The sequence below is a fragment of the Anoplophora glabripennis genome, unplaced genomic scaffold (genome assembly GCF_000390285.2).
Source record: "Anoplophora glabripennis isolate ALB-LARVAE unplaced genomic scaffold, Agla_2.0 scaffold126, whole genome shotgun sequence".
NCBI lineage: Eukaryota > Metazoa > Arthropoda > Insecta > Coleoptera > Cerambycidae > Anoplophora > Anoplophora glabripennis.
The window spans coordinates 1,054,076-1,123,525 of NW_019416477.1; the positions used below are offsets into that span (position 1 = coordinate 1,054,076).

Genomic DNA, 69,450 nt, shown 5'->3' on the forward strand with positions numbered 1-69,450 from the left:
ACTCAAAAATAATAGTCGAGGAGTTGAAGATAGTGTAAGGGAAATAATGTCTAAAATAAATGCTACAGATGATTTAATTCTACAATTAGAAGTTGTATATAATGACTTAAAAAATATTACCAATTTTATGGAATTTAAACAACTTGAAAATCGTGTTCGACGACAAATGGAAAATTCGCCTAAAACCAACGAACTATTTTTTAAAGCTATAGATCATGTTCGAGAACTGGAAAAAAAGATCAATTCTTACCAAAGGTAACAAATAAAATTGAAACAGCACAACTTTAACACAGTACCATATTAAATTTCTTACTTACTACTTACAAGTGATGATTTATTTCTAGTAATATATGTGATGTTTTTAAATTTGTAATACGCTTTCCAGTTTGTTCAATTTCACTAAAGACGAATGGAAAAAAATTAATGCTAGTGGATCATACGAAACACTACTACATGGAATAGAAGAGGCAAAAAGAGATATTGAATTATCCAGGAAATTATTAGAAGACGCTACCAAACTCATATATCCTGCAAACTCAGAAAATGTACTAGACAAAGCAAACTTAGCACTGACATACTCAGAGAAAATAAAACAGAGAATTAATAATCTAAAAAACATTTCAAAGAGTAAGGCCAAAACTGATTTTTCTGTTGCTTTACAAAGTAATTTGATATGTATTTTAGATCTCACAGAGGTAAAAAACAAGTTAGATAAATTTAAATACAGCATACTTAGTAGTGGTAAAGCCAACAATGACTTGAACCAAATATTGCACAAAATGGAAACAGATATAACATCCCAGGCAGATGTAGTTTCTAAATTAGAAGATGCCATAAAGAACAGCAAAGTTATTTCCGAAGATATGGAGCAAATTCGTAAAAAAGTTCAAGATATACTTACTGCAAGTCAAGATAGCTTTTTCAATAAATACAATATGTATCTAAACCTAATTTCTAAAGAAGGTTAGTATTAAATTATAAATTTCAAAACATTTAACATCACATATCACAGATTATTTCTAAAAATATATTTTTTCTAGAGATTGACAAGTTGAAAGCAAAATTAAATAACACCAGAGAACATCTTAAGAATCTCAACATAAGTTCCACATATTTTGACACTATCAAAAAATTCAATACAGAAAATAAAAACAGAAATATACAAGCCATTCAAGCCAGGATTGAAGAGTTAACTAATAAAATTAATTACGCCAAACAAGCAGCTGATATAGTAAATATTCAGTTATTAAGTTTAAAGGCACATAGAATTTACATATTAATGTTTTTAGATAAGTGTAGCAATGAATATATCAAATTGTCATATGTCCTATCAATTACCTCAAATGGAAGTGTTTAAAAGTTTATCCATCACATTTAAGTGCAAAACATGTCAAATATTTAAGTTAGCAAATGCTGATGGAGAGTTCAATTTAACAGTTGAAAATAACAACATTATACTTAAATTTAACGACAAAAATATAGTGATCTCCAGTACCGAAAAAGACAAGGAAAAAACTGTTAACATTGAAAAGTGAGTTGAAGTCGATAACTGTACCAACATAATTCTGATATGAATTTTTAGATTAGGTTCATTAATCAAAATGCAAGTAGACACTATAGAAAAAACTGAGCTTACTGATTCTCCGTACTACATTATACATCCTTATGACCAAATTGAAATTGGTAGTACAAATAACAAAATTAACGGCAAATCGTATGTGTACAATGTTATACTAAACCAAAAAAAGTTTGGTTTATGGAAATTTTCTCAAACAGAAGGAAATTGTACAGGTGAAACTAGGTAAATTATTTAATACATGATTAGTATGTGATTTTGATTATATCTTCCATATTACTTTTTGTTAGGGATGAAACTGAAAAGCAACCAGATAACGTTAATACATTCTTTAATGGAAAAGGATACGTTACATATGGAAAAAATAGTAACTTAAATCCCACGAAACTTACTTTAGGGTTTGATTTCAGCACATTTGATGAAAACAGTTTGATTTATTTGGCTGCATTTGATGAAACCACTACAATATCTAAAGGGGTGAATATTTGTCCATATATAGGGTAGCCACTTATTTCTATCCCCTTACTTGGATAACTTTTTCTTTTTAGAAATTTTATAGAATTGGTTGAAATAGTAGAGTTGTGCATAATTTATACCTCTACAAATGTAAACAATTATACCTCTACTCTTTTTTTATTGCCTATAAAATGGTAAAACAAACAATTTTTTAAATACATTTGAAAAATAAAACAACAGTAAAAAAACTGATTATAGCCACTGAGGTATAGTCTTTCTGAAGTCAGTTTCAACATGTAAAAAAAACGCCTGGCAATAAAATTTAATGAGTTTCATAGGCGTCCCAAAAAAAGATTTCTGATAAAGGTAAAAAATTATAATAATTTGTATATAATGTGTAGGAAATTTATATTATATGTTCATTTGGTCAGCAACATATTTTAATTATTTATGTCCTCAAACAATTTTATTTTATTGATGGTAAATTTTGTTTTAAAAGGTCTCCAAAGTGCCATGTTGTAATAATATTAGTAAACAAAATATCCCTCTTATTTCTCCCTATAGCAATTGTAATATGAATGATTAATAGAAGGTGCCTATAATAAATTAAAATTACCTGAATCACACCAAATTCCGCATTGCTGCACTGCACTGCTGGGCAATTTGTCGACTACTTGTCAATAGCTGAGATTTATTGTCCAGTAGCCCAATGCAACTGTATTTGTTTTTCATTTGCAAACGCTCGCATTCTTCAACTGGGCATATACCATATCCACATTTAGATCGACCAGACCTGTATATGGGTATGGCTAAATAAATATGGGAACAAGTTTATCAAATATTTCAATGCCGAGTTGCTGCGTCAGCAACTAAACCTGGTACATACTGTCATCCTCTTGCTTCATCAATTGATATCGGAAAGACTATAACTAGCATAATAGTTTCTTGTTTTTACAATATATGATTTTTATTTTTTTAAATTGAAAATTTTTGTTTCTTGCCACCACAGCATAAGTAGAAACACTTAGTTGAGTCATCATATACTAATTCATAGTACCCAGGATATCCCTAGTCAGTTGCGTTACCCTGTTGCAGTGAGTTTGCATATGTACAACATGATTGTTGGCAAATTGCCTTAATTGTTTATATCATTATACTACTATTATTTTGAAATTATCACAAATGTCAAATTTGTTAAAGTGTATTTTTATATTTACATATTGTTTTTAAATCTATAAGTAATTACTTTCTATGGACTGGGATTTAAATGTACATTTTAATGTTTTATAATAGTGAATAAAAATATTTACGTTTCTTATAAACAGAATTAGATAAATACTCTTTAAATTTGGATGATTCCTGTAAAAATATTGAGATTTACTACCTGAGATTTGTGTTTCCATAAAGCAACAGTGAAGTCCGTCATAGTAATTAACAATTACTAAATATTTCATTGAAATTTTGCTGATTCAACAGACTAGTAAACAAAGCCAACGTGATCTAGCTGATTATGATTGAGTCGATAATAAACAAAAAAAAGCACAAAATTATGTGCAACTTTGCTATACCATATCTCTAAAAATATAAATGATACTCTTAGGAGATAGAAAATAGCTACCCAGTATATATAAATACAAAACCGTAATACCTACTTTTCCACAAAAAAAGTAATGCAATTAGCATCTATGTTGTTTTAATTAACAAATACTATTTTCTTAATTTTTAAGGATAACTGTGCATACATAATATTATATTTGAAGAACGGCTATTTAAATCTTATTGTAAAACATTCTAATGGTTTAAGCAGCACTTTAGCTTCGGACAATAAATCTAATAATGGCAGAAAGCATCATGTTGACATCAATATGGAATATGACAAATCTGGAGTTCAATACTACATCCTTCTAACGAAAAATGAAACCCTTGAAAACATAAAAGATACCACGAATGCCCTTAATAAAAAATATGTGTTCAAAATAAAACAGGCCTCTCATTATCTCGGTGGTACTCCCCCAGTTTACAATAAAACATGCCTACCCATTAATACAACTTCTTTCTTGGGTTTCTTAAAGGTGACTACACCACTAACGAATGAAATATTGTCATATGGAACGATAAAAACAAATAAACAGGTAAATAATAGGACTAAATAATTAATATTTTCCCAAAAAGTTGTTTAAAAAGAAGCATTGCGACTTAATAGGGGATTCCCACATCTGTATAATATATTGATATAACCTTAGGTTCTTGAATTTTACCAAGTTCAAGTAAATAAAAATGGATATATGAAAGTCAAATTAATGGAAGAACAAGTTCAAAATATCAGTTTCATTTTACAACCCACTTCTGCAAATGGTATAATTATGAACCTTGCACATTATAACATCTCTTTGGATAACTACAGACTAAAGATTGTCGGAATGGAAAATGACCACAACATAAGTTTAGATGCAAATGAATACAACACTGTGAACATATCGTACAAAGAAGGAATTTTAGTAGTGAACAGTAATGAAAAAGTTATCCAGGTCCCAACTGAAGTAAATATTGTAGATCTTATTATTACACTAGGTGATAAATATAAAGGATTCAGTGGTGGACTAAGCAACATTTTGATAAATAACAAGTGGGTATCCCAAAATAATTTTTTTAAACGATTTCAGTTATTTTACATATTTTTTCTAGAGAATTATTATTTACTCCAAATGGTGTAGTTGAATTTTCTAATGTAGAAATTGGTAGAGAACTGCCATCAATCAAGGTCAGGAGTACTAAAAAAGCCGTGAAGAGTCTCTCTACATATTTTACGAACACGATGCTAAATACTGAAAGCTGTGCCAGGTCATCAAATTATGAAACTATTTCTGAAGCAATTAAATTAGGTGATACATCAAATAGTTACACTTATATAAAATCAAATTTCTGGAAAACCGATTATTCAGTCAGTTTTCAGTTTAGGACTTATTACCCGCATGGGTTACTATTTATATCTATTGTAAGTAAAATTTTCGTATTTTATTGCCACATTAAATTAAAGTAACATCTTACAGGGTAATCAAAAGCAACAGCATTATAACCTACTGAAATTGACAGACGGAGAGCTCAGCTTGAATATTAAAGGGAAAATAAATAAATCTCCAGTTATTTTGAATGGCAAATTGAATAATGGGCAATGGCATAGTGTTGAGCTGTCCAAGAAGAAACGAAAATTAGCAATAGCTGTAAATGGACAGCAGAAAAAAATTGTTAAAATTCCGAAAACCGCAGTCAGAAATGAAATATATATAGGAGGTGTTCCCTCGAATTCTGATTATTTACAGGTAACTGGACTGGTAAGACAAAATCAGAATAGATTAACCTGCATATAAAGGAATCCTATTTTTAGGGGGAACTTGATCCATTTAAAGGGTGCTTAAGGTCTTTAATTATTAATAATGAACATCAATTCGTTAAAACTAAAGATGTACAACACAGCAATACTGGTCAGTGTTTCTCCAACGTCGAAGAGGGAGCATACTTTAGTGGTAGCAGCTTTGCAATATTCAGTAAGTGAAAACTTGCTTTTACATAAAAATTATATAAATTCAATTTGTCTTATTTACAGAAGAAAATTTAAAAATAAACAAAATTGTGGAACTATTTTTTGAGTTTAAAACCACAGAACAAAATGGAATATTTTTAAGTGTATCTAACTTCGGAAATGGCCCCGGTCTTTCAGTGGAGTTACAAAATGGTGCGGTTGTTATGACAGTTGATATGGGAAATGGAGTTATATCACATGCCAAAAATAATCTATTTTCCAAATTTGCATTGTGCAACAACATGTGGCACAATGTAACAGCGATGTATTCAAGCTCCGAATTAACAGTTTTTGTTGACGGTATTAGACAAACGTGGGCACAATCAATCACAAATTCTTTACTGGATGAAATTAGCGCACCTATATATATTGGAGGATTTCCAGGTAAGATAAAATATTAGACGCAACATAAAATAACCGTAACATGGTTGAATTTCAGGAGACGCACCAGCAGAAACTCGCAAATCGAGAAGGAATTTTAACGGATGCTTACGAAGACTAAAAATCGAAAATACGTTAATTGACTGGTCCAACATGAGAGAACTATATAAGGTTTCATTAAATTCATGTCCAACTTAAAAATAACTGCCATTGTCCTTCGACAAATACAAAATAAACCAAAACCTGAAAAAATCTAGTGACAGCTTAAGTATTATACCATAATGTATTATAAAGTCACTGCCAACAAATTGTAAATACATAATGTAGATATTTATTCAATTTTGTATTTAAAAATGCCATATATTAGATCTAAGAGAAATGTAATATTTGTATATATGATTTTTATTGTGTGTGATACAACAAAATACAAACTTTATCAAATAAGGAAACAGCCAGAATGTATATAATAGTTAATCGTTATAAAAAATTCTTCTAAAGTAAAAATAAAGTACTAAAATCAGAGATGTATTTGTATCAGTAAATGAATGACTTAATTAATTGTAGTAGCTATATATTATATTGTGGGGTCAATAACACAGTTTTTATAACGAAAGTTCTTCAAATCTGCAGCTATTGCACTCCAGGGAATATTCTCTTGCTTTGATGATAAAGTCCAAAATAATTTTTATACAATGTGATGGATTAGGACAATAAAAATGAAGAAATAAACCTTGAAAGCACGTGTAATAATTAATTTTGAAATTTATGTGGGAATAGCAACAATACCCAATTTTAAATATGTGAACTGGTTGAGATTTTGCTATTACTAGTAATTTAAAAGACCCGACTTATTTTCACAAACTGTTATTAACCGGCCTCTAGCAGTCAAAGGCATCATCACAAACTTAAAATAACAGTACTTACCTACATGTTAGGCATTTAGACGAGCATAAATTTGTAAGAATAATTTAATTTTGACCAAATCGCCATATCTGTCATTTTACATTTAACAATTTTTGGAACCCTCTAAAATGATACACCCATGGAAACGCATCCGCCGCATGCCTTACCAATCACATAGTTTGAAAAAATTGATAATTTTGTCACTTCAAATTGAAACACTTCGTAAATGTTGAATAATTTACCTGTAAACCTGTTACTCTCTTAATTCTTCTCTGTAGATTGGACATCTTAGTACACTTTTGATTCAATTAGAGTGATATGAGACATCGCCTATTACAAATCTGGTTTCATCAGAATGCAAAATTCGCGATATTGGTCTGCGAAAAAACCTGAGTGGGTAACTAATAATAAAAAGCAGCATTCTCAAAAAATGTATGTACTGTGTGGAATACTTAATGAAAAAATAATTGATTCCTTCTTTAAAGTCAACTTCTTTCTAAATGTTTTAAATAGTCACTGCAAATGTAGTAGGCAATCTTCCTACTGAAGAAATATTCAAACCACATATTCAGTTAGTGTATGTTTCATTCATAATACTACCATTCTGAATAAACAGGTAAATGAAAATTTTTCACACCGTTGGATCAAATGAAACATTCCCCTAACTCAATGGCCAACGAGGACACCAGATCTCACTCCCTTAGACTTTCTTCTGTGGGGAACACTTGAATCAAGCGTACAAAATATGTCCAACCAATAAAGAGGAACTAAGAAGAATAACAAAGGCTTACAGATAAATTACTCCTCAACACTCTTAAGTATTGCGAGACACATTCGAAAATGGTGGCTTAATAGAAATGTCAAAAATTTAAAATTATGACTAAATTTTTGTGTGTTATGTTACTGTTCGTATATATTTTTTTTTTCATAATTATAACTACTGCGTCCATTTAAATTAAATATTAAAGAACGCATTATCGAACATTTTATTTGTTCATTTAATTTGTTTATAATTCCATAGGCTACTTACCCTGTTTAGGCAAAACGAACATGATAAAAACCTTTTATATTAATTTTATAAAAGCAATGAATACTTTTTCTGGAAATTTGGTTCAAATCATAATGTGACGGTGAAAAATCCCGTGGTTTTGTCAGATTTGAAATAAGAAAAATTAACCAATTTCTATCAAATTAGAAAATAAAAGAAAGTAGGCTTAGATAACTGAAAGTGAAATCAAATATAAGTAATGTGGCATAACAGTTTTTTAACTCTATTTTCCAAAAAAAAAAAAACTCAGTTCGGTCTATTAATAAGTTTTTTATGAATGGCTCACACTGTATGAGAAACTGAGAACAGAAATCAATCAAATCAAAATAAAATGCAAAGGAACTGTTAATGAGTTACCAAAAGTACAACAAAAACTTCCAAAAAATATAATCAGTAGGTATCACGTTGTCATGAAACTTGTAAATAAATAATGTGCTGCAATTAAGTAATTTTTATGCAAAAAATTAAATTGCTATTACTATAGAACCAAAGAATATATTTTCCGCTTTCTACTATTATTATCTATAACTTACCGCTGAAACTTACATCAAAGATAATTTTTCTCAAGAATCTCTTCTATAGCTTTATGTAATTCTTCCTCACAGATAATGTTTCAGTTCACTCCAAACAATGACTACACAATTAACTGTCCATTTTTCACCAAATATTGTTTCTAAACTTTTAAATTTCACAACTAATTCACAGATAAAGCCATCTACCAACTAGTACACAATTTTAAACTAATTTGAGGTTATATTTCAGTAGCAACTGTTTTACCAGTTACAAAAGCTTCTGAGAATAACACAGGGATAATTGAACATTGATTTTTGAAAGGTGTCTGTGGATTTTAGGATTTAGGTGTGATTAGGTTACTCACAGGGTAGAAAATAAATATCATAGTTACTCTAAAAATTTTTTTCGTAATTTTTAACAACCTCGATGCCTGTTTGGTGTAAAAAACTCGATTAAAAAGAATTTAAGATATATAAAATACAATTTAAAGTACAACTTTGGACAAGGGCAACTAAACATAAGTTTTTTACCTTAGTTTATTCCAAAAACTTATCTATGCTAAATGTGAGAGATCGTCCACTGACGGGGGTTGCATGTGTTGCTGTTGCTGCTGCTGCTGCTGCTGTTGTTGAATGGTAAAGTTTGGCTTAGAAATCAGCATGGCAGGGGGTTGACTGCTTGGACTCATCAAACCCGAACTTTGCGATGAAAAATTTGTTTGCGACATCGGGTTCGACACGACAACTAATTTCTGCTGAGCCGCTAACTTTTGCTGTGTCTGACTGGTAGTGTTTGAGACCAATTTAACAACTGTATTTTGTTGCGTGGAAGTGTTTGATTGATTCTGATGTGAAGTGCCGATTGGCGTTTGAGGGCGTTGAGTTACGAAAACAAACTTCTGATTACTCTGTTGCGTTGGTACTCTAGTAGGGGGGTTCATCACTATAGTCCTGCCTGTATTTGAATTCTAGACAAAACAATAATAATAATAAACACAGTGTAGCCTCTTAAGAACCACGACACCCCCTTAAAATATTTTTAGTATTCAGAAATCGAATACAATTTTTTATATATACAGGATATCCCAGAAAAGAAACAAGGCATTAAAATAGAATTTTCAGTAGAGGTTTTAAGGCTTTCACGACTCATGCTGACATTTAAAGTAAGATGGTTTTTTGAATTATGCCCTGGCCTATGTACCTAGTCGCTGCCACTTACAAACTTACATTCTACTTCCATAACCTTATATAAGAATTTTTTAACTGTCCTTGTTCTCGGGCAAAGCTCTATGGGTGCAGATCCGCAATCAGAACACCCTGCCCTGAAGGTCAATTCGGTTCTTATTGTTCCTTCTAAGATCACCGCCAATTACAGAATTACATTCCTCTTCCACATTTAGGAATGTTTGACCTGCCCTTCTTGTTCTCAGTCTAGTGGGAATGGACCCGCTGTCAAACCCCTAGGTTCACCCTGATGTTCATTTCGGTTCTTATTGTTGGGTGTAAAGCCGCTACGGATGAAACCACACCTCAGACAATGATGGACCTCTGAGACATTCCGCAGTGGCCTCTATAGCTGGTCGTATCCCATAATTTGGAATGTTGGAACATAAGGGAAGACCCCTAGTTATTCTAATAGTGAGTGCCCCCCCCCCCCCAGAATTTAGTACGAAAACAACAGCACGTTAAATATTTCTAACTAAGACTATGAAAGTGCAATGTAAGTCTGTAACTGACGGCGAAGCAGGTACATAGGCCATGGCATAACAACCCAAGAAATCATCATACTTTAGAATCTTCAGTATCATTTTTTTATACAGTAGAACCTCGATAATCCAACCCCTACGGGACAGGGAATATGATCGGAACCCAAATATGTACCGCAGCTATCAACAGTCAATAGCTTACTGGTCAATCATGTCAGTATCTGACTCTAGCGGCGGCCTGTGTAGGTAAAGTAGATAAACAAACACTGATAAATGGGATGGTCGGATTAAGTAAGGAGTCGCACCATCCGAGGTCGGATTAGCAAAGTTCTACTGTAATAACTTCGATAATTTTCTAAATATTAACTACAAATATGACATGGTTGTAGTTATTCCATTGTAATTGTTACAAATTTTTGAAAATGTATGTAATTCGAAAAACAAATGAAAACCGTTGAGGATGAATAAGATGTCATGGCAACCCCGTTTTTCATGTTTTTTTTTTTTTTTTTTTTGAAGAAAAACGAATTTGAAAATTATATTTTAAGGCAATTATAATTATTTTTTAATATAGATAAGTTTGTCTAAAACATCTTACTCTGATTCCAGGAGTATTTGATTATAAGATTTTCCTTCTTTTCTGGAACACTACAGTTGTCGAACGAACTACGATGATTTTTTTATCGATTTTTTTATAAAAAATCTAAATGCATAGTTTTAATCAATATTACTGTTACTATTTATAGGTCTGTGAGACTTTTGAAATACTCAAGGACAAAAAATTTGCCAACTATTGTCTACTTGTAAGCTATTTGCACAATTTTCGACATAAGCTTGCTAACTTATAAAAAATTGATGGAAATTGTGAAATCGGGGTTTTAAGTTTATCCAGTCAGATTGTTTATAAAAAAAATACCTAATCAAGTTTCTCAAAAACTGCTTCGAAATAAAAATTTCAACAGGCCATGGCCATTTTTACCAATAATTGGACCATCATATTTAATTCAATGAGTACATCACGAAGTTTACTTACTATACAATAAAAAAAATTAATTCCACTTTGTGCCATAAAAATATTCTAGAAGGGTGTCTTATTGAACAACATTATTTACCTTATCCTATAAACAGGGCGATCGAAAATTATGAGTAAAAAATTAAGAAATGATCCATTCATAAAAATAGTGGTACTAGTTATTAAAATGAAAGAAAGGAACACAATAGCAGTGTTCCTTTTAAAATATATTTTTTTATCTATATTTTATAACTTTTATATACACATGATTTTTTTTCAAATGTGGCACTTATTATTAGTAACAAACTGCACGTCGAAAAAAGATATATCAAAATTCTAAAACCCTATGGCTGAAAGGTGAAAATTAATTAAAAAATCTCTGAGAAAAACACAATTTAATGTGTTGGTGAAATCCTTATAAAAACTTAAAATTCTTTTATTTTCCATACAAAAACGTAAGGTTTGTATACAGTGCATCCCAGAAATAACAAAAAATTCATATTTTATTTTGTGATGCATTTTCACAAAAACACTAAAACATGTCAATTAGTAAATAGGAATTGTCGTTTTGTCACGTTGCTTAAACTTTTTTTGTGCTATGTTTCATAAATCTATGACGTCATCGACATTTTTTTTAAATAGGACTATCTAATTTTTTAAACATAAATGAATAGCCCTTTTGAAGAGCAATGCGTCGATATAGGGTTTGGCCTACTTTACTTTGACAGGTGCGAAAAAAGCCAATGACTGGAATGGATATAGTTTAAAATAACAACAAAAGTAGGTATCACAAACAGATGTGAGAACAGTGCCACAGCAAAAAATGGGAATTTGTAGATGTTTTGTGTTTTGGTTGATTGTAGGTACATGTTTTTATGTATTGATATGTTGGCATTTTCAATGATAAGACAGTGTGTGGAGTTTCAGTGGTAGCTAACATAACATTTTGCCTTCTATCATTTTCCGTCACTGTTGTTGGCCTTCCAGATATAGACAAGATCTCTAACATGTCCAGCGTCTTCAAATTTGCGTACTAATCTGCATACTGTAAGAAGAGGTATTGGTTGTTTTGGATACTTGGCATTGAATAATTAAAATACTTCTTCATAACTATGGATTAGGGTTTCTGATTTCTCGGCCTATTTTTTTTCTCGGGTCTCGAGAATTCTCGACTAGGAATTCCCGGGAATTCTCGAATTCTCGAGAAATTTCTAAAACTTAAAAAAGTCATAATTTTGGTATTGCAATGCGAAATATAAACATGCTATTGTACTTAACAATCATCATTAACATTTATTATTTATTCAGTATTTTTATTAATTACGTATGTTTCTACTTCTACTAACAAAACTAAATTAAACTTTGAGTTTCTTCTTAAAAACCTTTAACTTGTTTTTTTATTAACACTTTCAATATATTTATGTTTATTTCAACGTTTTTGAATCGTAGTTTTCTTCCAATAATATGTATTAATAATCATTAATCATGCAGTCTTTTAATTAAATAAATAGTAAATAAGAAATTTAACCGAAGAAATCTTAAAAAAAAACAAGCTTTAATTTAAAGATACAGAAGCATTCTTCCTATTAATTTATCACTTCAACATTAGGTATCTGCTTATAATAAAATTTCTACACAGACTTATAACTAGGTACAGGGTGATTCACTATATTTTGACCCCCCTTTAACTTTTTTGTTTTAAGAGTTATAAAAAAATGTGAAATACAAAAGTTGCACGATTTTTTATGAAATTTTCGAATATGATAGTAGAAAAACAAATGAAGTTCAAACAAAATGGCCGCGGATGTTAACTTTGTTAATTTAAATGGAACACCCTGTATATTTTTACACATTTGGATAGAACGTTCCCTGTCGAGCACAGTCATATATGGTTTGTTGGGTCCATCTCTAACAATAAGCGAGATAATATTAAAAAACGAAAAGAACGTTTTTTATTAAGAAAATAAAATATTTTGTAATTGTTGGACGTTTTTCGGGCATTTCTGCCTTTTTTCCAATTACGTAAGGATTTAGATTTATTTGCAATATATTTTGACATATCGAACATTGATATAGTCCAAAATGGGTATAAGTATTTTAACTAAATCGCACTAATTAGTCCGTGAGGGGCTTATTTACTCATGGACAATGTTATATGGTAGGCCGTGACAGTGACAGGTAATATTATGACAACATTGTTATTGTTTGACAGTTTGTATTATTATTTATTTAAAATGGGTTACACAGAAGTAGAAAATTTAAATATTATAGGAATTAAGATAGAGTAGTTAAGATATTCTCCATAGTTTATTTTAATTCCTAATAATATTTCAATTTTCTACTTCTGTGTAACCCATTTTAATTAAATACTAATACAAACTGTCAAACAATAACAATGTTATCATGACATTACTACCTGTCACTGTCACGACCTACCATATATAAGATTGTCCATGAGTAATTGGCCTCACACGGTCTAATTAGTGAGATTTACTTAAAATACCTATACGCATTTTGGACTATATCAATGTCCGATATGTCAAAATATATTACAACTAAATCTAAATCCTTACGTAATTGGAAAAAAGGCAGAAATGCCTGAAAGAGGTCTAACAATTATAAGATGTCTTATTTTCTTAATAAAAAAACATCATTTCGTTTTTTAATATTATCTCGCCTATTATTAGAGATGGACCCAACAAACCCTATATGACTATGATCGACAAGGAACGTTCTATCCAAATATGTAAAAATATACAAGGTGTTCGATTTAAATTAACAAAGTTAACATCCGCGGCCATTTTGTTTGAACTTCATTTGTTTTTCTACTATCATTTTCGAAAACTTCATAAAAAATCGTGCAACTTTTGTATTTCACATTTTTTTATAACCCTTAAAACAAAAAAGTTAAAGGGGGGATCAAAATATAGTGAATCACCCTGTACATTAAAAAAAAGAATCATCAAAGTAAACTAAAGCCTTAAAAACTTAAAATAAATAAATCATGAGCTGGTAGAGAAACCACTTTAACCGCTCAGTTATTTGTCGAGAAACGAATTGAATGCATGAACGAAACGAACTCCAGTCAAGAACTTGACGCGTGTGATTTTTAAATTTCTCGATTTCTCGACACTTTTTTCTCGTCTCGAGTAACGCCAGATTTCCCGGGAATTCTCGCTTCGAGAAGTCTCGACCAGAAACCCTACTATGGATCCTATCTCCATATCCAAACATAATTAGGATATCAATTCTAACCTACCCAATCTACATAAAAACATGTATCTACAACCAACCAAAACACAAAAAACATCTATAAATTCCCATTTCTTTGCTGTGGCACTGTTCTCGCATCGGTGTGTGATACCTACTTTGGTTGTTATTTTAAACCATATCCATTCCAATCGTTGGCTTTTTTTTCGAATAATGAAACATTAAATAATAATCCTTAAAACGGACATATACTGTATTAATACACTCAGTACTTAATTTTTAAATACGAAAATGATGTTGAATATACTTATTATAAATGAACAAACCTGTTGAATTATCCCTGTTGGAGTTGTAACTGTTCTTGTAATCGAGGAACTGCTGGTGATAGGACTACTGCTTATATTTGTCGGTACTGTAGTTACAGGGTTTGGCTGAGTTCGTGCTTTAACCACGGCATTGTATAACGCTACACCCAAATAGCCATACTCTTGTTTATACTCTTCGATGTTGTCAGGCGGATCTCGAATACTTTTCAATACAGGAGCCAAAACCTTTATCAGTAACTGCTTTATATGGCCCGAAGCAGTTTTATCGACATTTGAAATAAGGGTGCCTTCTAGGTGAGTTTCTATTCGAGCACCTATAAAATTGAAGTCAATGAAAAAATTTAAGATTCTCGTGACATTTTTTTATTTTGGGCATACCATTTTTTCATGCTCTGAAAAGTTACATTTTATTTTATAGGCATTAATCGAACAATCCAAATGCAGAGAAAATATTTGAAGGCTATCGTAGCAGTCAAAGTAAGCATAATTCTGTTATGGTTTGTTATAAATCCGTCGGTAAAAACAATCAATTTGCTAAAATTTTACAAAATTTTGTATTGAAGAACTTATTTTGTAAATTTTAACGGTTATTGGATATTTTATACTGTCAAAAAATGTATTTAAATGGTAACTAGCCTTACCAATTTTGGAAAAAAATGTCACGGTTTATTACACACAGCCTTCATAATGATTACACACAGCGTTCATGATGCCACGTCAATCAAGCAACAGTGCAATTATGCAGTATATTCACATTATATCCACTTAAAACAAATATTATTCAGTGTTAGTTTGTAATATAAAAGATTAATACACAAAAAGCGTTTTCTTGCAGACTTTCTACCGGTTCAGAAAAACGTTACTTTCTAGACTACACAAATAACTATTCCCTTCAATAAAAGTGTCTTACCAATAAGTTTTATTTTCGGTAAAATAAATATTCGTACAACGTCTGCGCCCAATTCAGATAGGCCTTGGAGTGCACCGTATAGAGAGGAGAGTGGAACTTTCTCTCCCTGTTGCAAAGCATTACAGAACATTCTTGTCACTCTGGTCTGAATGTTGTTCGTACTGGTGTTGAAATTTTTACATATTTGCGCCATTAACCTGGAAGCAAAGTCTCTCAGAGCCCAGTGGTTGTCCTGATCTGGTCTATTACAGAACTGCTTCGATACTATGCATGTTGTCACTGAAGGTATTAATTCATGCAACTAAAAAGATATAGACAGCTACAAAACCGTATCAATGGGCCTAATATATCCATATTTACATTCTACATATACAGCAGATGATCCATTATTTCTGAGTAACCTGAGAATGTTAAGTGATAATCGACCTCCATGTATTTATTTAATCTTCCAGATTTTTGTGACAACAGGAATTTCCTTCTTTTTCGCAAGATTACATGTTGAGAATTTTGAATTTGCACCAAAATTTATATGCATGTGCTATTGTGACTTTAATATTTTTTAATATTGCTTCTACAAATATTAAAAAATAGAGCATTAAGGAAGATTTTTGAGAATATTTAGAATTTTCACAAAAAAATTTGAGAAAAATAAGAACTTTCAATTAATATAATAAACATATTACACGTTTCTTAATTTTAAAATCATTACATCAGTAAAACATAATTCGCTGAGTCCTTGTAGTTTATGGTCATTTGTTCTCGTGTATTTTCATTTGTGCTCAAAGGAAAGATTCAAAAATAAATTCTCAAGCAGTTTACAGCACTCAGTATATTAACTGATGACCAGTCTGACACTCGAAGATAATTTATTTAAAAAATATCGCTAAAATTTTGTTAATACTTCACTTTTACATTACTTAAATGGTATTAAGCTAGTTCTAATTAATTCTAAAAATCTTACAATTCTCATCAAACGAAATTATTTATAGTTTGTCACAAAACAGTGTATTAATCTTTGAAGTCTAGTATTACGCTTGAAATTAAGATTCCAGTATTGATAGTACATATGTATTTTTGATGAAATTTATGTAAATCTTATGTAAAATTAGATGGTGCTGAAATAAAATTCATTTTATTCCATTTGGAAAGGGTGAGGGTTGTAGGTAATTTCCATTGTAACTTGTTTATTTGAAATTTTTCACAATGCTGCACGTAAATTAAAAAATTTGTACAATCTTAAATTGCAAAGATACTCTTGTACCAAATCAAAAGACAATCATTTTTGAGTCATTTACACAGCAGCAAAATGATACAACTAATACCAGAATTAATGTGACAAAATACAATATTTCAATTAACAAATGAATGTTGTATGGATAATTTCGGTTTCATTAATCATCATTTCTAGTGTTTGTTAGTTTACCTACACGAGCCACTGCTAATGTCAGGTTTTGACGTGATTGATCAATAGGCAGTTGAACGTAGAGTTTTGTTACACTGTAAAAATCATGTTTCCTTATCCTGGAAACTTTTTTCCATCACACTCATAAGACATGGTGAAAAATGTTTATCGAGATGCACAAGATAAATTGTTCTGGTAGAACAAGAGATTTGGGATGGCAAATTTTAGGGGTGGGGGTAAACTGAAGAAGGGGATAAATAGTACAAAGAATGATTCAGTTATAATGTCATTAATTTTAACCGTGTACTTGGAAGACCTAATAAAGACAGAAAATCGAAAAAAAAAATTCTCAACCTTTAAAAAATTACAAGCAAATTACCCCTTAATTCCCGTTAATTCGGCGCTCCACTTCATAATAGGGAACAACTGATTTCCTAGTCATCGTCTCTTCCAGTTTCGCAATTGCTTTCAAAATCAAAGTGCAACAGTTCTCAAGTTTATTAAGATTTTATGGACGAATGTAAGTGTTTTTTAGCCGTATTTGTCATTTTAAATAAGTAGGTACCATACAACTGGGAAAAGTAATAAATCACACAATAAGGTATACATACTACAAACTGAATAATTACTGAACATATGTAATCCTAAAAACTCATATTCAATTATAAAACAGTGAAAACATTAAGAATATTAAATTTAGGTTAGTGACCGAACAGTACGGTAGGTCAAGATTCACTCTCGATGTAGGTCAGTGGTCAGCAGAGGTCCGAAAAGGGGTCTAAATGATTTTAAAATATTTTTTTCAGGGTCAATATGCATTTTAAAATTTTTTTAATCGCGTATTTGTATTCTACTCATTTATCCATATCTTCCCTTAAAATGAATGACATTACGATTGAATCACCCTGTATATTTACACTTTTTCGTTTGAAACCATACTATTTTTTCATTTTTATTTTCCACATCTTTATTAAAAATACAAATCAAACCGAGAAAACATAAATGTGATTGATATCTCTTTTTTATTACAGAATATACCAGAATCTTTTTAAAATTTTTAGAAATGGTTTAAAATTTTATTCTTTTTCACTCTCATTCCTGTGGTGCATCACCCAAATCTCTTGTACAACTATAAAAGAATTCATTTTTCAGATATTATCGGTAGGGTGCTGGAAACGAAAAATTTTCCTTTTCCCAATAAGGGACCGCTTTTTTTTTCGAATATGTTCATATGTCTAAAATCGCAGCGAGTCAAATTTTATACCTCGAAAGAGGTCTTTTTGGCAAAATGGTGATAATCTGTTATGAAAATCGTGATTATTGATATGAAAAACCCCTATAAACAATAAAAATCGAATTTTTAAAATTTTCGATATTGCCCATACTGTGCTGGGCCGACCTGGCTCCTTGTGGATCCAGCAGATAACTCGGAAAGTCCACCGGACATGTTGACTATTTATACAGGGTGTTTCAGAAAACATGGACCAATGCCCGGGGGCAGATTCCTAACCTAAAAACAAGATTATTTTTTCATATCAACATGGGTCCGATTTCGCTGTTTCTTAGCTACAGGGTATCAAGGTTTTAAAATAAAATATGTTCTTTCCAAAAATCTAGATTTCCACTCGAGGGAATTGAATGAAATTCTATTTACAACGGAATACACATTCCTAAGTATTATTATATTTAACATGAATTGCAGGACCAGACTTAGTGGTAAGCCCTTGGATTTAATCAAAGAAAAAATTGTTCTACGTTGAGATATCTAATTTATAATTACATGGGATAATTTCTAGCTCAATTTTGACCAAAAATTGACTCATACTATTTTTTCGTTTTCCCTCGAATTTTCAATATTTTAAATGTAGTATTAAAATAAACAATTATTTATTACATAATATAATATTTTACAGGAAATGTTGAGAGTGTCCACCTTCAGCTCGAATGCAACCCCAAACTTTTTTTATGGTTTTTCTAACTCGTCGAAATATTCCTATGTTTCGGCGAATTAAAGCGAATGCGTCTGATATACGCTCACCTTGAAGTGACAGTAGTTTTATAAACAAGCTCTTTCACATGACACGCAATTGGACCACATCTCCAATCCAGCAGTTTCCAAAATTTTCATTGCTTGCCAGTAAGTCCAGTCCTGTAATTCATGTTCAACATAAAAATACCTAGGAATTTGTATTCGGTTGTAAATTGTTAATTGTCCAAATTTCATTTAATTCCCTCAAGTGGAAAACTAGATTTTTGTTTTTAGGTTAGGAATTTGCCCCAAGCCCATGTTTCCTGAAACACCCTGTATACATAAATCATACCTCTAAAAAATATCGAATTTCAAGGGGAAAATGGCAGCCCACAAAAGCACAAAAGTTTAAAATTACTAATTTACACAGTCACGAGATTAAAATAATCTTAATTTACATTTAATAAAATTCACAGTATACTCAAACTTTTTAAGTAGTATTAACCACAATTACCTACTGAACTGATAGATTAAGAAAATAAATGCACCGAATATACTATTAAAAATGCATTACTTTAGTTTTACTTAAACACAGCAAATATAAAAATTTATGAATAGAATTTTTTATTTTGAAAAATTACAAAGTTAATGAATTTTAAACAAGAAAAATGAAAGAGGTAGCTTATATTTTAATTGTTTTAAATAGTGTCCCAAAATTAGACTGCAATATTGTACTGGCAAATTTAACAACTAAAAAAGAGTGATAAAGTTTATATGAACAAACGCAGGTAGAATGGCTTCTAAATGGGCTATAGTCCTTTAAAGGTAGCCCCTAAAATTAGTTTTAATCCAGATATCTCCAAAACTGTTCAGATAATATTATATAATCTTATAAATAAGATTTGACAGTGAGCTGATATATTGTGAATCTAACAATAGTTTATAAATTCTTGTTAGAGATGTCCTAGACTAAAAAGACTGTAATAATACTGTAATAAAAGACTGTATTATCAAAACTTTTTAACATGCAAACCTTCCAAGAGGAATAATTAGATTTTGGACAATTTAAAACAAAAGGAGAGATTCTTGTTCGACTACAAAAACTGGAAGATGAAGTAAATGCTCCGAGTTCCATTATCACTGATGGAGAAATGTAGAGCATTAAAATAAATGAAGATCCAATAAAGCAGATAAGAACACAAATTTTTATTTGAAAAACTCTAATTTTCTAATAGTCTGTAGGTGTATCCAAGGCAATGGTGTTATAATATTTAATTAAAAATTTGAAAAGCATAAACTTTTTTTAAAAGCAATGATACAAAATAATCTGCGGAATGTGCCTTACATTTGTAGCAACATTAATGAGAGCTTAAACTTTTCACAAATCACATTATTTTTGCAAAATACCTTCTACATACTTACATATTTTTCCAAATACAAAGATTGATTGTCAAGTAGAGCTTTTACCATGCGCATGAGATAAATTAAAATGGCCAAGTTATTTTGCACTACATTTACTCTAACCCCTTCGATTATAAATGTACACATTCTAGGAAGCATTTCGTGAAGTCCCGGATCAGAAGAGAGACTTTGTAGAGCTTCCTAAAAACATTTTTGTATAGTTGCAATAAGTTTAAAGTAAATTTTTTAATCATATATTTCGAAAAGTATTAAGTTATATGTGTTCTATCTATCATATACCACTTACTGCTCTCCTAGCTTCATCAGATCCAACGCAGGCCTCGGTTATTTCTTTATAATATAATTGTTGTTCCACAGATAACTCATGTGTGGCTAACTGTTTAATTTGAACAGTTTCCACATTCCTTAGCTTTTGTTTTCCAGTTGTGGGTTTACCAGCAGTTTCCTTTGCTGGTTTTTTATTAACAGGATCAACAGATTCCAACTAGAAATTAAAAGAAATCTATGTATTGAAATTAGTTAATAAAAGAATTATATTTGTACCTACCTTTTGTGTAGTTTTTGAAACTGGTGGTGGATTTTCTGGGATGGTTGGTTGAACCCCATCTATAAACAACCAATGAGATCGTAGTGTGCACTCTAAAGGTGCTTTGGGGGTCAAGTTTTGTAGTAGATCATTTAAATCCACTTCTTTTTCCTCGATGAAATGTAATTCTCGACCACCTCCAGTAGCAAAACGAAAAGGAAGTGGCTCTGCTGATTGAAAACCATATTGTGGCTATAAATAAGGAAGACATAGTATTTAAACAACACAGAAACACAGTATGAATGAACAGTTACCTCAATATTCTTAACTTTTAACGCCGCATCTATATCACTTTGTAATAATTTGGTTCGTTTCGCATGGTTCATAAATTTTGCTGCATCTTGAATAATATGTTTTACTCGGAATGAAATATCTTCTGCTAATTCTTTTGCAGCATCGTCTGCTAAATTTGCTATGCCAATACTCTCAGCAATTACTTTCATAGATTCTATTGAAAAATTTGTGCCATACAAATCATTTTCAGTTATTCTGGACATTTTACTATTAATTATTAATTAAACATATTCCATATTATTCATTATACCTGTGCAAGTTTAATATTATATTTTGTAAACATCCCACCAGCTACCAACATGAACATTTTCCGTGAACATCGAACAAACTTCAACAGAAATGCCGTGTTCTTTTAAGGTTTATTAGTTTATTAGAAAAACATTAGCATCAGTTCCGTGTCAGTTTAGTATCAGTGTCAGGATCAGAGACAATAGATAACTAGTCAGGATCCATATGCATGCATGATTGCGTGGTCACGTCACGGATATCCGTATCCGTTATCCCCACTTCCCAAGATCTTCCCACTTCCCACTTCGAGCATATACTATACTACTAGAGACTGGAGGTAGCATGCCATTATTGCCCTTGCGAAAAGTGTAGCTGAGTGTGCAAGAGAGACAGAGAGTATCTCAGTATTTGTTGTCTCACTCTAGCACGCACGCGATTATGAATGCTAGAGTGCGTGCTAGAGTGAGGTAGCAGGTACTAAGATACTGTCTGTCTCTCGCACGTTTAGCCACACTTTTCGCAATCGCATGCTTCCTCCAGTAATATATGCTGACATTTGGAATTTTATCCATCCCTTCGAGTATATACTACTGGAGATAGCATGCTATTATTGCCATTGCGAAAAGTGTGGCTGAGTGTGCGAGAGGCGAGAGAGACAGACAGTATCTAAGTACATGCTGTCTCACTCTAGCACGCACGCAAATATGAATACTAGTGCGTGCTAAAGTGAGACAGCATGTACTGAAATACTGTCTGTCCTGCCCAATAATCCCAATCAGCTGATTGGGCTGACCCAAGGATTTTATACATTTGTATAAAATCCTTGGGGCTGACCCACAATTGTCCGCTGCACGACTTTGACTGTTGCTGAACGCAGCCATTTGCACTCCTTTGACCAATACTTGCGCGCGATCTTTGAATGGCAAATTTCTATCCAACGCTCCGAAATGAATGGAAACCTTCATTAAATGAACGATTTTAGATGTTTGTTTATCATTATCTTATTTGTCGTCTATAAATGTTTCATTACTTTCGTTTTTGATTATACTTTAAAAATTCACTTTTCAGATTGTAATTTTTCATAATTTTCATATAAATGTAACTTCTTCATCTTACTGTTTCGTCGTATTTATTGGATTCTATTGTCAGTTTATGTAAAAGTTTAGACATATATAGACATAGTTATACAGGCGAATTAAAAATAGATAAATGTGGTACCTACATTTTAAAAAAATGTTCCCAGCATATCTGAAATGTAAAATAAATTTATTTGAATTCTAATTTCAGATAACATAAAAATCATCTCTATATCCTATATCCAATATTCCATACACAAAACATATCCCATACGTCTAGGGTCTAGACTTCAAGTAATGCTGGAAAATTTTGTCGATACTATCAATATAAAAAGTAAAAATTCTTTGCTAAAAATTTACGGTAGATGCATGCTTTTTCAAAATATTTTGAATCTAAATCCCAAATAGGTAAGGTACCTAGGTAGGTACTTAATAATAAGGTTAAATTGTGCTACCTATATCAACAAAATTCATTCGACTATATAAAAATATTTTAATTGCAAAATTGTCAACATAAAAAATAATTTTATTTTTATTTTATATAGCATAATGATAATGATATATCGACTTTTATATTTAAAAATGCCACAAAAATAATTGTTAAATTGTATATCATTATTTTAACCATTATCAAATATTTGTAGTTGTAGACTAGTGCGTTTACATTTTATTGATTTATTAACTTTGGACATTAGAGCAACGATTAGTTTTATATTTTATGATCAATAAATATTTTTCTGAGAACAGGCCCGTACTCACTAACAGATATTCATTTTTTTAAATATCAACTTAAAATTTACCAAGTGATAGATGCCTATATGCTTCAATAAGACATTGAACAATTTTCTTATTCCGGCTAATATACATTTATGTTAGGAAAGTAGAAATGAATAGATTAGGTACTTATTGTATTTTATTTTTACATAACACTTATATAACTACAGCAGTAGTTTAAATAGGATAATAACCTTTAAAAAGTAAGTATAAAATAAATATATGTACTTTTATAATTGAATGTTGCAACATTACTATATATAGTACATATCAGTGTTTATTTTTGACTCCCTTAGAACTTGTGCAAAAAGTAGCCTAGAGTGATGTCATCATTTTTTATATTTTAGTAATATGATTGTACGAAACAGAATTTATATTATAAATTAGTGTAGTAATATGAATTCCATTCTATGAAAAAAAAATATGTAAAAAAATTCAATTATCAACTTGAGGCAGATCTGGTTTAAAATGAAAAAAAGTATAGATATCTTATCAACAGTGAAATTAATGCAAGTATTTATTTAACTGAGATTCAATCAATAAATTATGTTGGTTGTACAGTTATGTAGAGAACAATCAGTGAACTGGCTTAATTATAGTTTACAGAAAATGTATACTGAGTTTATGGCAGTCTAGGTGAATTATATTATATCATATACCTATATTGAGAAATTGAATTTAGCTTGTGTAGTATATTTTATTAATATATCAAATGACGAAATGTATTTATATTCCTAAACTGAGAAACCATAAAAAGAAATAAACTTTAATTTCATAATTTTTACGATCATATCTATTAAAAATAAAGCTAAAAAATCTCTCAATATATTTCATGAATAATATTACAATAGGGATTTACGAAAATTAACTCCTAGTCATCTAAACATATCACTATATATCTCTAACACCATACCATAAGAGTAATAAGGAGAGTGATAATAATCTAAGCACACAGTGTTTTTAGTGTATTTTCGTAAATTTCTATTAACAAAATGTGAGCTTTATATGTCACATTTATTAATATTACGCAATCTTTTTATCAATAGTGAAACAATGAGATACTTAATTGCAATTTTTGTTTCTTTTTAGTACCGGTTTTTTTTAGTATAATATATATTATAAACATTTAGGTTTCAAGGATTATGATAATCCAAATTGATACTGGTATTTCGTACACAATTGTAATTAATTGTAGATTGTCAGTCTTATTGGTGGTTTATTGGGAAATTTGTGTTTATAATGACAGTAAAATTCTGTTTTCTTATAGTTACATAATTTTCAAACTTAAATTTTGAAAAAATTATAAATTTTTTCATTACATATAAATATTATCAGTTAAAATTAACCTTTAAAAAACACATACAAATGTTTGAAACGCTTATAGCAGCAATTAGTTCTGTCAACTAAAGTCCTCATTATATAAATATGTATTTACAGGAATCGTACTTCTGAAAAAAAGATTCTCGATGAAATTATTTTGAAAATGTGAACTCCAAGTTATAAAATAAGAATCATTTTCCTTGTGCACATAAAAAGTGTAATCTGTTTAACAAAAATTGTTCTATTTAAACTAATACATTGATTAGAATAAACAAATTATATTCCATATAACACTATTATGTAATGTAATCTAACATATTGTCTTTGGCTGAATGTTTTAAAAGCTAATAAAATTTTAATTTTAAGAATTTTATCGAATATCAAGACATTACAATGTTGCATTCGGTTAAATAATCTAATCTTAAAATGCCTTAATTTGCTTCACACTGTTTACTTTAATGTTGTATTTATAAAGCAGGATTTTAATTATTTTGAAATTTGAGGCTGCTAATTTTAGTACAAATATAGTATTGTTATTAAAATTAGTTAAAATATGTTACTACTAGTCAGACGATATTTAAGAATAAATAATTAGGTACATAAAAAAGTGAAAAATTATAATTTTGTAATTTATGAATGCCTTTTCTATACCAACTTTAAGTATGGATATATGGTATCTGGAAGCAAATACACTGGTTTAGATCAAATTATCTTTGTACAATTTTGTTTCTTAAAATAGTAGTCGGCCTTCAGAACAATATATACTTCATTTTTAAAGATAATTTGTCACTTTTAAAGATATTACAATAAAACGTGTTATGGGGAGGGGAGATTTGTATATCCGAATATGAATATTTTTTCTTTAAAACTTAAAGGTTGTTGAAACATCTTATACAGTTCATCATTTTTTGCCCTATTTTTTAAGAGGTACACTCATTGAATGTCACAAAGATGCACCGTTACAGAAACAAATGGATTTAAATTTTTTACAGTAGTCATTAAAAGGACAATCATATTTAGAGACATTCTAGTCTAATTAAACTGCACTTGTTAAAATCTCAACTAAATTCAATATTTTTTATAATTTAAACCAACTTATCACCAGAATATCGTTAACATTGTTTAAGTAACTACATAAATACATACAATTTAGATTATATTAGAATACTCCCAAATACTTGGCTATCTGTAGCCGTTGTAAAAAATTGAAATAAATTTTTCTCGGAAGTGCTGTATTTTAACGATAACAAATACAAGGGCAAATATACATTTTTTTTAAGTAAATAAAGTGACTTCATAAAAAATATGCATATCAAAATCTATAGCAATAAAAAATATGACACACTTTACGGTGTTCTTAGTAACCTCCAAGTAAAAAATGTGTTCGTATTCATATTCAACTACTCCACAAAACAGTTCTATATCAAATTTCATTGGTTGATAATTGTCAATCAATTATTGGTTGAAGGCTGATAACTTTTTAAAGAAGCAAAATTGTTCGTAACTGTTAGTAATAAATCGGTTTATTTTCACCCATAATAGCTTCCCTGCTTGAAGTATGGGCCACGAGACAACCTGTATAATTCTTGTACAGAAAAAAATTTATTATTGGAAGTACTGAATGAATATCCAGGAATGATTTCCTCATTTGTTTGTTGACTTGTTTGTACTCAAAAAGTAATGAAGATAAACACATTTTGAGCTCATCTTGTAAACAAAGGTATTGACTTGGAAATAGTTACAATTGAGCATTTTAACATGCTATGTGTGTCAAGGCGTTTTACGATAACAATCGTTCTTTCATAACAGTTCAGTGCCTATACAATGCACATTCATGACATTAATAAGCATTTTTAGTCAGATTAGTTAGATTTTGAATCACAAGGCACCGCCATTACAACAAAAAATCTACAGGTGGACACAAGATTACAAGAGCTCCTGAAAACATCGAGCGTCTTCGGTGAATTCATTTGTTCCCAAAATTCTTGTAGTCCTACCTGTAGGTTTTTCATTGTGACTGTGGTACTTTGTTATTCAAATTTCTCAATATAAAATTTAATTAATATAACCGTAAGTGTTTGGCATTGAACTGTTACGAAAGGAATAAAAGTTTTCATAAACTGCCTTAACTCACACAGCACATTGTACACCAATAAAATGCCCTTATAACTAAATTTCTAAACTGTTGCCTTCGTTCTTGTGAAAAAAATTAACATTATTTTTCAACATAGTCAACAAATAAATGTGCACTCTGTATATACTACAAAGCTTTTAAAATACCCATTTAAGGCGTGTTAAACAGAGCTAATACTAGAAGCAAAAGAATACGTATATATATTTTCCTTATAATTAGAGAATATTCAATGAAAGCAGGAAAAGAACATAACAAAATTCAAATTTTTTCCTTAAATCAGATTGTAAAATACTCATCAGGTAGAACATCTGATTCAATGTCATTCAAATTTCCGTCACTATACTGTCCACTTTGCAAGTCACTTGGGATTTGCAATGTGGCACTATATTCTCCACTGTCCAAATTAGTTTCATTTGTAGTAGTTGGTTCCATTGGCAAATCAGCAAGCTCCTCTGCAAATGAACTTTTTACATATTCATCGCTATCTACTAGATTATCATTATCACTGAGGCGTTGTTCATCATCTATTTCTTGACAAATATTAACCAAATCTGGTCTGGCTTCTTTGGAATTTTCCATTTCTGCTTCCTCTATTAAATTACAAAAGTTGGTTAATTCCATTGAATTCAAATTATTTAGCATGTCCTGCAATGAGCTTAGTTCCACTTGGGTGTTATTAAGATACAAACCAAGATTTTCTCTTGGATTATGTAATATTTTATATTTCACAGGCTTCTGAAGTGGTACCTGTTTCTTTCTATATGCAGGAGTGTATATTCCAAAGCTAGCATTGGAATTTTCGAATGCTTTAGTTTTTACATCTTGAGAATTTTTAGCTTCTAAATTGGATTCATTTGAACTACTAGGTTTCTCATTAGTTGCCATATTAATATTTGAATTGTCCGTTGAACTAGCTTTGACCAAATGCTTAGTCATTTTGTTTTCATTAATGGTTGCACCAACTTTGTCTAAAATTTCATCTAAGGTACGTTCAGTTGGCTGTATGTTTGAACAACTCTCAACTTCTGCAGAAGGGTATGTAATAGCTCCACTTTGACCAGGTTCTGTAAAATTATAAGAGTTTTGCTTAGCTTTTTTGTGTACATAATTAGGACCATTATGATAATCGATTTCTAAAATAGTAGGACCCGTCTTCAAATTTTGGGCATTTCTCCTACCAACCGATACTTTTCCTTTTGACAATGGATTTTGATGTGAATGCATGTATGAAATGAGAAAATGAATTATTTTATTAATGATTTTGGTTTGTTTAGCATGCTTCAAACGTAAATTATTAACTTCATTCCACAGCGCAGCATTTTCCTGCTTCAACATTTTCAACTCATTATCGACCAAAGCATGTTTAGATTTTAGTTCCTTGACAACACTGAGAATTTCAGTTAATTCTTCATCTTTAACATTATTTGTTAATTTGGAACGAAGAGAAGTACATTTTCTCCTTATAAATACGAGGGTCTCGGGAAGATCCTTTAAAAAACAACTATGAGTGAATTGTATTTCATCTTTATCGATACCGGAAACTTTATGGAAATCATAAAAATTTAGTTGACGTATGAAACTGGCCATATTATTATGTTTAAAATATTTTGGCAATAATTTTGTGATAAATTGTAATTGGTCATAAATCACAAATCCGTCTCCGGTGGAGTTCCAACCTATTACATTTTCAGCTTCTTTGTCATTAACCATTTTCCACAGCTTTCTTAAAAAAAGTGGTACACTTACAGCAATTTGTTGTCCTTCGTCTTCCATGATAAGTTTTGTCATTTAATTTCTGAAACTGTAAATTTTACGTTAAGTATACGAATTATCGTATATTATTTAAACTTACTAGAAGTATACGCACTACTTCTGGCGACCAAAAAATATTACTTCTTTGTAATTACAAACTTTCTACTGCAATATTTTTTATATATAGGTATTTATTTTAGAGTGAAATTGAAATTATATGCAAATACCGCTTTCAATTGCAGTCACCATCACTCAAATGAACCCATAAAAAAAATGACAAATAACAACACAACAATAATTAAATCTTCCTCTTCCTCTTTATATTTACTAGAAGAAGGAACGAATTCATAGGCGTACTCTTTTTTAATAAAAATTAAAATTTTCAAAAATTTCATCCTTGTTATTCTGCTAAATACACTGGTTAGAAAAGTTAATATATGTAAGTCTCATAATACGGAATACGCCGTTGTAAACCGTTGCACAGGTTGGACTATTTTTATTTTTAATGACCTACTCGCCCGTGCTTACGTCACATGACTGACGAAATCATCACATATTTACATCAAAATGCAACTTTCTCGTTTTTCTAGTAATCTAAGCTGTAACAGCCTAAATATCTCACATCATTAATTTTATTATACAGAAACATATATGTTTCTTCCAAGTTTACACGATACTTTTTAAGCACAATTTCAGGTCTAGGATTCAGGGAAAAGGTTTCAACTTAAATTGTCTGTTTATATATATATGTATATATAATACCTATATAACTATCGCTGTGTCAATAATATTATACAAATTTGAGATTTGAGCTAGTCTCAGAGGTAGAGATCTTTTAATATCTCATGAGCCGCGAAATGCGCGAAAGGCGTGGCGTATCCCCATAATTCTTCTAATAAGCACGTTGTGAAAACATTGACTCAGAATTAGACTACGTGCCTCATTACAACTAGAAAAGAACTAAGGCGCTCGGGCATTAATAAAGTCAACTGGCGAACGTTCGTTATATATATTTTTATTGTTTATATTAAAATAATAAAGAATAGGGCATTTTATTATGATATTTGTAATCGGATCAAAGGCTTGTTTACGCTAGAGCTCGAGAGAGACTGTGAATAATAGGTGTAATGTTTTTAGGACGTAGAATAATTTAGGCGACGGTCGGAATTATGTTTCTGCGCATATGAAGGTCAAAGCTCATAAGATTTTAAAACATCTCTAGCGTCATGTTAGTATCATTTATCTAGGCGTCATGTGCAGACAGAACGAAATCGAGCCAGCTGACGGTCACATTTACTATTTTCACTATCTACTGAATGTGAAAATCTAAATGTAGATAAGTATGTCTATTGTCTAGGTATACAGGATAGCTTATAAAACGAATGCTATTTTCACACCACGGTACACATATGTGATTCCATCTATATTTATATACTAACCTAAAATCGAAATAAATATTGCAATTTGTTTTTAAGAATTTATTAAATAAAAAGTTTCCTCCCCTACACTATTTCGGTACATGCATACTTCGAGCATATACCTCCAGTAGTATATGCTCCATGTATGCACCGAAATAGTGATGATATGCTTGAAGGGTGCATATGAAACACTAGCGCACTCTAATTTGATATTTGGCAACATATTTATTTACATGAAGTTCTTTATTGGTTCTTCTATTATTGTTCTCTCTCTCTCTTTAAAATCATAAGAATGTCAAGAATAACATATTACTACCGATATTTTTGAGAGAATAATATATCGTAACATCAATATTTTTTTGCAAAATATTAAAAACTATATGATAAATATAGATATTTTACCGATATAAATGTGACAAAATTAAGAATTATTTACGTGAATTAAAACATGTAGGTTATATGTCTTTTATGTCTGTGTGTAATGGACTGTAGGCCTAGTAGGACGAATCGATTAATAATTAATATATGTTTTTCTTAGGTTAGGTGCTAATCTGTCAAGACTGTCAAGTATATGAGGTTAACATCTATTTAATTTATACAATGGATGTTTTAAAACAATATGAATCCATAGATATAAGTGAAGTTTGTAGAATATGTTTGATTAAAAAAAGTACCATGATAATACTAAGTGAATCTGGAATTGAAAACATCATAATTTCCTGCACATCCATAAAAGTAAAAATAAATCGTGTAGTTTTGGTTCCTTAATAAAATACCTACATCCATTTCAATTTTTTAGATGTTGGAAGAAGATAGGTCTCATTATATATGCATGGACTGTATAAGCAAAGTACAAAGTTGGTTCAATTTTTATCAACAAATAATTCATTCATTTAAAATTGGACACTTAGTTATTCAAGAAATTGAAGGCCAAAAACAAGGTGGAATTGATAGAACTATTTATTTTACCAACACAGTGGAAAATCAAGAAGAAAATACAGTAATAAATCTTTCTTCTAAAAATTTTACAAAATCTGAAAGAGAAACAATTATTCCTGAACAACTGTTAATCAAAAAAGAATATGAAGATATTAATTTTTATGAAAAAAGTAATATATATTTAAATACAAAAGACAAAGAAACGCCTGGAGAAAACCGAAATTTTGAATGTGAAAAATGCAGCAAAAAATTTAAACAATTGCAAACATTAAATGACCATATGAAAAGACATTATAATATAAGAAATTTCGCATGCAGTCTTTGTGGCAAAAGTTTTTATAAACAATTCAATGTTTTAGAACACATGAGGATACACACAGGGGAGAGGCCCTTCAAATGTGAATTTTGTGTTAAAACATTTACAAGGACACTTCTTTTAAGAAATCACATTAAAAAGGTACTATACAGTGAGTATAAGAAAAATTTAATTAAAAGGACTGTAAATATCCACTTCATATCACCATTTTTATTTTTCTGAATTCAGTAATCGAGTTTTTAATTTAAAATTACTTATTTCATAGGTTCATGTCACTGATACAAGATTTGCATGTGAGGTTTGTAGAAAATCATTTGTTGATAGCTACCAATTGAAAATTCACATGAGAACGCATACAGGTAAGTATCTTGCAGAATAAAAAGTTAACCAATTATCTGTTTTACTTATTTTTAGGTGAGAAACCTTATAAATGTGCAGAGTGTGAAAAAGCATTTGCTTTGCAAGGTCAACTTAATTCTCATATTAAATACAAACATACAAAACAGAAAAATTTTATATGTAACATCTGTGGTAGAGCATTCACAGCCAAACATTCTCTTGAGGCACATCTTAGAGTACATTCGGGGAAGAAACGAGAACCAAAACATGAGTGTACATTCTGTGGGAAGAAATGTATTACAACAACTCAGTTAAAAATTCACATAAAATCACAACACACAGGTGAGAAAATTTTTTCATTATCAGAAACAGACATGGAAAATGTAATTAAAAAAAGTAGCTGTTATAAACATTTAATAAACAATTTTTAAATTCAGATTTTTGAATCTGGAAAATTATTTTCAGGTGAGCGACCTTATCCATGTCAGATATGTGTAAAGAGTTTTATTACCAGAAGTGCATTAGCCTGTCATTTGAGAACTCATACAGGAGAGAAATCGTACTTTTGTGGAGAATGTAGCAAATCATTTAGTACCAATTCATCTTTGAAAATCCATTTAAGGGTTCATACAGGGGAGAGACCTTTTAAATGTGAACATTGCTGTAAAGCGTTTAGACAAACAAGCTCCTTAAATACTCATATTAAAATACACCAAATGTAGTAATTTTTAGAATATATGTTGCCAGATTAATCCATTAAACTGATAGCTTTGTTCAAAGAACAACGGTATGAGTTTAGTACCAAATGTGCATGTCTTATCCCATAACTGATTTAAGAAAAATTAGAAATAAAATCTATGAACGCATTCTTAAATTATTATTATAAGAAATTATATCATAAAAAAAAATAATTAAATTGTAATTTGTATTTTATCTTCTACTTCTTATTATTTTAGGTATGTACATAACAAATAGAAATTCAGTATTAATAATGAATCTTTATGAAATACGATTAATTAGAAAAATTAATATATAATATTAAACAGTGGCGGTTTTACCATAAGAGCTGCGGAGCTGCAGAACACAAAATTTTATGTATTTAATCATATTAAATATCAATAAAATATTTAAAGAATCCAAATGTACTCGTGCTAAAATAAATCATTATTTATTACGACGCGAGCTACGCTCCTTAATATATATGCAACCTTATATACAAAATGTGTGCACAGCGAACAATTAGATGTGTCCTTTGTTTTTATTGGCTAATCAGGCACGTAACCCAGTACACTTTTATATAGGCTTTTGTGGCTGCAACAATGACAGCCATTGCTACAGTAAATGCAGTAATATTTCGTACGTGGTACCTATGTGGTGGTTTATTTCTGCGAGCTGCACGTGTGAATATTTTTGTTTAGGCGTCTACGGATATTATAGTTATTAAAATGAAGTGTTTCGTTAAAAAAAAAACTTTATTTGGTTTTCTGCCTTGAGGATAAACTAAAAATAAAAGAATTAGGTGGGCTAACACCACAATTAAAAATATTGAAGTTAGTGGAACAAGCCGAAGTAAAAGTTATAAAAGACAATTTTACAATAATGTTACAAAAAGCAAAGTGGGTGTGCGGGTGTGATTTAAAAAATACACTGTTTTGTTTTCCGTGCTTACTTTTCAGTGGGGATAAAGCATGGATATATAATGTGAAAGATTTAAGTAAAATAAACATAAGAAGTCAGTTAGATTCTGCATATTGGGATAATATACGGAAAAACAATGAACAGGTAACGAAAAATCGTTATGTATTATCTAAAATCATAGATTGCATAAAATTTTACGGAGCTTTTGAATTATTACTTCGCAGACACGACGAGACAGAAAATTCAGACAACCCTGATGTGTTTTGCGGACTCATAAATTTTAGTGCAGATCTTGACGCCATATTAAAAGAACATGTAGCCACATGGGTATGACCGAAGAAATCATAACACGGCGAGGAAAATTAAAATTCGTTGAATCGTTGGTAAATTTCACAAATGATTTTTTTGTTTATAAACAATATTCAATAATTTAATAAAATATATTTAGTTTATTCCAATTTATTTATACCGTTAGTAGGTAATGGTATCAATTTCAAATGAAAATTCAAAATAGTTCAATCTGTCACATAAAAAAAAAGTTGTCTGTACTTTTCATGCAACATATATTATCCATAGTATTTTTGCCTCCTGATCACGAATCCGGAATCAGAATTGAGCTATCACATCACAGGAATTTCCTAACCTCAAAAAAGAGGCAAAAAATAGCAAAAATTCATGTGCTAGGAAAAATACAAAAAAATTTTTTCTATTCAAATGTTCATTTATGTAGTTAAGACTCCGCCGAACATGAATCCGCGGTTAAAATTGATGGTTCTTTTTCTAACCTCAAAAAAGCAGGTGAATTAAGGTCAGATATGAATTTTCAAAACAGATTCACGCTAAATTTGGTATACGGGAGGTTTTTGGGTTCGCTGATCAAGGATCCAAGGTCAATTTTGCAAAATTCAAATTGGCAGATCAAAAATGGCCAAACTAATTTTCAAAAAATAACATTCAAGTCAAATTTGGTATACGGGGGTTTTCGGGGTAGCTGATTACGAATTCCAGAATTGCGAAATTCATTTTATAATATTTTTCTTTACTTTATAATCTGAGTACCCAATCATGTTTTAACCTTCTTAAAGTACATAGGTAATTGATTAAATTTTTAAAAACGAATTTGATCTCGGATTCGTGATCAGTGACCCCGAAAACACCCCGTACACCAAATTTGGCGTGAATCTGTTATTTTTTTGTAAATTCGTGCTATTTTTTACCCGTTTTTTGAGGTTATGAAATTCCTAGGATGTGATAGCTCAATTCTGACTCCGGATTCGTGATCAGTAGGCAAAAATACTACGGATAACATATGTCGCATGAAAAGTACTTTTTTTTTTGTTTGTGTTATCGAACAAACCAGATGGCAGCACCAGAATTGTCCATTCCCAAAATACAAAAGGCAACCCTCGTAATTAACTGTATAAACCGCATTTGACAAATCGAGACATTGTAAATCAGTCGAGCCACGGACCATTCCAGCGGCACAATAGGTCTCGACAGCATGCCGCTCACTTATTCAGTTGGCAAACACATAATTTAAATATGAAAAAATAACAACTGCATTGATATTAGTCATTATTAGCTGCATAAGACTGCCCGTTTTTCTTTACATTTCAGGAATTATACTGTCACCAGTAATAAAATTTCATCATTCAATTACTAAAACGGTAACATAAATTTGAAAATTTCTGTACGTCCACTAAAAATTACCCTCATTTACCAAGATGTAATATACATTTTTATTTATGTTATAATAATAGACATTAATTTAATTAATAGTGATGGTTCAATACTTTATTTATGTACAACTGAATTAAATAAATATGTTACAAAAAAGTATTTTTTACACAATATTATCTAAGAGAGTTCAAAACCAGCCTGTTGTTCTATTGCTGCTAATAATTTGCTCCTCAGTGTTTCTTCATCTCTTATTACAGGTATTTTCAACAAATTGAGGCAAGTGCTTGCAGTGGGCATTCTATTTTCAGTTCCAGAACACTGTATGCAAAACTGGGGATTTAATTCCTAAAACCATTAGGTAAAATTAATACATCTAGTCAAAAAATTATACTCAAGCTCATTTTCAATTTTAATCTGAGTGAGACTCAAGGAATGAACTAAATTATGCAGTACAGTCATATATGTTAAATGCTGGAACAAACTTTAATCACAGCATATGTAAACCATCAAATTTCACTCTGTTTGTGGTACCCTGATCTCAATTAGATGAGAAGCGCTGATCTGGGCTATATTAAGAATTTTTTACATGTGCAGAATTATTAATTTGTATAACTATAGTTTTATTACGATTTCAAGACATTTTTCTAACTACCTTAGGTAGTTAGGGTAATAGTAATACAATAATAGTAATTAAGGTTCTACTGTATATTTAGCAAGACGAATAAAAAATTGTGGATCCTATTTATATGTAACTACAAAACATTTTTGTAAAGCCTCTTGTTATCTTCACATTCCAAATGTAAAAAATATTTTCTCGCAATTATGCCCCTGTTTATAAAAAAACTGTTACGTTATTATATATCCCATTTATAATATTATGCTAGAGTGCCCCGGTTATTATTAAAGAGAATAGTGTCTTTCGTGAACATTGATTGCAGTAAAAAAAATCTTTATTTACCCCGACAACTATACTAATTTGTTTTTATCCATAGCCACCTATATTTGGCATCAGATTATGTCTAGTATTTCATTTGTTTTTAGTCATGACTAACTTTTTAATTTAGAAAAAAGAAGCCATACCTTATTTTGTAAGATAACAGGGTTCAAAAGCAGTAAAGAAATGCCTGACTTTTCCAGGTTTTCCCTGACTTGTAAAAAAAAAATCTGGGTCACTTGTCACACATTATTACATACTAATTGGTGTTTATGTATTGAACTTTTTCTCAACGGGACTCCATATTATTTTTTATACCCAAAGAACCTCTTATAAACCACAAATAGTTTTTTCTTTCAAGAACCCATTGCCGGCTTTCACAACATTTCCAGTTGCAAACATCAAATTCCCTGACTCATGAATATTTTTAAAATTGCCTGACTATTCCCTGTTTTTTATGAAGAATAATGAATTCCCCGACTTTTCCCGGTCGCTATGAACCCTGGATAAGTGTGATAAACTACATATACATTTTTAGAAACTGCAGAATGCTCTTTTTAACTAAGCCAGGATCAACTATGACTCATGAAAAAAAAAATGAATCTGATTTAAGTCAAAAACTGTTATTAAAAAGTTGAGTATGCCACTGGACTTTACAAAAAAAAACAGACTAATAAGATGTGTGATGATGATATGATGTAAAATTAATGTATGATGTGAAATTTAAGAAAAAAGTCTAACTGTAACCATGTCGAACCATGTGCTGCTCTATGCTCACATACACAATACTAATGACTGCTACAAAAAATATGTACAATACACTCGACTAAGCAAAGCATCAAACTCACTCACACAGGCACAAACGACAATGAAGTGCATGTCCAACGTGTTTATTTTTTAATATTCTGAAAATAAAGCGGAAAATTTCAAGGCACGCCCCTGCCACGGTAAATTGTTACAGTAATTCCGATAACAGAACTTTATTGGCTTATTCTTTTCTTGGAATTATATCTCGACAAATATTGTACAGACTTTGTATATATTTTATGGTAAGTTCTATGTGAAGCGTTTAGTGTAGAAAAATAGACACTGACCCTTTTTGTTTTACTATTATACAAATACTTATATAATTCTTATAATGTTGTAGAGTTCAGTTATAAGAAGGCAATGGTTGTGTCACTTTTTACCCTGTACCACATTTAATTAAATTTGAATTCCTGTAACTAAAAAAAGTGAATCTCAAAAATCAAGCATTTCTGGATGTACATTCATAGTTACTTTTTTTGTTAATTTGTGACATTGGACGCGTCAAAGATTGATCAAACAATTTAGATATACTTAAATAATTATTACCTACTAGTATTTTGAAAAATATGAAAAATATTACAAATATAAGATATGTAAAAAGTACCTTAAATCCCAATAGTGGCGGTCTAGAGCAACTTGTTACAAACTTCAGCAGTTGCTTTTTTTGAACATCAGTGAATCTATGCAAAATTTTCCAAAACAGAATAATGGTTGGATGATCTGCAGTGAATTCGCCTAAAAAGTGAAAAATGAATAATCGTATTTGGTTACAACTTTAGGTAGACTAATTAGAATTACCTCCATAAACAGTGTGTGCCCTTAAATCGCTCAGATCTATTTCTTGGGTATCTCCACCGATTATAACTTGTAGCTCCTTGTGATTAAACAACTTCAACCACATAATTGGTACAACACTATTAAGTCCTTCTCTGAAAGCTGCACATTGCTTTTTTATCTGAGTGTTTAATTTAAGATCTGCCAGTCTTTGAATGTATTCCAGTCGATTCTCATTTGTCACAGGAATGTTTCTGCCATTCGGCTTAAGTTCAACAACCTAGAATGCAGAAATTAGTTCTATTTTTTTTCTGTGGTTAAAAAATATCATACCCTTGTTTCTCCCAGATCGTTGCTAACTGTTGTAAAATCCAAACCTAAATCACTAACGTCCCCTGAATAATCCCTTAGATATAACAAATTTCTATAAAGAACGGGATCTAAGGATTTCAAATAATGGGCACTGGCTCGATCTACCAATAATTTTGCCAGAAAGAACTCTGCTAAAGGCAAGTCAACTAAAATGTTTTCAAAAATTGCCTAAAATAATTACATAAATTAATTATTTCATTAAGTCATTGCTTTCTTAAATAATGTTTACCTTGCCCACCAGTCTACCTATGAAATAGTAATGGTCCGTAAAATTTTCCACAATAAGATGTACATTAGGATTTGGATAGAGTGCATTATCAGCTGTTAATAGGAAAAAACCTCGGTTAGGATCAAATGCTGTTTTTAGTACTTCGTTAATAAATTCCTTAAATATTCCCCCTCCATCGATTCCAGCTTCCTCTAATCCAACACTATTTATAAACTGTATCCTCACACGATGTTTCAAATCAGATTCTAAAAATATTAATAATTTTATTTTTTTGCATATTTTGATACATTCTAATTAGATTAACAGTTTCCAAAATTAATTCGTAACAGAAAAATACATTTCTGATTAGCTATGTACAGACCGTTAATAAGGTAAGTACAAAACAAATAAAATGTAAATAGAAAAATAAGTACTGATAGTTTATTTAGTAGATATTAGTGAATTTGAGCCACCCTCAATCAAGTCTTATTGAGAAGTCTAGTCTAGACCAATTATATGATTGACTATGTAAGAATTGCAAGTTAGAAGCATCTCATGCGAAACGTGCTTCTTGTGCCAATCATTCAACATTTCACAATCAGTAGGAATCGCTAATCAAAAAGGATCCTGGAAGTTGATCACCTAGTGGTAAACTCGGCAACTAAAATTTTATTTGGAAAAGGAAACAGTTTCAAGCACGCATGCCCCTGCCACGGTAAATTGTTACAGTAGTTCCAATAACAGAACTTTATTGGCTTATTCTTTTCTTGGAATTCTATCTCAACAAATAGTGTACGTACTTTATATATTTTATAGTGTAAGCATTTAGTGTAGAAAAATAGACACTGCCCTCTTTTTTTTCATACTATTGTACAAATACTTACATTTACTTGTACATATTCTTATAATGTAAAGAGTGCAGTTATAAGATGGCAATGCTTATGTCACTTTTGTTTGAATAAAATTACATACGAGAGAACCCGACCTACAGCCAACCCTGTACCACATTGCAGCCACCCTAACATTTTCGATCTCCATTTATAAGGCAGTGGACTGTCTACTGATCAGTGAATAGTCCTTTTTAGTAGTGACGTGACATACCCCAAATAATAGGCAATCCCATAGTACACACTGTCATGAAGCATTTCTCAGTATTTTTATTAGATCGATTTTCGACCTTATGTACTTTGGAAAGTGCCAAAAAAATGTCTAGTAAATATCGCGATATTAAAACATAAACATAACATAAACATAAAACACAACACAGAAATGAGACAACCCCCAAAGCCAAAGGCTGTGCGGAAGGGGGCTACACTTGAAAAAATGCGGACAAACACCCATTATCCATCGATGTATGTATGTATGTATGTCGGAGGGGTGGTGGAATTGTTTTTCCACCGCGGCACTTAGGCCTTATTAGGCCCCTTGTACACCTTCCTTCATTACTCGAGTACTTTTTTTCAAACCATCCTATTACTACACGGGTGGCTTGGTGGCGAAGTCTCGTACAATATTTATGTATGATAGCATGGTCTTGAGTTACAGAGATTTATTGCTCATTACCATTTTTATCGGGGACCACACGCATGCGGAAGATGTTGAGCGAATCCGGTCTCTGATAGGCTGCCACAGCCACGTCCCCGAGCCTGTCTTAAGTCACCCATCCAAGTTCCAGCCTGCGTCCGTGATGCTTAACTCGGCAGATCAAAATCCATCGGCCAAGATACCCGGCTAGGCCGATGGATCGATATTGCCAGTGCCGACGCCAGGGATGAAACCCGGACCAGAATAGGAAGCCTGGTCGAGAAATGCTTGCCACCTCACTCTCGACCAACTACGCTTCCGTGGCAATAAAATTCAGGCAATATTAGAAATATTTAAGAAGTTTCAAACACCAAGTGACAAACTACAACAATTATAGAATTTACATTTTTAAATTTATAGAACAATATTGACGTTTATAGTATTTAATAAATTAAAATTATATCAATGTTACTGAGCATTACGCATTAAAGATAATTTCATGTAAGCGAAGTAGCCTCACAACAGGATACCATTCAACAAAAGTTTGATTCTGGTTAAGAGTTCCTCTATAATAAACCACTTGAAGAAAAAAACACTACATAAACAGTATGACACAGCAGAGCACCAAGAAAAACAATAAAAAATACTTAGTAGAACTAGAAAATGACTAGATTAAACAAAAGGAGAGAAAATACGCCAATGATAACAGCGATGATATATCAACAAGATCTCACCTGCGTATTAGGCTATTCTTCCCGAGCATGCGCATTAGGAAAAACACGGCTAATGGTAAATTTTTACTCTATTTAAATTTAAGCATATTCTTTTATATCGTTTTTTGTAAGTTTTAAGCACATTATAGTGTATCTACTTTACGAAACACGTGTTGGCTGTTCTTAAATACTTCTAAATCCTTGTAGAAATAAGTTAATTTAAAATTGTTCATTTTTATAGTATCTATGTAAATAGTAAACAAGGGTCAGATTCGATCTGTACAATTTCAACTATGACAATTTGTTGTGGGTTGCCTAAATATGTGACGTCAGACCAAAAGAGTCTATTATGAATTATTTTCATACTAAATAATCACTTACCACTTTTAGTAGAAATCTTATCAAAAGCATCTTCATATAGATATGTCCTGCGAATAACAATAGTGTTATCGTTTAACAACTCGTGATGCATTCTTTGGTAGTCATTTTCTCCTAAACTGTACCTACACAGATCTCTCAGAAGCATTACCCTGGTGTTGAAGGCTATAAGAAAAGGTAGTTCCTCGAGTACAGCTAGAGATCTCTGCTCAATTGTTGACAAGGGAGGAAGATGTTCCTCGTCTGTAATAATCAAATATAGGGTCTTTTAAAATACGAACACATAAATAATTAAAACGGTTCTTTGTTAACGAATAAGTCAGTACATTTGGAGTAAAAATACTTATCAAGTCTTACCATCTCTATCGTTAACAATTCCATGGAACTGAACAGCCCTCTTTGACAAATAGTTCTTCCTAGACAAATCCTGTGATATATGGATTTTCTTTGCAGTCCAAAAACCAGATGGACAAAACTGTTTTCTCATATCCAACATATACAGCATTTTTACACAGTTTAAGCAAGATTTGTACAAATGAAGTATCTCAGGTGTAGCAGGTATCTAAAATATATCAGTAAATGTTTTAAGTGACATAATTTTTAATCCTTGGTTCAAATAGAGGTGTAATGGAACTTCCCTAACTCGAATCTCTTTAACTCAAAATATTATCTAAATGGAATTTTTTTAGTCAAAAAAGTTTTTTAACAACCTTACAGAGAAATTTTATCTCGATAAGTCGAATTTCGATTACTCGAATATATTTAATACTTGAACTGATATTTAACGTGAAGTCAAGCCTAACTCGAATTTTTTTAGGAAAATACGTACTGTCTCCAGGATTTACCAATTTGCAATAATGACAGATAGAAACTTATTGGAAGTTTCTATATTATATCAAAATTTCTTTTCATGTTTAGTGAAGTTAAGCTGATTAAGGCACTGGCGGCTGGTAAGGGGGGTTTCATAACAAAAACATTTAATTTACAATATTATATACATAATTAAATAGATTAGCCTTATGAAACACATTAAAATGGAAATGTTACATTTATAATGTACAGTCAATTTAACTCAACTTAAAAATTCGTCTGTAAAACTCTGAATATGTGGATTCGTAGCGCGCCTCTACATCTGTAAAGTGTTTACAGTGGTGATCATGGCTACCGTCACGCAGCTCTGAAAGACGGAGTGGGAGTAGCGCATATTTACTATGCAGATTGTGCTCTGTTTAGTCCGACCGCCCTTTTTTTTCTTAATGAACGTAATTTGTTCTGGTGCAGAATTTTGTTAGTCACATATTGTTTCTTGTGTTTTTCAAAAAATTGTAAAAGTTTATGTAAATTGATTGTAACACGCAAAAATCAATGGTGCGAGAAATACTAAACTTTAACAAAATCAGCATGGACTTTCACTATAAAAAATAATGTTGAATACATTTTCCCTATATTTTAATAGTAATAGTATTTAAAATAAAACTAAAATTATATTTAATTTTTTTTATATATTCAGAAAAATGATGATTTTAATACTTTATGAAAAGGAACTTACAACTTGTGCCAATAATGACATTGACTAAGCTATCGGCTTCTGTGGCACATCTACCAATTTGGTCAGAGGGCTCTGGGTCAATGGACTGAATTAGAACACACTTTGACACCAGAGCAATGCCATGCGAAGAAGCCTTGCAGAAAAGAATAAATGAGTTGCTGAACTTGAATAAAATTGGGCTCCGGAAGGCGATAGGACAATGTCACTTTCGGAAACATCTATACAAGCCAAGGCTTGCAGACAGTCTGATCTGCTGAAAATGTGGTAGTTGCTAGAACAAGTGGAAACCAATCCAGTTTTATCAAACCGTGTTATCACTGGTGATTAAACTTTGTTCTTTCAGTACGATCCAGAAACAAAACGTCAAAGTTTGCAATGGTATTCAAACAGATCACCCAGACAAAAAAAAGTACACGTCGAAGTCAAAAATGAAATGCATACTTGTGCACTTTTTTGCCAAACATATTGCTGCATGCGAGTTTTTTCTATTTCCAAGGGTCAAAATGGCGGTCAATGGACACCATTTTCAAACAACAAAAGATGTCCAAATCTATAACGAGGGTCTTGGAGGTTGTGCCAAAAGAAGAATTCCAGAAATGTTACCAGCAGTGGCAGAAGAGCCGGAGTAAATGTGTACAAGCAGAAGGGTACTATTTTTATTTATTTACCATTTGGGACACAAACAGGCGAAAAAACCCACTAAAGTATCCACTAAATTAACAGATATTATACATCAAACAAGAGCACAAAAAGTTTTAGGACAATAAATAGCATAAGAAATATTATAAAAGAAAAGCATCATAAAACGGATAGCATAAAAATATTATAAAAGTATACGTTTGAGCAATCTCTTAAATGAAATTAAAGTTGTAGAGAATAAATCTAATCCGCTACAAATATCGTTATAAGAACGCATCATTCTGCACACAGGAGAGTTTGCGGAGGCATTGGTATGCTTAAAAGGAATGAAAAATAAGTCGTAGGACCTAAATGGCCTGCATGGTATATTAAAAAATAATTTACTAATTAATTGGACACAGTCAATTTTACCGTTAATAATTTTATACAGGTTAATAACATCCGCCAATACTCTTCTGTTAGCTAAACTTATAATATTATATTCAACACACAATCCATGAAAATTATTGTCGTTCAAAGTTCGTCCACACTTAAAAGAGAAAAATTTTAAAAATTTATGTTGAATCATTTCAATACGACTAATATATATATTATATTGAGGATTCCATACAACAGGAGCAAAATTAATTTTACTAAATACAAAGCAATATGGCTTTAGAATTAGTGAACTGTTTCGACTGCCTCATAATGAAAAAAATCATGAAAATGATATTTTGAAGGAAATCACACTACAGATGATAAAAAACATTAGTGATATTTATTTCACATCAGTCTCATTACTTAAGTAATTGGCGGATCTCGTATGTACCTGTATATGAATGTATGAACTAGTCTTTTCATTTATGCCTAAGAGACCCCTTAATTTGTCGTATTTTTTCTGTAATTCCAATTTTCCCTAACTAGAATTTCACTTTCGCTTCCTTGGAGGTTCAAGCTAGAGAAGCTTCACTGTATTTAACACTCTACTTTTACATTTACTAAGGTAAATACTCACTGCGCTAGATCTGCACATTGGAAATGCTACTTCTATTAACTCTGTGGCCACATTCTTCAGCAATTTTGACATATAATGTAAATCATTTTTTGTAAATGTTTCACTTGTATCAGAATTTTCTACAGAATGCACAATCAAGTTTGTATTATACATATAATATAAAAGTAAAAAAATACTAACCTCTATCAGTTAATGTTTCCGTGTAAAACGTGAACATATCACAAAAAACTGATAACGTAGTGTGGCAATCTTTCCAAGATATTAGAGAAGAACTCTTCATTTGCAAATTTTCCTGTTGAGTCTTGTATATGTTTAACCATAGTTTATTTAAAAATATACTATTTAAGCCAAGTTTGTACAACAACCTGTAATTGTTAGAGATTAATACATTATTTATAAAAATACATCAAACCGCTTACAAGTACTTCCTTATTGAATCTTTATACACCAATAAAATATTATGACACAGCTGCGTAAATGAGTTCAAAACTTGTATATTTTCGTTATTGGCTTCAAAAAAATGTAACCACTTCCTCACTTTCTCTGGCTTGTTCATTATGTTTAAATAATCTGAGAGCAATAATTGCTCTTCGGATATTTGTACTTCTTCCTCATCATCACTATCTTCAGTTGTTAAATCGTATGGCGGTTTTAATCGATGAATATTCAAGCTTAACTTAGCCAGAACTTGAATGCTATCACAATTTGGTTCTAAAATAAAATGAATCTTTCGTTTGTATACAGGATATTTGTTAGCTGTTTTCACAAATTTTAAGAGGCCCTTTTTCGAATGACTATAAGCTAAATATGTTAGATAAACATAGGTCTGCAAATCAATAGTTTTCAAGATACAAAATATAAAAAAATTTTCATATTTTCTAAACTATCTGTCAATACTTAAAAATATTGTGATGTACTTTCGAGGTTCGGTCTCAGACGCCGAACTAGTACAGTCACAGTCCGGGTTCACTCGGTGGAGAAGTGGTTTCCAAGGTTCGAGAATATTACAAGACTTGGTATAAATAAAACTTTTATTTTCTAAAATAAATCGCAGTCTATAAACACATATAATATTAACAATAATACCCTACCCATATAAATAACAAAAACATCGGGATACCTATTGTCACGAAGGCAATACGGATGTCCTGACGGTGACAACGCCGAGTGTCGCGGAAAGACCTGCTAAACACCCGGAGTCGGCCGCGAGGTAGACGTCAGGTACCGCGGAAAGACCTGCTAAGTACCCGGAGTCGGAGTCCAGGTGTGTACCTTACCTTGAGCGCCGCGGAAGAGACCTGCTAAACGCTCTGGTTAGGACACCCAGAGGAGGGTTGAGTGCCGTGGAAAGACCTACTAAGCACTGCCTGGTGTAGGTGACTCCGTTGCTTTTATACAGAACGGCTGGTAGTGCCGTGTGCAACTTCAGCCGTTGAAACGGCGACTTCGTGGGCCGTGTGCAAAATCGCGGTGCGCCAAACAATTATAATACAGCGGGAGCAAAATAAAATAAGTTCATTACTAAAATATAAATGAAAACCCGAAAATAAAAAAAAAGGTTCATTACATCATGACTTCATTTTATACGATTTTTTTAAGAATTTTTTTTATAATTTAATTGAATTATACTCCGCGGTCAAAATTATAGAGAGTGACTCAGACATAATATAAAAACACTATTACCATAATGCGTATAAAATATAAAATGATTTTTATATGCTTCAATATTATTTATCTTTGTGCCGCTCGCTACGCACATCGATAGAATCTATAATCGTCTATAGACTGAATTACACTGAACGTCGATCTATATTATATCTCTGTCTTTTGCACTTGTTAGGGAATAGGGAAATGCTTTTTTAGTGGGTGTAAACGGACTTGATTTATCCGTCCTGAGAAACGTCATAGCATAAGCGTAGACAAGGGGTCTAATTCCATGGCAATAATAAATTTATAAATTAAAAAACACAACTGGGATGTTTTAAAATGCTATAATAATTAAAATGGATCAAAGTGCCGGTTATAGCAAACCGTAAAAAAATATTAGATGTTATGTTTTATTATCTTTTTTCAATATTTTCTACATTTTGTTGCCTTTTACAAAGACACGCCAATGGATTTTCGTTCCTGGTACGCTTCATCCCCCTTACTAGTCCAAAAACTAGCCATGAGTCACTCTCTATAATTTTGACCGCGGAGTATAGCTTAATACATTATAATAGAGAAAAGTCTCTGAAGAACTATGAAACTTAGGTTAATAATTTATGTAAAAAAAGATAAAAATTTATCAAATTCAGATACAAATTCATTTACCGGTGGCCCCATTAATTAAAAGAAGATACCATTTTTAATAGATAATTTTTTTTATCTACCATTACCAAGCACTTCACAAAATGTAAAATATAATATAATAAGATCTAGAACTAGATCACTTATTCAAAAAATTTTCATATATTTTTTTTATAGAAATACAATTTTAAAAATAACTGGCGTAAAAATGTTGTATTTTGTTAGAGCACAGAACAAAAATGATGCCAATTATTTATCACTTTTCATAATTAAGTTGTATTTAAAATTATATTTAAAAAAATTGTGTATTGTTGATTTAATTAAGTGATTCGAAATATTCAAAATATCCAGAGGTATCAAATTTCTGCTTTTCAGTCAGAGTGACACCCAGTATCCCTGCCAATTTTTATGAATTCACTAGATTACCTTAAATTAAATAAGAAAATCATAAATCTACACATCTACATCAAACGTCTAGAGAAATTTAAAAAATTGTGTTTTTTTTTTTAAATCACCACAACCTTTATCTCAAAAATGATCAATTGTAGACTAATGTTTTACAACTTTTTTGATTTAAAATCATACAACGAATCGTCTTAAAATTGGTCGATGTACTTAAAAACGTCCCATACCCTAACAAAAATAAACTTTTGGAACTGTCTTTATTTAAGCATCTTAAAATATAATTTAACCATTGTTTGGAACGGAAAAGCATTAAATATAAAATTATGAAAAGTGTCTGATAAAACTGATACTACCTCAATGACGTTTATTTTAGAGATAACAAGTGTGTACTTTGTTTTTATTTCGTTGACCTCAAATTCAAAATAATCACTTAAAAAAATTAAACAGTTTGTACAAAGGAAATTTATATTGTGCACAGAAAAAAATATATAATGGTAATACGGCACAAGATGATAAAAACTCACCATAGTTTTCTGGTTCCAAAGCAAGTATGCAATAAAATAAGCTGTTTGTACTTTCAAAATGAAAACCACTATTCAGATAGCAAATTATTCTCTCAAAGGGTAAATCCCTCTTATTCTTCAAATACGGTATCAAGAGATTTTTCAAATTATAAGTTAGTGTTGGTTTCAAAAAACTTGAGCAAAATTCTGATAAAACAATGTCATTGCAATTTTCCATTTCATATAAATATTTAAATGGTCTGTGAATGAGAACCATAATGTGTTCCAACAATTCTTTATAATTTTTTTCCAAAAGATTCCTTAAATATCCATAATAACCTAAAAACAAAGTATTTTAATTCCATGATACATTATCAAAAGAACACGAGTATTACCTTTCCTAATTAAATATTCCAAAGTTTGAGCATTGTTAGCAAAAATATAAAGTGGTTTTATTAACAGTCTAACCATATCATTATCATGTATGTTTTTGAGACACAAAACAAGGTACCGTTTTATTGACCACGAAAATGATGTGTCAACATCCATGTATCTTAATATTTCTGCATGATGGTTTACAAGATATTCTGATATCTTAAACTAAAAAAAAAAACATTAACCAATTAATTTTCTTTTGAGACGTCTATAAAACTTACCAGTCTTAATTTATCATCTTTACCGTCATAGAAAAATAATAGCTTTGGAAGTAGTACTTGTATTGGTGCAGTATTTTCTTCCTGATCAAATAAACATCTTTCTTCTTCTTTCTTGTGTTTACGTACAATATAACTTCTAATATGCGATTGTAACATTTCTGCACTTTGTTGCTTTACACGTTGTTCCTATAAAAATGAGTTCAGAATATAATTTACAAGTACAACATTCCAAATACCTGTCGTTTCCTTCTCTCCTCGTGAGTTTTTTGAAGAAGTACATCTCTAGTTAATTTTTTGCTGGCACCAGACAAATTTTGTTCTGGTCTGTTTTTAGGGTTTCCCTCAAAACTATAATTCATTTTGAAAGCTGTAAACATAAAACGTAAATATTTGACAACTTAATACCAAAAAATGTTACTTACCCATTTTGTGACAACCTTATAATGATAGAAAAATTATATGTTTTGGTATTACAAAAATAGTAGTGTAGTAAAACTAAAACTAGTTGAACCACTAGTTAAATGTCAACATCAAATTACTTGTCATTTTTCTACGATCGTCTTCTTCTTCTAGAAACGACTCGAATGGTATTGACTAGACCTTATTGGCAGTGGCGTAGCAAACCGTAACTGCGTAGCCTTAATCAAAATGCAGTGATGAATTTATTTCACGAGCCAACATGAAAATATTAACTTTCAAAATTTTAGCAATTATTTTTCTTAAAAGTAAGAATTTGAAATGATTAAAGTTCCTAGATTGATGAAGTCCCGCAATTATCCTCCATTTTGGGGTAAATTCCCTGTTCCTGTTACCGTTTCAAGTATATTTTTATAGTATGTAAAAAACATAATTTAATATGTAGGCAAACTCCTTAATTATTAAAATTATTATTTTATTGGAATGAGCATTTTTTGTATCAGTCAATAGAAGAAATAAACTGCAATGGTTTATTTGACAAACCAAAATTTAATATAAATAAATAGCAACTAAATATAGAAAAATTTGGGTTGTAATTAATATGCAGTAGGATATTTAGAAACAAACCCAAAAGTGAAATATGTTAAACCGCTGTTTTGGAGCAAAATGGCACAGTGGCTTTACAACTGATTGTATCTATTCTGTAACTGTAGCATTCATATCAAAAAACTCATTTATATTGAAAATTGTAAGTTTTTAAAACGGTGTAACAAATAAATCTGAGAATACTATAAACATCAAAACCCAACACAAGTATGTGAAAACTTGCCACTCTGTCGAGAACTATATCCATATATTTTAATATCTGTATAATAAAATGGTAATAAGTACTCTACAATACCTTATAGTGAAACTCTTCTGATTGTAACATTTTCCCTATTTACGAAAACTAGCAATCAGTAGATGGCGCTGCTTTCGTAGGGAAAACGATAGTGAAAATGAAAATTTATAAGGGCAACTTTACATTTGTACAATTTTTTACTTAAAAAATTTCAGTAACAAGAAAAAAGAAAATTTCACTTTTTATACAGAGCGTTTTGTGTTAAGAGGGCTCTATAACAAATAGGCAACCGGCAATACATTTTTATAGATTTTATTACAGAATTTGTCTAAATATGAACCAAATGCACAAATAAGAGACGTTCCCCCATTTTAACGCAGATTTTCTATAAAACGAACTTAGTTTGAAACTCAAATAACTTTTTGGTGTAAAGAAATTTGTAATTTATGATGCCGTTTGTTCAAAAGCGGCAAATTACAAATTTCTTTACAACAAAAAGTAATTTGAGATTCAAACTATGACCATTTTATAGAAAATCTGCTTTAAAATGAGGGAAAGTGTGTTATTTGTGTATTAATTCATATTTAGACAAACTGTGTAACTAATAAAATCTATAAAAATGTATTGCTGATTGCCTATTTGCTATAGAGCCCTCTTATGGACGTGTTAATGACTTCTGTTAATTTATAATAAAACACACATTTCTAATAATACAATTTTATTTCAGTCAAATATATAAGAATTCAATAATTTCATGTTAGGAATGACATTTGATTATTACTTAAAATCAATATACATGAATCACAGTTATCTTACAACTTAAAATTAGCATATAAGATGTCTAATCACTACATGATGAAAAATAAATACTAATAAATAGGAATTTTTTTTGTAATTGTCTTCCTACACATATGACAAGTCTTCAAAGTATCGGCACACTTAGAGCAAGTACCGTGCCCACACAGAAATACGACATTGCGTTTCCTCTCCATGCATATGCTACAAGCATGGCTCTCTTCTATCTCTGCTATTTTACATTCCAAATATCTCATTCGTTCAGCACTAGGCTGCCTACTTTTCGCAGGAATTATCCTGCCGTCTTTCGTAACTCGTTTCTGAACAAGAACACCGCACTGTAAGCACTTCTTCATCCTAGAAGAACAATCCTCACATGCAGGTTTGTGGTTGCAGGGTTCAAGTTTTACATTTTCCTCGGATAGTTCCGAGCAAACTAAACATTCTACCGGCTTACTGGCCACTATCTCGTTTTGATAATAATGGTTTTTATGGTTCGGAGAATTTTCTTGTGACGTGCTGCCTATGTCCAAACATTTCTCGTTCTTTTGGCGACTTCTCCTGGAGTTTTTCTGATCTTCACTCTGCAAGTTTCTAGCGGGACTACTCTTTGGAGTATTGTCCGTCAAGTTATAACCCTCTCGGGCTTCGTTTAAGGTAAGGCTCTCCAAATTGTACGTTTCTTGAGTATTTTGAATTTGATTATTGTCCATGGTTGGTTTGTAGCTTTTTAATAATTCTTGTAAGCTGGAATCTTGAATTAAATTTAAAGCGGATTGTCCTTTGCTGTTTAAAGCGTCTAAGTCGATTCCCATTTGAATAAGATAGCAAGCAATCGCTATTGCTAATCTGTTCTCTGAGACGTGATTAATGTTCTCGTATATAGAAAAAATGTCTGGACTATCGTCTTGATTCACTTCACCATTTAAATGATTTCTTTTTATTAGTACAATATGTAAAGCTGTGTCTTCATCTTCATCTTTGGCATTTAAGTTGGCTTTTAATTTTACTAACAACTCTATGACTCCACAATGACCTATAAAATTTTACATTAATATTGAAAATCATTAAAACATTTTCTTTAATTTACATATAAAAGTTAGGTTTACATAAAATAGTATAGTTAGTCATATTATTTAAAGTAAATATAAAAAATTATACAGGGTGTTTATTAAGTACTTGTACAAACTTTAAAGAGCTAATCTTTGACTAATTTTAATCATATAAACATTAACTATATTATGACTGGCGGCAAAACTTGGGTGGCCCAAGACAATCAATGCAGTGGCGACATCCATCTTCACCATCAGCGAAAAAATTCAAAACTGTTGTTTCGGCCCAAAAAATCATAGCAACAGTGTTTTGGGACCATAAAGGGATTCTCCTCATTGACTTTTTTCCCCAGGGAAAAACAATTAATGCTGCATGGTACTATGAAACCTTGAGAATATTACCGAAGACGATATAGAACAAAAGATGGGGAATGTTAACAAAGGGAGTGTGCTTGTTGCATGACACAGGGTTCATAGTTTAAAAGTAATAAAGAATTCCCTGACTTTTCCAGGTTTTCCCTGACTTATAAAAAAAAATCCAGGTCACTTGTAGTTCATTTTTGCAAATTTTACATACTAATTGGTGTTATGCATTAAATTTTTTCTCGACTGCCCTCCATAATCTTTTTTATACCCTAAAAACCTCTTATAAAGGTTTCAAAATCACAAATAGTTTTCTCTTTCAAGAACCCAGGGCCAGCTTTTACAAAATTTCCAGTTGCAAACATCAAATTCCCTGACTTTCATGAATATTTTTAAAATTCCCTGACTATTCCCTGTTTTTTATGAAGAATAACAAATTCCCTGACTTTTCCCGGTATTCCCGGTTTTCCCGGCTGCTACGAACCCTGTGTCAATGCACATTCTCACACAACCAACGCCACAAAACTCTTGAATTCATTCGGTTGGAACATCATCAACCACCCTGCTCACAGCTTTGACCCTGCACCTTCTGATTTTCATCTTTTCTCTTCTATGATGTTTATGGGTGGAAAAAGGTTTTCTACCAATGACAAGGTCTACAGTGCTGTAGAGCAATGAGCCCAAGAGGCAGCGGGAGATTTTTTTGACGATGGTATCAGAAAACTCATTCCTTGTCTCACAAAGTGCATATCAATTTTTTAAAAACAGTTCTCTACCTTTGTGGATATGCCTCGTAACTACTGCTTTATCATTTTTTGCCAATTCCGTTTTATGTTGCCTTGTTTGTTCTGCACAAAGTGAAAGTAGAAATGTGCGATAGTGAATTTTAAAAATAAAAACTTTCCTCAGACTTGAAACAAGATGCATTAGAAACTGCGAAAAAACTACTGGAGTCAATATTATGGTCGGATTATTCTACCAAGTCAACTTGGCTGGTAAATGAAAATTGTGACATTTGAAAGTAAGTAATACGTACACACCATCAAATAATGTTTTGTAATGCTTTCAGACACAGCAAACTGATTACATTGCTAAAGAATTTAACTGATGGTTACTAACTCAAAAAATTGAGTCTTGAAACCAACCGGATGATATGAGATTTTTAATACATGCTTCAGACGATGACTATACAGAGTGTCTCGAAATTCATGCAACAAAATTTGGTCATAGATTTTTAAGACAAATTTAGGGACTCATATTTTTTCTTTTTGCCAACTGGCCCCCTCTGTCTCACAACCATGTTGAACAAGAATCACTAAATTTGGTACACAGGGGTTTTATTACATGTGGAATCTCGCAGTGCTACACTTTTTGGTGAGAAAACAGTTTTTCATGGGCCCCTTGTCTTTGGAACCAGAAAAATTTGGTCGCAAATTAGATTTTTTTTTAAATTATTAGTTAGCTAGAAAGCCATTGAATTTAGAAACTTTTTTGTCCCTTGATATTTGTTTCGTAAAATGCAATGTTTTTGAGGAAAATGGCGAATCACGATATGAATTTGATCACATTTTGACAAAAAAAGTATAAAGAGACAAAAAGTTTCTAAATTTAATGGCTTTTTAGTGGACTGATAATTTTTAAGAAATTTAAATATGCGACCAAATTTTTTTGGCTCCAAAGACAAGGGGGCCCACGAAAAATTGTCTTATGGGGGTTTCCCGCCAAAAAACGTAGCACCATCAGATTTCACATGTCATAAAACCCCTGTGTACAAATTTAGTGATTCTCGTACAACAGGGTTTTGAGATATAAAAAAAAGATTATTCTTAGGGGCGGACTTCACGGGGCTGTAACATCAAAAGAGGGGGACACTTGGCAAAAATAAAAAATACAGATCCCCTAAATTTGTCTTAAGAATCTGTGACCAAATTTTGTTGCATGAATTTCGGGACACCCTGTATGTCTATGAAAGTGAAATTTATACAAATATTTTCTTTAATAATTTTAGTAATTTAGATTCTATATTACAAGTTGTTGCAATAATCGGTCATATTACTTATTGACAACAAAACTAAGCAAGATCAGTCATTTTGCATTACCGACAAAAAATGTAAAGGGAATGTTTTGGATATTGGTAGAAAATATGTGTATTTGTGTAGGAATAAATAGCTTGTACAATATTCCTTAGAAAATTGAAGATTTTTTGAAGTTACCAAATTTAGATGTTTCCACCGCTCTGCAGCCACAATACTCGTCAATTTGGATGATGACCTGATAGAAGTTAAGCATATAAGAAAGGAAGTCATCTTCAGTGGCTGAAGCTTATACAGAAGACACAGTAGCAAGAAAGTTTAAAATATCAAGTGATGCAATAAGAAGTTTTGTCCCAGGAATACAAATGAAACTGAAAATTAAAAATAAGTTGTATATGATTAAATAACTATAAAAACTATTACTTTATTTACCATTGCAGTTAAAATGCTAGTTTTAGAGAGGTGTCTTGGTTCTTAATGGGCTGTATTATATATAATTAGTATTTATTAACTATCAGATACATACTAATCATAAGAAGTTTGCTTGAAAAGAAATATTTAAAGTGCAGAAACAATTTAATAAATTATCATGGAATTTTGTGTTGATCTTCATTCAGTTATAAAAAAAACTATAAGAATTACTGATATCCTTACCTTGGCTCACAGCCAGTAAAAGAGCAGTCTGATTTCTATTGTTCCGTAGGTCAATGTCGGCTTGACCCAATCTGACCAAGGTTTCAACTACATCTTTGTGACCATTTAAGGAAGCAAGGTGTAATGCAGAAAACCCATCATCTTTCTTGACATCAACTAATTGTCTTGCCACACTCAGCAACTTCCTTGTGGCAAAGTTTTTTCCTTTCAGTGCAGCATGGTGCAACACATTGAAGCCGCGTTTATTACGCAGGGTGAAATCGGTTCCTAAAAATTACATGTAAAAGAAATTATTATAATACCCATGTAGTTACAGTATCCACTGTAATTAGAAGTAAAATTTAATTAAACAAAAATACACTCAAGTACACATTTTGCACTCCAAATTCGACTCTCGTGCTAAGCAAATTCACCAAGTGGAAATCAAATTTATTCTGTTGCAAGTTAAATTTGTTCATTTGTAAATTTTTGACAATCATTTCTGTGTTGTTACATCTAGTATCATGTCTAGAGTTACTAAATTATAAAATCAATAGTTTAATATAGAGATGGGCAATGGGAAATTTTCCGTCCCGGAAAGTTTCCAAAACGGAAATTTTCCGGGAAGAAATAATCGAAGCCTGAGAAATTTTCCCTGGAAAGTTTCTAGAAAAATTTCCATTAGAAATTTTCCGGGAATATTTCTAACAATTTGTATGCTTGGAGTCAATTTTACTTCTAACTTCTGTGAATACAACCTCAAAAAATCATTAGTTAATTTCGGATATTTGGTTAATTCAGAATACCAGAAGACCATATTACCCAAATTAGTCAGAAAATACTTACACTTACTTATTTTAATCTTTGTTAAGTTTACAATCTACATACAGAGAGCAATACAAGACATAAATTGCCTCTCCCTTTTCAAATTTAAAATAAATTTTGATAGTTGAACCAAAGTATAATTACATTTTAAAACTAGCATAATTATTTAATGTATTTACTATTTATTTGTTAAAAAATAAAGATAAATAGAGTTTTGTCTACTGTATAGTGTTTGCACACTGCAACCCGCAACATGTAATTTTTATTAACCGACGATTAATAATTTATATTTTTCAAAGATTTATACCAACTTAAACAAAAATGTATAAGTATTTGGTCTTTTTGGAAAGCTGATGGTATGTAGAACGCAATACCAAATCCAAAAAAAAAGTTCGGAAAATTTCGGAAAATTTCTGGAATTTTCAATGGAAACTTTCCAGGAATTTTCATAGTTTGGGAATTTTCCCATCTCTAGTTTAATACTTTGATGTGTAAATAATACAACTCATTTTCATGGCACCTGCAGCCAGTGGCTTTTTGTTAGTATAGTTTAATTAAATTTATTACACCACTAGACGTAGAAGGCTGCTTCTCAAAATAATTTGCGCCTTTCACTAATAAATCTACGCCACAGAATATCCTAACTACAGTAGTTGGGATATTCTGTGCCTACGCATTTCAGGGATATCACTATAGAATAGTATTTTCATACATTTAAAATTGTCAAATTATTTTTGCATTTCTTAGTAATCATGTTGGCTTTGCACACAAATGTTAAACTGTAATCAAATCATAATTAAAACTAAAAAAAATGCTATTAAAATAGGATACTTCAAATGCTAAATAAAAACAAAAACTGAAAATAAAATATAAACGATATAAACTGACGAGTAGATGCCAAGAAATAAATTTTACCGTACTTATTAAATACTTATTCTGGAAAAAAAAATTAATATTTTCAGATTTCATTCCAAAATGTATTAGTAAATTTACGAAATGTAACCCGTTAAAATATTGGAACAATATTTCTTGCAACAAATACGTACTTAAATTTTGAGAAAAAAATTATGTTGTGTAAGAAAAAAAGTGAATTTGTTTGGCAAAATGTTAAATTTGTTTTACAAACGTGATTTATATTGGCAAAAATTTAAATTTTATATGTAAACAAATGAATGTATTTGCAAAATGATGAAATGTGAAAGTGCGCAACCTGTAATGGCACATGCTTCATAAAATTACATTCCTACCTTGGGCCATGCATAATAACTCGATAACTTGATAGCTGTCTTTTCCAATAGCATCATGCAGCGCCGTATCACCGTACAAATCTGTGCAGTTTGGATTCGCACCAGCAGCCAATAATATTTGAATACAACGAGCGGGCTGTTTATGTGCTGCTATATGAAGGGCAGTACAACCGCTTCTATTAGCGACATTTAACTCCACGCCTGATTTTATCAGCAAGTCCAATACCTACACCAAAAAAATAAATTATATTTTGAATTACTTCAATTCTCTACAAATTTCCTTTGGTGCTTACCTCAGGCTGATTGCCAAATGCGGCATAATGCAGACAGGTGTCACCATCATTATCGCTTGCATTTACAGACGCCCCTGCATGGAGCAATAACTTGACCACTGCAGAGTGGCCCTGATGTGCTGCCACTTGCAACGCTGTTTTGCCGCTGCTGCGCATGTCCACCATGTTGCGAGGTATGCCCTCTAGCAGTCTTTGTACTGTTTCTAAATGACCCTGAGCCGCCGCTCTTACTAACTGATCTACCACTCCATTAGTTTGTACGTCTTGATTGGCAGGAGACCATTGAACTGCATTTTAACATTTATATATAAAAAGTAAATCTAAGTATGTAGTTCTATAATAAAGACAGGAAATCATTCTTATTATCACACATTTAAACAGAGTAAAAATCCTTTAAATTATAATTTCTCATGATATTATAAAATGTAGACTAATTTTAACACTTTTGGGAGATGTCATGGATATATCAATATGAAAAAAATGCATAGTATAGTCTTTCCGATCTCAGTTGAAGACCAAAGAGCTAGAGCTAGGCCAGGTTAGGTCGATACGCAGGAACTAGGTATTGAAATATTTGAAAAGATTGTTTCCATATTTATTTAGTCATACCCACATACAGGTCTAGTCGAACTAAACGTAGAGGTGGTAGAAAGAAATGTATACTACCACTTGAAGAATGCGCGCAGGCAAACGCAGAACTAACACAGCCGCACTGGGCGACTGGGCCACAAATTTCAGTTGTTGACAAATTGCCTAGCAGTGCAGTGCAGCAATGCGGAATTATTTTATTGTTGATTATTTTTATTTAATAACTTTTCTAACCTAAACTAACAACCTTTCCTCATATTTTCTTAGCAAGGATATGTTTATACCTTCCCGTTGGATATTGCCGAGTAGTAATATATTTTAATGAAAATGTAAATGTTTTTTGATATGTCATAATCAAAATTTACCATCAATATAATAAAATTGTTTGAGGACATAAATAATTAAAAATATGGTATTGGTCGGGTATAATAGGTTGAGACATTAATTTACACTCCATGAATTCAAAATGTCTATCGTCTAATTTTAGGAATTAAAGTACTGTGTTTAGATCTCCGCGGAATAAATTTACTTCGATTTTCTCTAATAAATAAACAAACACCCATTGAGACGGCAGAATATCACCAATCACAAAATGAAAAACACGCTGTATGTATCTCTTAAATCAATGAAAATATCACATTTTTTATCAAAATCTAACCAGAGAAATTTTATTACCACCTTTTGTCTCTGCTTGGGGGACACAATAATTTCTACATAATTTGAAATACTGAAAAGTTTTACTCACTTGACGGTTCTTGTCTTTGATTTTGTGTTGCGTGCATAGTGTTGGCTAATTCGGCTGCACTACCAGGGATAATTTTGACACATTGTGGATGCAACGTCCATGCGTGACCATCTAGTTGAACTCTCAAATCTCCATCTGAATAAATTTTTAATACTTTCCCCAATTTTCCCAATGACTGAAAAAAGAAAATGTGAATTATTGAAAAAAATTGATGTCGAAACTATTTACATTTCTCATTATTTCTATCCACTCGCCATGTCCTTTCTGCAGCTCCTTAACTTTTTCAACATCTGTTATTAAGCTTACTATATCCCCAACAGCAAAACTGTTTACTTTGTGAAGAGCTACGGGGTTAAAAGTCCAGCGATTGTTACATCCTTCATATTGGACTCTGATATCACCTTTGTCCGTTACTCGATGAACGGTGCCTACTTTTCCAATGTACTAAAACAGTACATTAGATATAAGAAAAGAATTTCCTGAATCAATAAAAAACTTCCAAAAACATATTCCATAATTTTAAATATAACTAAACTTTTAATACCTCTGCCATTCTCGGATTCCATCCTCCATGCCCCTGTTGCATGGCTTTGAGCTGTTCTACTGACACAGTAACTTGAACTTTATCACCAACTCCAAAAGGAGGTGGGCCGGATCTATTTGGACGAACTACTGTTTGTTCTACGTTTTGGCCTGGAAATATAGTAAAAACGTTATAATTGAATTTAAACTGCATTAAAGTTTCACTTACCTAATACTGGAAGATGCTCTGGATAATAGTAACCACCAGATGATGACTCTATGAATTTTATATCACAATTTCCTTTATGACCTAGTCTATATACATTTGTATTGCCCGAAAACCATTGCACATTTGCAACAGACCTACTGCTTTCATTATCCCAACCTCTGATGTCTAAAACTCGACCAACTTTACCTAAAATGACAGAATATATGAAATCTGTTTGATATCGAAATGTATAATTTTGTTAATAATTACCTTCTCCTCCATCTTGATTACCCCACTCCCAATTAAAACCACGGACAACTTTTGCTCCTACATAAATTCCGTTCAGTTCACATTTTTTACCATTCAAACGTGGTGGAAGGTCACTTCTAAAAAAATAATACAAAAGTCGAAGAATATGCTGTTTGTATTTAATATTCTGAATAAAGCGGAAAATTTCAAGGTACGCCCCTCCCGCTTTTCTTGGAATTCTATCTCCACAAATATTATATGTACTTTATATATTTTATCGTAAGTTCCACGTGTAGTGTAGAAAAATTCGATTACCAGTGATCACTTTGCTTTTATAAAACATATATTTCATTATTAGCTCTGGCATGTTTTAATCTTTAAAATTTTTTTGATTCTGAATTAGCTTAATATCTATTTTTAATGATAAAGTACCTTGTACATATTTTTTTCTTTAAACTCTATGAACACATGTTTATTTTGTATGTTCTTTTTTGACAAATGAACTAATTAATTAATTAATTGTAAAGTACGCTAAAGTGAAAAAAAAGTTCAACAGATGTCTATTAACGATTTACCTAATAGTGCGATAGATGATTTTATGTGCTTAAAAGTTTGGAAAAGCATAAGATTGCAAAACCCTAGCTTGGTTCATTTTGGCAATATTTATATTGCGCTCTTTCCCACATCTTATATTAATAACAATCTTACCCGTATATTACGATATCCATTAAAAAGCATGTTAAAATAAACTAACATTAATTTGTAACATCAAAAATTATATTTTCTTCAGATTAAAAAAATTTCTTGTAATGTTTCATATTTATTTAATAATGAGGTAACAACAGAACTAACAAAAGAATGATTATAAAAATATTCCATAGTAAGAAAAAAAAAATAAAACTCCCACAGTAAAAAATGTGTTTTATAAATTTTACTCACCCTAATGAAGTGGCAGAATCGAATCTTTTAAAATTATGGCTCAAATCATGTTTATCGCCATGATAGCACATATAACATAAATCGTAATCATAACAAATAGTGCATTTATATCTCATTCCACTTATTCCTTGACTATCACATCCATCACAAACAATATTTGGATGTTTAACACCTACAATGTTAAATATAACAATAATAATTTTGCAAGGTTTAGAAATATGAATTGATGATTATATAATAAATGTCAATAATAAATAACTGAAGGTCTGCTAACAATTTCTGATGACAATAGCAATAATCCATAAACATTTATATAAATTTTCAAACAATCCTAGTTACAAAGCACATTCTTTTACTATCTGATAAGCATGGCAGTTTGAAACATATAATTTATTTTTATTGCAGAAAATCTGATAAGAAGATAGACATATTCGATATATGAACATAATATTTTTACTTGAGAAACTATTTTAATAAAGAACAATTTTAGTAATGAGCTAAATACTTCTACAGGACACCTCATCATACTGAATTCGATCCGCAAACATATTGTTTCGGTTTAAATCAATGATTCATCTTACATATTGGAGTATATTATAAAATATTGCAGAATGGTGTGAATAAGTCAGAAATTTAGTTATCAATATGTAACGTTCTTACGATTTGTATAAAAGGATAAAAAACAACTGCAGAAAAAAGGCCTATAAATGAAAATGTATGCAGTTGCATACAGAAAAACATAGAATTAACAATAATTCTAAATAACTATAATAACTATACAACATACCAATTTGTGCATTGTCTATAACTCGTAGATCGTATTTGCCTAAATAACCAACCCTGTAATTGGTTCTAGTTCCATTATCCCACTGTACCACCACAGTTTTGTCCGGAGATCCTACAGTTCCCGACTTTCCAATTTCACACACAGTTCCCACATGACCTTCGCCACCATCTAGAAGAAAAAATACATTTTAATAATGAAGTCTCTAAACAAAAATAAACTCACCTTGATTCTCCCAAGACCAATCTGGGCCCCTTACAATTCTTACTCCAGGGGTTAGCATATTTACTATCTCACTATCACTACACTACTTTTATATTTATGCAAATTAAAATGAGTGTCCGCTTAATAGACTACATTTAATGCACGGATTAACTAAATAAATACACTTAATTATGTACCAAAAGGGCACCAAAAGAATAATCGATTGGATTAAGATATTTTTTGTTGAAATATCTAGAGTTTATTTAGAAACTTGTTTACTATTGTCATGTTGACAGTTCGAAGGACATTACTCTTGTGCTTGTGTTGTGTTTGTGATCACTTGATCACTTCACTTGTGATCTACAGTATATTCTATTCGAGGGCTGTTCTGTTCACTCTCCCAATTTGACAACTCTCTGCTTTTGCTTGTGCTGGGTAACGCATCGCTAGGTGCTGGGTAGTCTCCATCACAAAACATATAATACAGTCTCCATGTTAAGACACGTCCAGTCCAGTAGTACTTGGTCGCATTGAATAAAACCCAATCATTAAAACTACACGAAGTGGTTTCAAAAATTTGACACATAGGACATGGTTAATTGCAAATTTGGACAATTTTCAAATATATGCCTCCATCTGCACAAAAACATGATCAAAAGACGAGGAAATTATTAGACAAATTATTTTTAACTACAAATCCCAAACACATTCGAAAGGATGGTACAAGAACACCCACGGGGTACCCTCCCCGATGACATAAAAAAACTTAATAAGTGACAGACGACGTGCGAAACGGCTTGCCACCCGTACCCGCCTCCCCCGACATAGACATGACTTAAACGTACTTAACAGACGGATGAAGGCGGCTCTGGGTGAATTGGCCCAGGACACATGGAGTCGCTGGATCCACAAGACAACAGCCTCTGGAAAACGCAGAGGGCCCTGCGACAGACCGCTCGTGGTAAAATTCCTCCAATCCACGGTAGCAGGGGGGTGGTTTACACAAACCAGGAAAAGGCCGAGGCTTTCGCTGACAGTCTGGAATTGCAGTGTAGACTGCCTCAGTTGCCCGACGAAGACGAGGAATTCGAGATAGTGGCTGAGCGCGCGGCCCGACGCGTCCACAGAGAGCTAGACAATGACATAATCCCCCCGCAACTCCTGACGAACTAAGACTGACAATACGCAGACTTAAAAACAGAAAAGCCCCCGGACCCGACAATATACATAACACGACACCACACAAGGGCCTCATGGCCCTACTAAACATAACAATAAACATAACAAACGCGACACTCAGACTAAGACACTTCCCTACCCGCTGGAAAACAGCAAACATAATCCTTATCCCAAAACCCAACAAAGATCACACCATCCCATCCAACTACCGGCCCATTAGCCTGCTCCCGGCTATGAGCAAAGTGGTAGAAAAAATTATCCTAACCCGTCTAAGAACCCACTCCCAAGAACTGCAAGTCATTCCAGACGAGCAGTTCGCCTTCCGACCCAATCACTCCACTGAACTCCAAATCCTTCGCCTTACCGAGCACATCACGGCGGCCTTCAACAGGGGACAGTACACTGGTGCTGTCTTCCTGGACGTCGCAAAGGCCTTCGATACGGTTTGGCATGAAGGCCTACTGATGAAAATGCTCACCAACCAATATCCCATATCCTTTACCAAACTCATAAAATCCTACCTACACCACCGAAAATTCCGCATCCAAATCCAAGATTCTCTTTCCACCACCCGTCCCATGGAGGCCGGTGTCCCCCAGGGCACCGTCCTGTCCCCACACCTATACACCATTTACAACTCCGACATCCCACATCCCCCCAACACCATCATATACCAATTTCTAGCCATGGAATAATGGCGCGCGCGGTCACGTGGTTTTACAACGAATTCGCGATCACGCATGCATGTGAATATGTGATGTGAATCCAGCATTTCCAGGTCACAGCATAAATAAATATCCAGGCCATATACCTAAAGAATACTCATCTTTAAAAGTGGCGGCACCAATCAAATTGCTGTGATACAATTGTCGAGACAGTCCTGTATAATATAAAGAACAATATAATCCGTCTAATTCTTGACATTGCCTAAGGTCGCTCCTTTTAGCGCCTTTGCTTAAAAAAAAGGCAATTCCGTGCGTAAATTATTATAATAGGGTAATAAATGTGATAGACAATAATGATAAATATAAATGCGTAATTACTCAGATCCTGACGGCCTACAAACGCTAAAACTTGTACGCAAGGGCCAGCCAGCGTTACCATTTTTTTTTGAAATTCTAGTTTTTAAAATAAAATCTAAATCAATACCAAATATACAGGGTGTTTCTTAATAACGTGCTCATATTTGAGGAAGTTATTCTTGGGTCCATTTTAAGAAAAAAACTGCATATGAACATATGTCCTAAAAGTCTTAACTTTTGAACTACAGGGTGCTAAAGTTTTTTGAAAAAAACATTTTTTTTATAACTGGTATTACCTACCCTAGATATTTTTTCAAATTTGGTACACGCCTTCTATTCATCGAGATGCATTTTATGATGTACAAACAATTTTATTATTTTAGTCAGTGGCATCTGTACAGGTTTTGTATCGCATATTTTTGAAGAAAAATAAGTTACGCCACTACTTTTTCTTTTAGTAAAAATCATTTTTGAAATCCTCATTCCTTTCTGAGCAAATGTGGTGTCTTCAATTTTTTCGTTTGATGTACGGTTTTTGCATAAAAAAATAAAATTCATTCATTTGCATCTTATTGGACCACTTACGAGAAAAAAAATTGTGTAACTTTGAACAATAATTTATTTAAGATAATAACTTTTAAACACTGAAATTATGAAATTACAGTAATCTACATAGATACATTTTGGAATGGCAAAAGAAAATTACCCTGGCGTAACATATTTTTCTTCAAAAATATTCAATACAAAACCTGTACAGACGCCACTGGCAAAAATAATAAAATTGTTTGTACATCTCGATGAATAGAAGGTGTGTACCAAATTTGAAAAAATATCTAGGGTAATACCAGTTATCATAAAAAAGTTTTTTCATAAAACTTCAGCACCCTGTAGTTCAAAAGTTAAGACTTTTAGGACATATGTTCATATGAAGTTTTTTTCTTAAAATGGACCCAAGAATAACCTTAAATATTAGCACGTTATTAAGAAACACCCTGTATATTAGGCCTTACTAAGCTTTATCACCCAGTTTTCCGTTCTATTTTTGTTAGTTTAACAGAACACAAAGCAAATTTGTGATTCTAAAAATCCGAATAAATTATGTAATTAATCTTCAACTAAAACTATGTCAAATGAATTTGACCATTTTTCAGAAAAAAAAGGAATTTTTTTTCCCCAACATTTTCTAAATTATTTTATACGGTACCTAAATGTAATAAATAATTTTATTTAATGTTTAACTTTTTTTAAAATCAAGATATTGTGTTACTATGTAAAAATGTAGGTATTAGTTCTTATTGCACAAAAAATAAAACGATAAAAGCACATACTACTTTATTTTTGGACAATAAAAAAACAAATAACAGAATAAGTAAAAAATAACGATCAAACAATAAAAAATGTATGATAAATAATGGTAAGTATAATTGCCACTGAATATAAATTTACAAGTATAAACGTGAACACAGACAATTGATATTTATTTAATGGAGCACCTTTGCTCTGTATTTCTAGTTATCCTGTTTTCTACATTTCAGTATCTCTGGACCGGGAAAACTTGTCTGTGTTCCAGGACGAGTTACAGTATCCGCCGCAACAATACATGCAAGTTGAATAGACTTCTGGATTCCGTGTTCCTTTTCGTTTGCTAAAAGGTAAGCAAGCGCTCCAATGAAGGCATCACCTGCTCCTGTGGAATCTACACTCTTCACCAATGGACTTCCAATATGAATAAATTGTTTGTCTTCATTATTGACATAAATAGCACCTAATGGTCCCAGTGTGATAATGACACTTTTACAACCCAAAAACAGAAGTTTAGTAGCCGCAGCTTCAGCTTCACTGAAAAATATTTCACTTTGTAATCAGTTACTTATAAGTAAAAGTTCTAAAACATAAAAGTAACAACTCAAATTTTTAGTAATGAGAAAAATATATACTCAAGGTGTATTGAATGGCATAAATTCAGGCACCGAAAACAATTTTTATGAAATTTGGTACAACTAAGGTTTTGAGGATGCTATATACAGGGTGTAACTTTAAGTGGGGGTCAGTTTTCTAGGGGTAATGGTACGTACGTGTTCCCCTGAACACGTTTTTCTTAACCAAATTAATAGTCGAATAAAATTTTTAAAATGCACTTTAAATCTTGTGTATGCTGCCACTGGGAGGAGTAAATTGGGGCACCTGAAATTTGCATATTAATGCACTATCAGCATTACCAGTTGTTTATAAATCATCCCATATTGTGCGAAGTTACAATGAAAAACAATTTGGTAAAACAGATTGCATTGATATAACTCAGCGACGTGTTATTTTAAAGTCACCGTATTTGTTTTTTGTTGATGTTACTGTGATCAAAGCGCTGAACATAAAAAAAACATTCTAACATTCTTAAAAACAAAATTTTTACATGATTTATTCGGTCGGTAGCCGCAGGGTTTAAGGCGTCAATACTTAAATCGATGTGTGCTAATTCTGCCCGGGTTAATATGCCGCCTCCTCTCCCGCGCAAGTCTTCGACTTCTGGGCTAATTCTCGCGGTTAGAATGAGGAGTAGAGATATTATTATATCGACGTTCGCAAATAAGAACATCGTAACTCGATATTGATGATTTCTCACAAAGTAGGTTCAAAAAGATTTTTTTGGCCAAGTATGAAGATCCTACCTATAATATAAATACTTTTAAAAAAAATCGCAATTAAAGTTCTAGAGGTTTTCTCTTAATTGCAACACATCTTTTCAAAGTTACCATATGAAATTTGGTTACAGTCTAAACATGAGGTACAGAAACAATTTCTTATAAACGTATAGTGAAAATTACTATTATTTTTCTTTTTAAATTAACTTTAGTAAGATACGATGGAGCTATCTGCTATTTTTTAAGTAACTTACATCTTATGTAGAGATGAGATGTAACTATCCCTACATCCAAGAAACCTAGTATATCATATCTAAAGATACAGAGTTGTATACACTCACCACCAGCAGTAATAGAAAAGTAATAACATCGTATGTTAAGTTAAGATGAAAACACCACATAATTCTCAAAAAAGTATTAATATTTTATGTTCACTTGCAATAAAACGGTGTAATAATTGTTACACCTTCAATATAATCGTATATAAAAATACGATGTTCTTTAAAAAGCATGTTTGCTATAATCCAGGAGCAACTCTACATACGATTAATATGTTTATTTTACAACTGTATAAGCAAAATTGTAACTGTTGTTACGATAATATTTAGGTTAAATTTCTATATAAAATAGATACGATAAAAATACTTTTTCAAAAACTGAATATATTGTACTTGTATAACTTAGTGACGTGTTATTTACATACACCATATTTTTTTGATATTACTGTGATCGAAGCGTTAAACATTAAAAAAGAGGTCTAAAAAATTACACGGTTTATTATTAAATATTAACTATTATTGGAGCAGTGACGTGTTACTAATTGTAAATACGAGTATATATTTTAATCAACTGTTAGACAACGAAACTAATTAAAAATAATTTAGTAAAAACAGATTGATTTAATATTACATTGTTATTTTAGTCCCCATATTCTATTGATGTTAATATGAAGCGTCAAATATTTAAAAAACTGCTGTTCTGTTGCGGTATTCCTTTGAAAACGGATAGGTCAACTGTCCTCGCACCTGATCTAAAACGGGAATGATGGAATACTGTACTTTTTCGTTTGGTTACATTTTTGTTCAGTCTTCGACTTTATCGGTTCGAAATAGGGTGTTCATAAAGTGTCTTTGTGTAGTGGGAGCTCTGAATGCCAATAGCTAATGTTGGATGAGAACAAATTCAGTAAATGAGAAAATAGGATCCAGAAATTTTTAATGCCATGGAATAGAAGCCTGGTACCTGTACTCAAAAGATTAGCCACAAAATTTCAAGTGTTATGTTATAAACATCAGGTGAGTAAACAGATCATTTATTTTTATGTATTTCATATAATATCATTATTGACTACTGCTCAAGTTTTCTGCTGTTAAGTGCTGTTTCATAGTTTATCTTATTAAAAAAAAAAAAATTAAACATGCGTTTTTGTGAGATGATAGGGCTCATGGACGGTGAATACTCACTAAACAGAAGTAATGTGCCAAAAAACAGTACCTCACGGCGAGTGGTGTGGATATTTTATTTTTAACCTTTCCTTTAAATATAAGATTTGGCAATAATGCACAGCCCAGTTCCAATTGTACATGTGCTGCAACTAAAGTGTGCCGTAATTTGAAGTTACACTAGCTTGTCCAGCGGCAGAATATGAAAATTACTAAAAAAAATGTTAAAATTTCAAGATTTCACGACAGAATTTGAAAAAATAAACTGTTGATATGTTTCTACAGGTCAAAGGAAGCCTCTGTATAAATATAATTGACATTCAAAGTTACACCCTGCATCATCAGTTTGCGACTATATTCAAGAAGTCGCTAGCTAACACCTTTCAAAGCAACATTTTAGTATCGAGCTTTTTTGAGGCTATGTTTCCTGTATTGTTATGGCCCATACAATAATGATAATGTAAAATTTAAATAATAAAAAAATGTATATTTTCGATGGAATGAGTTTTTCAGAAAATGGTACTTTGACACTTTACAATTCATTTATTTACATTTCCAATTTTATACCTCGCACTATGTGACAAGCAACAAAAGCAATACGTCAATACTTACCAAACATTATTAACTGGCAGGCCTGTGAATACTGTTGCTTCCGATTCATTAACACAAAATATTGTAGGTAGTTGTAGCAGTTGCAGATCAAATTTACTGAGAGCAGGTGCACCATTTAATATTGATATCTAAAGAATTAGACATTTAAATAATATATATTAGTAACATTCTTTCACTTAATTTGGAAATATTAGTACCGTAAAATTTAAAAAAATCATTGAATCAGATTAACAAAAGAAAGTTAAAATTACAATGATATTAAACCTACTCCTCTACACAGCTGACATGCCTTGATAGCTACGTCTTCTGATGTTTCTAACTGCAATACTACAACAGCAGCATTAGTAATTACGTCCTTTACACACTCGACATCTTCTACACTCAATTCATTATTTGCTCCTGCTACAATAACAATCTGATTTTCTCCTGTATCAGATACAATTATTTGTGCTATACCAGTTGAAAACGATTCTGTTTCTTTGACATAATCCACCTTAACACCATCTTTGCATAAGCTGTCAATATATTTTTTTGCCCAAACATCATCCCCTACCTAAAATCATAAATCTCATTTAAAGATATTACAAAACAATAATTAGTCAAGTAGGTATACAAAATCTAAAACCTGCAAGTGCCTTAGGAAATACAACTTATGTTAATATGTGAACAAACTTGCAAGTGCCCTACTTAATACAACTTGTCATTATAGAACAATGTAATTCATAAAGACGTTTACTCTTCTTCCTCTGTGGCCTATATTTTAAGTAAAAAAAAACAACCCTTGCTATAAGTGCAGTTTCTCCTCCTAATTTTGCAGCTGCTACACATTGGTTTGCACCTTTTCCACCAAAGTTTGTTACAAATTTTCTTCCATGAATGGTCTCACCAGTTTTTGGTAATCTTGGTGCATAACTAAAATAATTATTATTACCTATGTATAAAATACATTTTAGAATTGTTATATTTTCAAGTTTCAGGGTGAAAAAAAAAACGATAAGGGATTAAACAATTAAAAAAATATACATATATTTAAAAATACTAAATTCTTGATTCATACTCAATTTTTCAGATATTAATAATAGGTAATGTCTGCACGTTATCGGAATAAATATATACATAAAAGTATTTTTAAAGTTTCAAATTTCATTGTATAAAACCAGTAGTTCAAAATATGTATAAATGTTTTTACCTAACAAAATCCACCATGCATGAACCGATAACAACAATTTGATTGGAAACCATTTCTTAGTATTAACTGATTAACTGTACATAAACTTTAATTTTATTAGGTACACATTTAAATATAACACCTAATATACTTAATGTTTAAGCAAATATTATCAATATTACCATCACAGATTACAGGAAGATTAATTACCATTAGGAAATAAAACTGATATGTTTCTTATCCTTATCATTTTTTAAATGTTCTCCTTAAGGATTTTTTTGGCGAGAAAACCGGTAACCCGGCTAACTATAGTTTATTGCGGTTTGACGTTTTGGCGAGAAATGTAGTTAACCCGGTTTGGCAGTTTGCCTAACCATCAAACCGGACTTGTGGGTTGGTTTAGATCTTGTTAATACTTCTATCTTTGTTTATTTATTTTCTGTTTCGTACCATCGTACCAAGTCATTACTTCGTTTTTTTAGAGGTTTGGATAGGTATGTTGTTAATAAAAAAATTTGGTAATGGATTCACTTTGCAAAAAATACAAAGTAATATTTAAAATTGATAATAAATAAATAGTAATCGAGGATCCAAATAACTTTAATCGTTTATAAGATGGTACATATGCTATATTATACTGTATAGATCTTTATTAACTTCCTTTTAGACGATACGTTTGCGTTGAAATGGATAATATTTGTGAACAAGGTAAACCCATTTTGATTTAATAAACATCTATACATTAACGTTCTTTCATGGATGTGCATTTCAGATTAGGAAACTATAGTATATAAGAAATAATCAAACAACTTGAGCTACGAGCACTATCATAGATTATAGGTTTCAATTTTATTATTGATCAGATATCCAAACCAAAAGAATTTTTGCGAGTTCTGTCAAATGTTAACTCGCGCCATTATTCCATGGCTAGAAATTGGCCTCAATGATTTGGGATCGAGGGGGATTATCCCTCTTTATCCTGCCTCATCTCGTGTAGG

The 69,450-nt window shown here is 31.5% G+C and overlaps 7 protein-coding genes across 13 annotated transcripts in view; 2 read left to right on the plus strand and 5 right to left on the minus strand.

Moving 5' to 3' along the window:
- The window catches only part of LOC108906185 (laminin subunit alpha-2), a 110,667-nt gene extending 104,152 nt beyond the window's left edge, over positions 1–6,515 (plus strand). Inside the window, exons 13-26 of the mRNA XM_018709390.2 lie at positions 1–255; positions 386–627; positions 685–963; positions 1,041–1,231; positions 1,290–1,531; positions 1,583–1,801; positions 1,867–2,053; positions 3,760–4,164; positions 4,276–4,658; positions 4,718–5,027; positions 5,083–5,364; positions 5,418–5,577; positions 5,637–5,996; positions 6,052–6,515. The exon at positions 1–255 is cut by the window's left edge and continues 697 nt beyond it. Coding sequence (XP_018564906.1) covers positions 1–255; positions 386–627; positions 685–963; positions 1,041–1,231; positions 1,290–1,531; positions 1,583–1,801; positions 1,867–2,053; positions 3,760–4,164; positions 4,276–4,658; positions 4,718–5,027; positions 5,083–5,364; positions 5,418–5,577; positions 5,637–5,996; positions 6,052–6,191 — 3,655 coding nt within the window. The 3' untranslated portion in view covers positions 6,192–6,515. The remainder of the gene's footprint in view (positions 256–385; positions 628–684; positions 964–1,040; positions 1,232–1,289; positions 1,532–1,582; positions 1,802–1,866; positions 2,054–3,759; positions 4,165–4,275; positions 4,659–4,717; positions 5,028–5,082; positions 5,365–5,417; positions 5,578–5,636; positions 5,997–6,051) is intronic.
- Positions 6,516–8,844: 2,329 nt separating this feature from the next.
- Positions 8,845–21,749, minus strand: LOC108906180 (transcription initiation factor TFIID subunit 6). Of its 2 annotated transcripts, none has more exons than XM_018709382.2 (7): positions 21,254–21,749; positions 20,961–21,191; positions 20,700–20,897; positions 20,414–20,593; positions 15,621–15,921; positions 14,711–15,012; positions 8,845–9,424 (listed from the first exon to the last, which is right to left on the minus strand). In XM_018709382.2, exons 1-7 carry the CDS (start codon positions 21,494–21,496, stop codon positions 9,011–9,013), a joined length of 1,869 nt encoding a protein of 622 aa, XP_018564898.1. In that variant the 5' UTR covers positions 21,497–21,749; the 3' UTR covers positions 8,845–9,010. The 2 variants fall into 2 exon arrangements, with proteins under 2 accessions (XP_018564898.1, XP_018564897.1); XM_018709381.1 differs by having other exon boundaries at positions 14,711–15,024; positions 21,254–21,748.
- A 2,024-nt stretch (positions 21,750–23,773) lies between these two features.
- LOC108906183 (zinc finger protein 234-like) lies at positions 23,774–32,447 on the plus strand. 3 transcript variants are annotated; one of them, XM_018709385.1, is made up of 6 exons: positions 23,774–24,007; positions 30,534–30,730; positions 30,795–31,391; positions 31,516–31,609; positions 31,665–31,931; positions 32,055–32,447. In XM_018709385.1, exons 2-6 carry the CDS (start codon positions 30,596–30,598, stop codon positions 32,309–32,311), a joined length of 1,350 nt encoding a protein of 449 aa, XP_018564901.1. In that variant the 5' UTR covers positions 23,774–24,007; positions 30,534–30,595; the 3' UTR covers positions 32,312–32,447. The 3 variants fall into 3 exon arrangements, with proteins under 3 accessions (XP_018564901.1, XP_018564902.1, XP_018564903.1); XM_018709386.1 differs by lacking the exon at positions 23,774–24,007 and adding an exon at positions 30,274–30,445 and having other exon boundaries at positions 30,539–30,730; XM_018709387.1 differs by lacking the exons at positions 23,774–24,007; positions 30,534–30,730 and having other exon boundaries at positions 30,901–30,995; positions 31,294–31,391.
- LOC108906181 (heat shock factor protein 1-like) lies at positions 24,001–28,819 on the minus strand. Of its 2 annotated transcripts, XM_018709384.1 has the most exons (3): positions 28,678–28,819; positions 28,572–28,626; positions 24,001–27,889 (listed from the first exon to the last, which is right to left on the minus strand). In XM_018709384.1, the coding sequence occupies exon 3, from the start codon at positions 27,759–27,761 to the stop codon at positions 27,102–27,104; it is 660 nt and encodes a 219-aa protein (XP_018564900.1). In that variant the 5' UTR covers positions 27,762–27,889; positions 28,572–28,626; positions 28,678–28,819; the 3' UTR covers positions 24,001–27,101. The 2 variants fall into 2 exon arrangements, with proteins under 2 accessions (XP_018564900.1, XP_018564899.1); XM_018709383.1 differs by having other exon boundaries at positions 24,001–28,626.
- Positions 32,448–35,006: 2,559 nt separating the features above from the next.
- On the minus strand, positions 35,007–48,186 carry LOC108906184 (ubiquitin-protein ligase E3C). Its single transcript, XM_018709389.1, has 15 exons — positions 48,075–48,186; positions 47,889–48,019; positions 47,653–47,838; positions 47,392–47,596; positions 47,018–47,335; positions 44,219–44,510; positions 43,980–44,164; positions 43,800–43,918; positions 40,975–41,179; positions 40,621–40,860; positions 38,024–38,268; positions 37,756–37,962; positions 37,447–37,702; positions 37,253–37,383; positions 35,007–35,252 (listed from the first exon to the last, which is right to left on the minus strand). Exons 1-15 carry the CDS (start codon positions 48,076–48,078, stop codon positions 35,085–35,087), a joined length of 2,892 nt encoding a protein of 963 aa, XP_018564905.1. The 5' UTR covers positions 48,079–48,186; the 3' UTR covers positions 35,007–35,084.
- Positions 48,187–49,638: 1,452 nt separating this feature from the next.
- LOC108906179 (E3 ubiquitin-protein ligase MIB2) lies at positions 49,639–60,691 on the minus strand. Its single transcript, XM_018709380.1, has 12 exons — positions 60,412–60,691; positions 60,190–60,357; positions 59,403–59,574; positions 58,485–58,600; positions 58,236–58,421; positions 58,029–58,177; positions 57,713–57,928; positions 57,485–57,659; positions 56,152–56,438; positions 55,859–56,084; positions 53,808–54,074; positions 49,639–50,741 (listed from the first exon to the last, which is right to left on the minus strand). The coding sequence occupies exons 1-12, from the start codon at positions 60,467–60,469 to the stop codon at positions 49,780–49,782; spliced, it is 2,982 nt and encodes a 993-aa protein (XP_018564896.1). The 5' UTR covers positions 60,470–60,691; the 3' UTR covers positions 49,639–49,779.
- Positions 60,692–63,906: 3,215 nt separating this feature from the next.
- On the minus strand, positions 63,907–68,723 carry LOC108906175 (ribokinase-like). 3 transcript variants are annotated; one of them, XM_018709374.2, is made up of 5 exons: positions 68,635–68,723; positions 68,064–68,196; positions 67,553–67,836; positions 67,285–67,412; positions 63,907–64,430 (listed from the first exon to the last, which is right to left on the minus strand). In XM_018709374.2, the coding sequence occupies exons 2-5, from the start codon at positions 68,110–68,112 to the stop codon at positions 64,100–64,102; spliced, it is 792 nt and encodes a 263-aa protein (XP_018564890.1). In that variant the 5' UTR covers positions 68,113–68,196; positions 68,635–68,723; the 3' UTR covers positions 63,907–64,099. The 3 variants fall into 3 exon arrangements, with proteins under 3 accessions (XP_018564890.1, XP_018564889.1, XP_018564891.1); XM_018709373.2 differs by lacking the exon at positions 68,635–68,723 and adding an exon at positions 68,474–68,628 and having other exon boundaries at positions 67,553–67,837; XM_018709375.2 differs by lacking the exon at positions 68,064–68,196 and having other exon boundaries at positions 67,553–67,837.
- Positions 68,724–69,450: the final 727 nt, after the last annotated feature.

Bases quoted from the DNA above. Each gene is read 5' to 3' on its own strand.
- LOC108906179 (XM_018709380.1), bottom strand. From the start codon at position 60,469: ATGCTAACCCCTGGAGTAAGAATTGTAAGGGGCCCAGATTGGTCTTGG. The intron at 57,929-58,028 runs GTATTAAAAGTT...GTACTGTTTTAG, and splicing joins GGAATCCGAGAATGGCAGAG to TACATTGGAAAAGTAGGCAC. The intron at 54,075-55,858 runs GTAGGAATGTAA...TGTAATTTTTAG, and splicing joins GTTATTATGCATGGCCCAAG to GAACCGATTTCACCCTGCGT.
- LOC108906183 (XM_018709385.1), top strand. From the start codon at position 30,596: ATGGATGTTTTAAAACAATATGAATCCATAGATATAAGTGAAGTTTGT. The intron at 31,392-31,515 runs GTACTATACAGT...CTTATTTCATAG, and splicing joins TAAGAAATCACATTAAAAAG to GTTCATGTCACTGATACAAG. The intron at 31,610-31,664 runs GTAAGTATCTTG...ACTTATTTTTAG, and splicing joins TCACATGAGAACGCATACAG to GTGAGAAACCTTATAAATGT.
- LOC108906181 (XM_018709383.1), bottom strand. From the start codon at position 28,613: ATGACAAAACTTATCATGGAAGACGAAGGACAACAAATTGCTGTAAGT.
- LOC108906175 (XM_018709373.2), bottom strand. From the start codon at position 68,526: ATGGTTTCCAATCAAATTGTTGTTATCGGTTCATGCATGGTGGATTTT. The intron at 68,197-68,473 runs GTAAAAACATTT...TAATTATTTTAG, and splicing joins TGCATGGTGGATTTTGTTAG to TTATGCACCAAGATTACCAA. The intron at 64,431-67,284 runs GTAAGTATTGAC...AATATTTTTCAG, and splicing joins CTGCCAGTTAATAATGTTTG to TGAAGCTGAAGCTGCGGCTA.
- LOC108906184 (XM_018709389.1), bottom strand. The intron at 44,165-44,218 runs GTAAGCGGTTTG...TAACAATTACAG, and splicing joins GATTCAATAAGGAAGTACTT to GTTGTTGTACAAACTTGGCT. The intron at 38,269-40,620 runs GTAAGTGATTAT...TAATATTTTTAG, and splicing joins TAAGATTTCTACTAAAAGTG to AATCTGATTTGAAACATCGT.
- LOC108906180 (XM_018709381.1), bottom strand. From the start codon at position 21,496: ATGTCCAGAATAACTGAAAATGATTTGTATGGCACAAATTTTTCAATA. The intron at 21,192-21,253 runs GTAACTGTTCAT...CCTTATTTATAG, and splicing joins TAAAAGTTAAGAATATTGAG to CCACAATATGGTTTTCAATC. The intron at 20,898-20,960 runs GTAGGTACAAAT...TTTAATTTCTAG, and splicing joins TTTCAAAAACTACACAAAAG to TTGGAATCTGTTGATCCTGT.